This window comes from Panicum hallii, chromosome 5 (assembly GCF_002211085.1).
Source record: "Panicum hallii strain FIL2 chromosome 5, PHallii_v3.1, whole genome shotgun sequence".
Taxonomy (NCBI): Eukaryota; Viridiplantae; Streptophyta; class Magnoliopsida; order Poales; family Poaceae; genus Panicum; species Panicum hallii.
The window spans coordinates 14,761,987-14,830,418 of NC_038046.1; the positions used below are offsets into that span (position 1 = coordinate 14,761,987).

A 68,432-nucleotide genomic window follows, 5' to 3' on the forward strand; every position below is an offset into this window, starting at 1 on the left:
AGTTTCATCACATATTTATTTGGTGTCAATAATATTGGTAATCTTTTAGTTTGATTTAGAACAAAGCTAGTCACAATTAGTCATGTACTTGTTTTGAGACCGAGACTGTAGTAGACAAAGGCCGAGAAATAGGCACGTGTATCATGGTGGGGAATCTTAAAACAGCACTAACGATAACAAGGCCACCGCAGATTAGCATGTGCGCGCGCGCATATGCACATGCTCTCGTAATAATTTCCTGACAGGGACGGGACACCAGGGCCTGTTGTGGTTGTAGTCTATAGATGACACGTGGTTATAATATACGATCACAACTAAACACATGGTCTATAAATTATGGGAGGTGCCCTTCATGTGGGATTCGAGGGAAGTTCAACAATCCAATCTGCTTTTTTTTTTCTTCCATATTCAGCTCTTTTCCTCTCTAGATGTTCGCATTCTTACGCTGGCCCTCTTCCTCCTCCCGTGCTCAGCATGTGTTATTCTTCAAGTCATTGCATCCGCGCGTACTTGATCATCATGCACCTGCCCATATAGCCAACCAAATCCTTCTTTTCTAGGATCACTATACCTCTTTGTCTACTTCCCCTCGTTTGAACATACGGTGCCGGCGCTCTACAAAATTCCAATCGAGTAACTAAACACATGCTTGACGTAAAAGGATGAGGCAGGATTGAACACGGGCCACACTGCATCACGACCGACGAGGACAACGACGACACTGTTAGAGAATGGCGGGGAAGCTAAACGAGCCACTGGTACATAAGCAACAAAAACGCAGTACTACCCCTAATATTTATTTACCAAGCAAAGCAAGTAGCATCCCACCTACCTCAATCAGCTGCCACCGTGGCCGACTACTAATCTTGCATTTGTGTGCCTGCACATGTCACCTCTTAATTTGCTGTTAGAGCATAGTCTGCACAAAGAAACAACTTATGGATCAAATCTAAAATATAGAAAAGTTCAGTTTACACTCTTAAATTATCACAAAAATTTATTTTTCAGCCTTTAACTATAAAACCGGATAACGGAGACCATCCAACTGTTGAACTGGACAAATTTAGCCCCTTGAGTGGTTTCAAAGGCGGTAACAATATTCAAGTTTAAACAAAAAAATTCATAAGTAATTTATTTTAAATAAAAAAATACAAACCGAGTGCTAGTATTTATCTAAAAATATACTTTTCAGGTATACGGATCCAATTTTTTTATGTTCCTAGTATTTGTTTACTTATAGTTATGCTCATTATTTTTAAATAAATAAGATACAAATAGACCAACAACAGATAGCTTACATATTTAGAAAAAATGTGGTACTAGTTTCATATTTTTCTGATTTAAAATAAATTAGTTTTGAATTTTTATATCTAACTAGAATTTTTATTTTAAAAAAATATAAAACCACCTAAAGGACCAAACTTATCCGATTTCAATAGTGGGACATCCCTTATTATCTAGTTTTGTAGTTGGATGTTAAAAATAAAACTTTTGCGATAATTCGATGATGTAAATTGAATTTTTCCTAACAAAATAATATACATTTTTTTTTGTGTCACCAGCCATGCCTACCATGGGTGGACCCAGAACCCGATGATCTTGGGCGCTTGCCCAGGCTCCGATGCACTAGCTGCAAGGTCAAATCAGCCAGCATGTTCGTAACCATGTTTTGCCAAGATAGGAACATATAGCTGTCGCAGTTTGCCTAGGCTCAATTTATTAGTCTCCAGGTTCGCCGCTAATATGCAAGATACTATTTAGCTTGAAATTAGTGAGATTTTTTCTTATATAGCATCCCCTTTACCCCATTCTTGAACCCCACCCTATGGTCATCTTTGGCTTCCCTTAAGCCTCGCAAACTTGATGCCACCTCCTAATAGCTCTAATCTGGTAGTGAGCTGCGCAATTAATGCCCCGAGCGTGCCTAAGCTCCAAAAATATCTAGAGTCGATTCAAATTTTGAAGGTGTAACGACATAGTTTCTTTTTTCACATTTGAGGACCAATTCCATGAATCTTTAAAATGGAGTAAGGTACGAGATCTTCTACTTTTTTCGATAAGGGAATTTTATTAAATTTTAAAAGCATCGTATCAAGCGAATACTTGGCCTTGAAATACACCCTCTACCTATACATAGGGGATGCATATAATTTAAAATTGAAAAAAGAGAAAAGAATCCCAAACAGCCGTAATGAAATCAATCCGTGTAATAGACTGCCACCCCACTAGGGGTGGTAAAAAGATCTTAAATTTTAGGCTAGATAATCTAAACGTCAGACTCTAATCTTATATAATTTTAAGCTAAAAATATATAAGGATCAAATTGGATTGTGAAGAGAATACTAGAGCCATAATCCGTTACCACCCCTAACTGCCACCCATGAAACCTACTACTTGTATAAGTATACTCACAATCTCAAATAATTCAAAACTGATTTCTCTTAGGAACGAAGGCATATGTTCGAGAGAGAGAAAAAAGGTAAAGCATCTGAACAAAACTAAAGCACTGTACATGCTGCAGATCACATGCATATGGGTAGCTGCGATAACCCCATCAGTGTCAATCAGTAATTGAGATATCTCATCAGTGTAACTACAAAGGCAATTAACTGTCACAAGGGCGCCTTGCAAGTGTAGTTCCTTGCTTGATTTGCATCCGCTACATACTTATGCTGTACATGCAGATAATTAAGTGATCAATTAGCCTAACTCCACACAAGTGTAGGCAGCTCAGCTAGGGGAGCCTCCTGAGCATGATCTGCGCGCCGTGCTCCGGCTCCAGCAGGCCATGTGGGAACGGCGCGTGCGTGTAGGCCGGTGAGAGCTCGAACACGAAGCTCTGCAGGATCATGGCGAGCCCCATCTTGGCCTCGAGCAGCGCGAAGTTCTGGCCGATGCAGGTGCGCGGGCCCCAGCCGAAGGGGAAGAACGCCGGCGCGTCCGCGGACGCCCTGGAGATCCCCTCGGCGAACCTCTGCGGCCTGAACTCGCTCGCATCGGGGCCCCACACGTCCTTGTCGTGGTGGACGCACAGCAGCGGCAGCATCAGCATCACGCCCGCCGGGTACCTCACGCCGCCGAGCTCCATGGGCTTGTACGTCTGGCGTTGGAGCGCCGTCAGCGGCGTGTACAGCCGCAGCACCTCGTACAGCACCATGGTCACCTGCAACGCCGTCGCCATTATTAGAACACGGCGCACCTCTCTTCCGCCGACGAGTAAATTAAATGAACCTGCGCGCGCGGCTACTTACGATTCTCAGGCGGTTCATGCCGTCGTAGTCCGGCGTCCTCCGGCCGAAGACGTGGAGCACCTCCTCCCTGGCGCGGTCCTGCCACTCCGGGTGCATGGAGAGCACGATCATCGTCCACGTGAGCAGCACCGACGTGGTCTCCATGCCGGCGAAGTAGAAGAGCTTGCACTCCCCGATCACGTCGTCGGTGGTGATGCCGGCCCTCGCGTTGCCGTCGCCCCTGCAGTGCTCCATGTTTGACTCCAGCAGCAGGCCAAGGAGGTCGTCGCTGGTCGCGCTTCCGGTCCTCAACGCGTTCTCCCTCTTGGCGATGATGCCCTTCAGGAGCGCCTCGATCTCCGAAGCGATCTGCTTCATCCTTCGGTTGGTTCTCGTAGGCAGGTACCTGCACGAGACTGCATTAGCACTCCACCATGCGTACGTAGTTCGAGCAATGCGAATTTCCCATCTTAAACGGGTCATCGCAAAAACAGGAGTAGAAAAGATCAGAAGAACTCACAAGTATCCAGGGATGTGCAGCTTCTGCATGGTCTGAACGACGAGCTTAACCTGCTCCCCCTGAAGCTGGAAGATCCTCCTGCCTTCCAGGTAGCTGCTGCCAAACGCGGCGCGTGAGATGACATCCCCCGTCAGGTTCTGCATCTCAGGCCACACGTCCACCTCGTACGGCTGCCCGTCCGCAGCCAGGCCCTCCCACCTCTTCACCAGGTCCGTGCAGCACGCGGCGAAAGCCGGCAGCATCCGCTGGAAATGGAGGGCAGCAGCTGGTCATGTCAGATCCCTGTGCTCCACGCGGGGATTGATCGAGATGCCATTGCATCATCGCTGGCAAATGTTCAGTGGGTCAGCGGGTGGTGGTGGTCACCTTCAGTTTCTCGACATGGAAGGCGGGGTTGATGATCCTCCGGTGCTTGGCCCATTTCTCGCCCTCGTGTCTGCCCAGGCCGTTGTGCAGCAGCCTCTGGAGCCTGCCGAACTTGATCTTCTCGAAGTGGCCGAACTTGTTGGACAGGACCTCGCGCACCAGCTCGGGCTTGGTGATGGTCACCCTTGGCACCGGCCCGAACCAGGTGATGGACGTTTTACCTGTCATTGTCAAGAACCATTTTCAGTGATGCCTGCTAGTGGTAGTGGGTCGCTTCTCGCTTGTGCCACAATTTTATTTGGTTTTCTTTGGGGAACAGCTGTCGCAGATAAAGGGGTACGATCGGAAACCACCGACAGCGATCGCCGATCAATGGAATAGGCCGGAATGGCAGGGCTTGATGGAACGAACTCTGGTCATCCTCAGAACAAGACGGCCACATTATCATTGGAACTGTTTCTAGTTTGTTGAGTGGTCCATCATCATCTGCCCTGTCCTGGGTGTATGTGTGGTTAGTGTCAGTCACTACTGGATCCTAGTATCCTGAAATATACAATAGAAAGAGGCTCTGCTATGTGCTACTACATGGAAATTTCTTGCTAGCACTATTCATTGAGATATAATTTATATTTCTCTTGGAGAAGTAGGAAAATTGGGTCAATAACTCTGAGAAGATCTGAAAGCTAGAAAATAGCATCGAACTCAAGGTACTACAAATCGACAGCGAAAAGGAAAAGGTACTAGTCAACTTCAACCTCGATTTATTGCAGTATCTGTTCAATTGAAAGATGAAGGTGTTTTCAGAGAAAAATCAATTGAAGATCAAGGATTTCAGTCAAAGGCAAAAAAAAAGTTATTGGAATTGGTCAATATCTGTATCCCCATAGAGCTTCAAACAAGGCCAGTTCCTAAAGTATCAAAAAAAAAGGCCAGTTCCTACATACAGATCTCGTAATGATTGGGACGTGTCCCGGTGCGCAAAGGAAAGAGCAGCCTGGGAGAGCAACATGCCGTACCGTGCTCCTTCATGGTCTGGTGGAACAGCGGCATCGCCCGGGGCACGACGTCGTGGCATCCCAGCGGCATGGGCCGGGACCTGGCCTCCCGGTTGAGCTGCTCCGTCAGCGGCGCGTCCCCCGCGAGGGAGCGGTACGCCGTGCCACGGAGCCCCTGCGACCGCAGCGCCCGCGCCAGGCGCCGCGGCCGCCACCACGCCCACTCCAGCGCACGCACGGCGCACCACGCGGCCACCGCGCACAGCACCACCAGCGTCCACGGGAACGGCGCCTGCGCGTCGCCGCCGCCCCCGCTGCCGACAACGCCGGGAGCCCCCATGGTCGGCCGGCTCGCCGTGGTGGGGGCTGCCGGCTAGAGCTGGCGAGGAACCGGGTTCTTTTGGACGCAGGGGCGAGCCGTGTGCGCTCTGCAGCTGAGGGGGAGCAGAATGTTTCTTTTAGCAAGCTAGGAGCCTAGGCGAGGGCCGATCAAGTTGGAGCACGGGTGGTAGCTGCTCACCATTCCGGGCCTTTTATAAATAGAGTTGGGTTGCAGGTTTGCTTTGTGGTGCGCATCATTTTCGTGCTCGAGTTTTTGTTCTTGGGTTTTATCGACACTTCCGCGATGGTTCTACAGGCGCGGCCCGGGGTGGTCTTCTCCGGGCACGCGTAGCAGCGTGAAGAACTTTGGAAAAAAGGGAGGTCTGCGTTCGGCAAAGAAAAACAACGTTCAACACACAAAAAATGCGGGACGTCTCATGTTCCCATGTCACCTGATTGCGTCACTTGGAAGGGACGATCTTGAATTCGTAATCTTGTGAATATAAATTTTTTCCTCGAAACACAATACAAATACGTTCATATACATATACTCACCTTATGGAATCACGTATGCAGCCATACTCCTACAACCACCTTCGGAGGCTCTCCTACAAGCACCTTCGGAGGCTGAGCCAGCGGATCTTTAAATTGACAAAGTCACCACATACGCTTTGATGTCAACGAGCTTATCGCCTACTACTGAAAAAATATAGCAGGTTAAATTCTGAAGTAACTTTAGAAAAATATGAGCACATGTGTGGGTAGTCATAAGAGCAGCCACAATATTGTAAAAGATGGTCTTAAGCATTGTATGAGTAGTAAATATTGTGGATCTAATACATGATAACAAGCCTCCATCTTTCATGATTTATCATGTTTCGAGTGCGAGGATGTTTTCTCTCTCCCCTAGAATTGACATTCCCTTTGCTTATTTGAAGGGCTTCCTTGATAGGGGAGTCATATAGAATTCGGCTCTTACTAACAAACATTAGCACTAGTCTTCTTCTTCGTCTTATTTTGAAACGAATGGGTAGGAAGTTTTGCTTACTGCATTTAACAGAAGAGACGCTAGGTAGTCCGCAAGTAAACATATAACAAAGAGACAGCGGAGAACATAATGGTACGAATTGCACGCTGTACGGCATGGATTCTGGTTATACTTACTAAACAATAGCCAGGTCGAAAGCGTTTACCCGTACTAATCACTGCTCGGAAACAAATTAAAAGAGCGAACGGCGGAGATCAGACGCGTATGATTCGCTAAACCACTGCAAACGCAAAGCTTGGAAGCCTACACGTGCATGGCCAGGCCGAGTGCATCGGGTACACCTAATCCTATCGTGCACCCGTTGTCTCTTTCACCTGCAGCTTTTGGCCCCCGCATCGATCTGCTCGGGTGCCGATTGGGAGCTTGCTCTTGGACGGGACGGGATCGAGCACCGCGGCATCGATCGGGCCGGGGCCATGTGCCCCGGCCGCCAGTTTTTATTCGCTTGCCGCTTCGCTTTTTCATTCTGTGACCATCAGGTGCAGGTGCGGACGGGGCAAGGGCCGGCCTGCCTTGCCTAAACGCGAGACAGACTGCAAGCTGAATTCAAAACTTGGGCAAGGCACGCGTCGGTACGATTACACACGTGGGCTCTGTTCATCTGGGGGAACGTTGAATTCTTTTCTGAGGTGTTTGCGAGAATGGACTTTTGGATTTTCGAGAGCAACGAAACCGTTGATCAGCAGGTGTCAAACAAGAAACCTTTTTTTTTTAATTCTGTAACGAAGCCAAAGGATGAGAGACTGACCTGGTACATGTAGGTAAAATATACAATTCTTCGTGCTCACGGGCCCATCACATCTGACTGTGCTCTGATGTGCAATGAGCTGACCAAACATTTCATCTGATCGTGACATTCCGAAACGTGAGCGGTAAATAAGTCAAAGGCTTATCTAGTAGTGCTCTGACGTGTAATAAGCAAATATTTCAACCCAAAACGCATGTGCGCGTTTTCTGATTCGTCAATACTGAATTTACATGGTGTGCAGGTCAATGGGCGACTAGTATATATGTGGATTTCCTTGGACGTTTTGTTACCATCAAGGCACATCATCATCCCATGCCTCGCTGGTGTATTGCTGCGATGTTAAAGAAAGGGAGGGAGGCATTATTGTTGACCTTGCTGAAATTGCATACAAATAAAGGGGCAATGTTAACGTGCTGGCAGCTTTCTTACGGTGAGGAGCGCATCGCAGCATTGGCTTCCAAGTCGTTGCGTTTGCGATAATGGACATCTAGAATCACAATGACTCGGCGTTGCTGCCAGCCAATGGTGGTGGTATGTGTAGTCTCATTCCCTGTGCATTCTCCTGCTTTCAGCCATAGGCGCAGGCTCTGTATGCAGTGTCTCTGTCATCAAATTGTGCGCATGCATGTTTTCCTTATTCTTTCAGTGCTTTGCATATATGCCTATATGATACGTAGAGATAAGATTTGCGCATATGCTCACGCCATTGTCCCAAGGATCGCGCACATGGAGACAACACCCTACCTTAACAAAATTGCTGCGAGCACTAAAGAGCATACCAATGCTCGGCCTAATTAAGGCGACACTTTTCTGAACAAGTCCAGAACACGTCACTTCCTTTGTCTATGATAGGGCTTTGTTGAGCAATAGATGATATATATCAAGTATATATTTCAAAACTGTGAGGGGTTGGGCAATGAGAGGGCAAGAGCGTTTAGTCCAATATGAAAGTTAGTTACATTGCGTTTGGATGTAGATATTCAGACTCAGAATTCGGAGTTGGACTTAGTAGCTTCGAATATCGAATGTTTGGATGTTCTGAAATTCGGAATTGGAAATGAACCCTAATACCAAGCGGTATAGACCGTATTCTCACCCCCGCGCCCTTAATACCAAGCCGACCCCATCCGTTTTGCGATGAATTGGCCGTCCTCCTCCTCCTCCCTCCACCGTCTGCACTCACGCCAGCCAACCCCAACCCTCCTCCTCCTCACTGCTACAAAAAGTAATTTTTAAGGAGTGTCTTTTTCTTTAGGGGCGGCTCAAAAAGTAACCCGCTCTTATAAAAAGAGCGGAGTTACTGTAGCATTCGACCCACGCCTAAAAATACATTTTTAGGGGCGGGTGATGGCATGACCCGCCCCTGCAAATGGTCCATCACAAATAAATTCATAACTTTTTCATATGATTCCGGACGAAGTCAAACTTTATATTAAAATTATTATGGTTGACAAGACCTAAAATTTGCAGTTGATAACTTTTTAATTTTAGGTCATTTAGTAGTCCAAAAAATTATTATAAATTCTCTAGTTTTAAAATCTAAAAGTTTTGATTTACCTTTGATGTAGAGTAGCTCCATATCTAAATTGCAGTGGTAAGATTTAAAATTTATAGTTTATAAATTATTTATTTAAGATTGTTTAGAATACTCACGATTGAATTGTTGTACTCTATAATATGTGTGTTGTACTATAGTATCTCATACATACAACTTAAATCATACTTTAAGATTTCCATAATCTTAATCTTTATATACACTTAAATATGCTTGGCATATTTTTTGGTATCTATAGATCACAATAACCATAGTGTAGAAATTTCACTTTTCTTGATTTATTTTGCTATATTTTAAGATTTAAATGAATTTTTAGAATAAAATAAAAAATATTTTTAGAGATGGGTGGTGGCATCACTCGCCCTGAGAAATGGATTTCAAGAGGCGGGTGATGACATCACCAGCTCCTACAAATCGATTTCATAGTTAATATAAAAGAATAGCATACCTCATAGAGTCAAAAATGATTGTGTAGTTGGTGGTAAGGAGGGTACGCGCGAAGCTTGAGATAATCGGTTCGAACCCCGGTTAACGCAAGTGTGTATATTTCGTCAAAAAATTATGAATGTGTAGTAGAGGGGCTTGTGGTGGTGGTGGCTAGTTGGCTGAGATATTTTTTTCTTTTTTATTTTGCTGTTTTCATTTTTTCTGATCATTTTTTTATTTTCTGGAAAATAATTTGTAAGGGTGAGTGATCCCCTCACCCGCCCCTTCAAATACCATTTCTAGGGGCGGGTGCTTTACCCATCTCTGCAAACAGCTATTTTTAGCTGCGAGAAGTAGGGACGGGTACCACACCCGTTCCAAAAATATATTTTTGCCCATCCCTAAAATTCTTTTTTAAGTAGTGCCTCCTCCTCCCTCCACTGCCCGCCCTCACGCCGTCCACCCCACCCCACCCTAACCCCCGCCCTTGCCCTTCTCCTCCTCACTCCACCGCCCGCCCTCACGCCACCACCCGTGCCCTCCATGGCATTCCTCGTGAGGGCGCTCCGCCATGGCCGCCTGGCCGCCTGCACCGCCGTGGCCGAGTCCTGCCGCTGGATCTTCCTGACCGCCGCCCGGGATCACCCGAGGCTGGCGTGACGGTGGCACCATCTGACCCGGAGCTGCCGCTGCGGGAACCCGTGAGAGGCTCCCGAGTGGAGCTCCCGCCCAACCCAGAGGACGCGCTCGAGGTGTCAAGGTCAAGAAATCACCCAAGCCCGTCGCCTCCTCCTCCCTTTCTCTCCGGCCACCCTCCGCGCTACTCGATGATGAGCTCCGGCGGCCATGGTCTGCGTCGTCAGTGAAGGAAAGGGCTGAGGCATGGAGCTCGTATGTGGAGGAGAAGAGAGAAGATGGTCAATTCAGAATTCCACAATATGGACATCCATACAAGAATCAGTATTGGCCACCTAACTTGATTCCAACCAGCATTTTCATGTACATCCAAATAGCAGAATTGGTATTGTAACCCATTTTCCATACTAGTCCGATTTGGTATTAGTGCCCAATTCAATTCTAAGAGCTCAATATCTACATCCAAACGGAGCCTTAGGTTATTTGTGATGGAACCCGGATTCCAGTAGTGTTTTGGAGCCTTAGGTTATTGGTGATGGAACCCGAATTCCAGTAGTGTTCAACTTGATGCTGGTACTCTGATTTATAGCTAATTATTTTATTAATGGTAGGCAATATATCCGTCGATAGTAAGATGCATGTAATGATTTCGTTGGTCTTAAAATATGACAGTCCAATCTCTCAAGATGTGTGTGTGGCGGGAGGGGGGTGGTTGGGTTATGCACGCATACATTTATAAGAGTAAGAGTAAGTGTACGTGCATGTATATAAATGTGCATCCTATTTCACAAACAAGATAGTATGGAATCAATACACGTAGCAAACGAAAGCAAGAGATCTTTCCCGTGTCATGGGATTCATGCTCTCCGTCTCAGCAAGACTCCTGGTCTTCTCAAGGAGAGAGACGTTCAAGGGCTCATCTTGACGTGTTATCTATGTCTATATATATATATATGTAATTATAGATTATATATATATATGTAATTACAGATTGTATCGAGGGCCATGTACAATTGTGGATCATGCCTTCTGGTTGATGAACTAGAACAAGATTGATCCAAGATAATATGGTCCTTTAATAAGGATGGTATCCTTTTTATTATACAGTATGGATGTATGACACGCTCACATATAATTGACTGTAATTGACCGTATGTACGTATGCACATACAACCTACTTTATGGACGTCTATGAGAGTATGCCTGATCGTGGATCGTCCAACCCAACGAACCCGACCCGATCAATACATGGGCTGAGCTTGGGTTGAAATTTAGGACCCGCCACAAAAGTTGGACCGAGTACGAACCGATTTTTTAGTCAAAACCTAATCCAACCTGCAAATTACACACACAAAAAAAATCAGATTTTACCCCAACCAACCCGACCATGTGTCGGGTTGGCCAAAAAAATTAGCCCGATGATCAGATAGATGACCAAGTCTATATGAGAGATTCTACCAGTAGATTATGCATGAGACGAAAACCTTATTGTAAAAGCTCTACTAAATGTCATCTGCTTGCTATAACTTGTCATGTTGGCCTGACGTGGGCTCATGATGTGTGGGCCTTTGCTTGCATCCAAGTGCCTGTGGGCCTTTGCTTGCATCCAAGTACCTAAGGTGCATCCAGTTTTTTTTTTGAGTTTTCACCCATATTCTAAACCAATAGAAAGAGCCAGGCATGCAGTTCATCTTCAAAATTGGCAGCCCATATCTTGGTGAAAATATCCTCCTACGTGGGCTTAATCAGGATGACATTTACTCAAAGTATTTCCTTTTGTTCACAGATCTTATTTTCTCATGATGAGCCTAATTTGGCTTGAGCCTAAAAATATGTAACCAAATAGTTAGGACCTCCCCAGCTAATTGTTGACCCCATCCACGCACAAATCTACAAACAATCGCAACCGTCCGGAAAACGAATGAAAGCATAAAAATTAGGGTGATATTTTTTTGAGGAAATGTTGACTCTATTCGATCAAGCATTGTACCAGCATGATGTAATCCAAACCTGAAAAGAGGTAACATAATGCTAAATTTGAAGAAATAGTCACCATGCCGTCGTGGATCAGGGCTACCAATTTAGTGCTCTTGAACCATGACATATTCTAAACCATTTTTATTGAGTTGACAACTCGTGAGCATTGTGCATCGTGAGTTTTGCACAATAGATTACGATCGAAACGACACAACATAGATTAATTATTTATTTCTTTGAGCTAACCATACCTGAATCTAATGGTCTAATATATTACACGCATAAGTCACCAGGAACATAGTACGGTGCCACGTTTCTCGTTCCGAGAACGTGGATACATTTTCATCCCAATAGTGTTAAAATCACTTTTAAACAACGTACCACATTCCACGTTCTTCGATCCATCGATCCGGAAACTTCTATGACTGTGATTACACATACAGTGATCATCAAGTTACACATGAAACACGAGAAGCCACTGCAAAGATATTTATTTCCAATATCCATAGATAAAGTTTTATCACATCGACATGTTACATTACAAGTAACTGTAAAACAAGTTTTCCACTGGCGTATTAGATCGCCCTAAGCTTGATCTGTGCACCATGCATCGGGTGCAGCGTCATCACCGTGTGTGGCGCATGAGTATACGATGGCGCGAGCTCAAGCTCAAACCGCTGAAGGATCATGCACATCGCCATCCTGGCCTCAAGGAGTGCGAAGTTTTGGCCGATGCATATGCGAGGTCCCCAACCAAACGGGAGGAACGCGCCCGAGTCCTTGGACGCCTTGGAGATCCCCTCGGCGAACCTCTCCGGCTTGAAATCGTTGACGTCACTCCCCCAGGTGTCAGGATCATGGTGGATATACAGAATAGGGATCTCGATGAACGCACCGGCTGGATACGTGACATCTCCAATCTTCATCTCCTTGTAGGTTCTCCGGCTGAACACGATGGCCGGCGGGTATAGTCGGAGAACCTCGTAAAGGATCATATTCACCTACAAACATTCAAAGATACAGAGAGCAAAACAATTCATGTCTTTGCATTGTTTTCACTGAAGCATTGTGAATACAGTGAATTGAGTACTAACTTGTTTCTCCTCGCAAAAAAAAAAGGTAACTAGCTTGTTTCAAGAACTCACCGTTTTGAGGCGGCTTAATCCCTCGTATTCTGGTTTAGTTTTCCCAAATAAGCCAATCACCTCCTCCCTTGCACGGTCTTGCCACTCTCGGTGCATGCTTAGCAAGACCATTGCCCATGTCATTAGCACTGATGTCGTCTCCATCCCTGCAAAGTAGAACACCTTGCACTCCTCGATGACATCTTCGATTGTCATTCCCAGGCTGGACTGGCCATTCTCGTCCGTGTCTCTCATGTTTGACTCCAGCAATAAGCCCAGTAAGTCATCTTTGGTGGGTTCACCTTCTTTCATGGCTTGAATTCTTTTCCCAACCAATCCTCGTAAAATTGAGTTGACCTCCTTGTTGATTTGGCGCATTCTTCTGTTGTTTTTCGTTGGTAAGTGCCTGCAGCAAATACCCAAATGACCAGAACATTAACAGCCGTATGTGCAACTGAAGAAGAACAGAACTAGAGCACTCACAACAGAGTAACTCACATGTAACCTGGAATGACAATGTTCTGAATGGCGCCTACAAAGCGCTCGGCTTGCTCGGACTGGAGCTGGAAAAGCCTTCTCCCTTCAAGGTAGCTGCTGCCGAATGCGGTGCGGGAAATGACATCTCCGGTGAGGGCCTGGAGCTCTGGCCAGACGTCCAGCTCGCACGAACCGTCAGAGCCCAGGGACTGCGCCCATTTGCTGACAAGCTCTTCACAGCACGCAGAGAAAGCTGGCAGCATGAGCTGCAAGGTCATGCCCATCGATGATCAATCACAAACTCGATCTTTGAACAAGTAATTGCGAAATTGAAACTTGATATACCTTGAGCTTCTCGAGATGGAATGCAGGGTTGAGGATCCTCCTGTGCTTGACCCATTTCTCGCCCTCGTGGCTCGTGAGTCCGTCGGAGAGCAGCTTCGTCAAGGCCGGGAGCTGGGGCTTCTCGAAGTGGCCGAACTTGTTGGAGAGCAAGTCCTTGACCAGCGCGGGATCGGTGATGGTCACGTTGGGAATCGGCCCGAACCAGGAGAAGCACGTCTTGCCGTGCTCCCGGACGTGGTTGCAGAGGAACGGCGTGACGCGGGGGACGATGTCGTGGCACCCCAGCGGCAGCGGCCTGGCCCAGGCCTCCTTGTTGAGCCGGTTGAACTCCTTGAGGTCGCCGGTGAGGAAACGGTACGACGTGCCGTGGAGGCCCTGCGCGCGCAGAGCTCGCTCCAGCCGCCGCGGCTGCCACCACAGCTTGTTCAGCAGCCGGCCGCCCTGCCACAGCAGCACAAGGCCAGGGACACCATAGACCAGGAAGCTGCGAGGTACTGAGGCTACAGCTGCAAACAACGCTCCAAAAACCATTGCTGCTGCTGATGCAAATAAAGTGGACTTTGACTGGATAAGGATCTGCTGCATAATAAGGCACATGGAGTCAGGTTATATAGAGATGTCACTTGGTTTGATGATTGCTGTCGTTGTGCTCATTTGTTTAAGGTTTCTTGGAGTGCAAGACTTGCTCTGCATTTTGGTCAAACTAACGAGCGGCGGGCCACACAGTGGCTGTTACGAACTTGGTGGAGAAGAAATTCTGACAGGTAGTGACACGACACAATGTGACGCTTTTATCGTTGTTGCTTTAGATTTGTTTAATTAATTGGTTGATGCAATAATGAGCTCAGGTTTGAATTTAGTCACGTCATAAGTCATGTGAGAGTTCACAAATCGCAATTAGAGCTTAAGCATCACTATGAATTGATAAATAGAGCTTAAGCTTAAGCTCAAGGTGCCCTAAAAGCAGAGCATAAGCTTCACTATAAACCTATAAACAGAGCACGGATCCGGCCTTCGTGATGCTAACTAGGTGGATAAAGGTCGGCTGCACCAAGCTGGTAATGATCTGATAACCAGACCAAAACCACACCAAACTATATATTAAAGGAAATCAACTTCAAACCAATCCACCACACCCATCACTCTCCCAAAACCAAACCAATACAATCATATAATAGACCCCAAACAAAACCACACCACATGGCTTAAACCGGTTCCAAGCCATTTAAACTTATTTCTATATCATATATGGTTCGATTTTGATGTGTGACCCATATATAAATTTAGCTACATCAATCTGCACAAAGTAGCTAACTATTATTTAGAGACATCTCCAAAGAATTTCAATCAAATTCGCTAAAATTTTAAGGTGTAAACACGAGATTTTAGTTTTAGGGTACGACTCTTGATATGGAGCCACATATAAATGTAGCCACACAAGTCTATACAAAGTTGCTGGCTATCATTCTATAATGTTTTCATCAACTTTCAGTCAATCTGCTAAAATTTTACTGTGTGAACTCCGATGTGGGACCCACATGTACATCTAGCGAAACTAATATGCATGAAGTAGCTAACCGTCATTGTAAGATGTCTCCATCAAATTTCGGTTAGTTTAAGGTGTGAAAGCGAGGTTTTAGTTCTGGGATCCAACTCTCAACTTGAGACCTATCAAACTGAAACATCCCAAACCAAACCGAACCAACCCATTATAATACGCAATCCAAACTAAATTAGACCACTAACATTCTCAGCACATTTCCCACAAAACTCCTTCCATAAGAAAACCAAACCATATAATCCGGTTTAAACCAAACTGTTAGCACGCCTAGCTGCACAACAGCGTCTTGGATATCGGTGAGGGGCACGACATGTCCGGTGGGCACATCTAGCGGTGATAGATGTGGTGGTCTCCCCTCCGATGACCGCGTTCTTTCGAATATTCGTGTTGCGCTTCCCCTCTTCACTTGCGTACATGCTTCTGTTTTTGAATCGCATGACGGGATCCCTTCTGTCCCATTCGTGCTAGGTTTCTTGATTCGCATGCTCAGATCCACTCCTAGTAGTCCAGTTCGACATGTAATTTTTAATTTGCATAGCTATCTTTTTTGTTTGGCTTGCGGCATCAAATCATCTTGTCTGTTAGCTAGCTTTTTGCCGCCACACTCGTGCCTACGTCAGTTGAATTATCATTGTACTAGGACAGCGGGATATTCCCATGGATTTTTTTGATAATCCTTGTACAACTTTAAGAAAATAATTAACCAAAAGAGATTCGGTTCATAACTATGTAGTATAAAGTGCTGTGGTCACATGAACATTTGTGATATTCTTATCTTGCTAATAAAATTCTTAATTTGCTAAATAGATAGTCACATAAATGATCATGGAATAAAGTGTTGTGCTAATTTGTTTAAGCTTTTTGGAGTGTAAGACTTTCTCTGCATTTTGGTCAAACGAGCAGTGTGTCACATGACGCCTCTTACAAACTTGGTGGAGAAGAAATTTCGACAAGCACTAAAAGACACTTTATGATGGTTTGTTTCGTTGTTGCTTTAATTTTTTTAAATGGTTGATGTGATGATGAATGCAAACTAATAAATTCTAATGAATATTAAATTTCACTGTAAACTAATGAATTCTAGAATTTTCCATACAAAAGCTACTCCATACAGTTGAAATTTAATTCTATATTTACAAACAAGTTATCTATTAAAAACCCATTTCATGTTTGGCTCGTTCTTCTTAAGACTCTAGACTCTACAATATCCAAATGTCTACTATCGGTTTTGGTGTCTTATTATTCCACATTTTATAGAATATAGTTCTATTTTGGGTCCATCACGGCTGAACCAGCTACAGCTGATCCAGCGGATATGATTGCCACATCATCATTACTTTTACGGAACTTGGAAGCTACTCAAAATTATAGTAGCTAGGGGACAATAAAAAAATCTAGCTACAAATAATGATTGATCCACTGGCTACAAAGTATAAACTCCGATAACAAATGATTAATCTGTTGGCTGATCAGGGTGATGTGGCTCAGCAATAGTCGTTCAATCTTTAGGTCCTGAGTTTAAGAGACAACACTACCATGAGGTCCTGAGTTACACGATAAGATTTTGTTTCCAAAAGGACAACCTTGGAAAAATAGTGAACTCCGGCTCCGACTCCCGCTTTTCAATGTAACTCTGAAAGCCACAGGATCGTCGCATCGTGCGTGGCAGGTAGCTTAGGATACTCAATTCTGAATCATGTACAATACCCAACCACGTGTGTATGAATGGTAATATCAAAATGACCTGTTCATCTAGCAGTGGACCAAACATATTTTGCCGTACTAATGTAGTGATGTACAATCCAATAATGCTTTACAAAAAGAAATATAAATCCAAATGTTTAGCGAGTAAAAGAACATAATGAACTTATAGAGGACCAATGGTACATGAAAGAACAAAAGCCCATTGAGAATAATTTATTTCCAACATCACCACGTAAAGGCCCATTTGATTTCTATGTTACATCCACACAAACAGGGTCATTAATTAACGATGAACACCATGCTGTGATCAGATTGCTCTGAGCTTAATCTGGGCACCATGCATAGGATGTAGCGTGATCACAGTATGTGGCGCATGAGCATATGATGGGGCCAGCTCGAACTCAAATCGCTGAAGGATCATGCACAATGCCATCTTGGCCTCTAGCAAGGCGAAGTTCTGACCAATGCAAACGCGTGGCCCCCAACCGAACGGAAGGAATGCGCCCGGGTCCTTGGACGCCTTGGAGATACCCTCAGAAAATCGGTCTGGCCTGAACTCGTGGACATCACTTCCCCAAATATCCGGGTCATGGTGAATGAAGAGCACGGGCAGTTCCAAGATCACACCGGCAGGGTAGGTGATGCCTCCAATCTCCATCTCCTTGTATGTTTTCCGGACGAAAGAAATGGCTGGTGGGTACAGCCGGAGAACCTCATAAAGGATCATGGTCAACTGCACCATATATCAGTAAAAAGTCAGACATCTTCTAATTGCACAGTCGTTTCCAGAAGAAAAAAAGATCGTAAGTACTCACGGTTTTGAGGCGGCTTAAGCCTTCGTACTCAGGCTTGTTTTTGCCAAACAAACCTAGCACCTCCTCCCTCGCACGGTCCTGCCACTCTGGGTGCATGCTTAGTACAACCATTGTCCATGTGAGCAGCACCGATGTCGTCTCCATTCCTGCAAAATAGAACACCTTGCACTCCTCGATAACATCTTCAATTGTCATCCCCATGCCCGACTGGCCATTCTCTTCTGTTTGTCTCATGTTTGACTCCAACAATAGGCCCAACAAGTCATCTTTGGTGCTTTCGCCTTGTTCCATTGCTTGAATCCTCTTCCCGATTATCTCTCTTAGAATTGATTCGACCTCTTTGTTGTTCTTGTGAATCTTTCTATTGTTTCTGGTAGGCAAGGACCTGACAAAGGTAAACCCCCCAAAAAAATTTAGTATAGGAAAAAGAGTGCCGGCAAACACTAGCATAAAGGACTAGGAGTGTATGGATTTTGAAGTGGTAATAAGTACTAACTCACATGTAACCAGGAATCATAATCTTCCGAAGGTTGGTCATGACAAGCTCAGCTTGCTCGGCTTGCACCTCGAAAATCCTTCTTCCTTCGTGGTAGCTGCTGCTGAATGCGGTGCGAGAAATGACGTCTCCGGTGAGGTTCTGCAGCTCAGGCCAAACGTCCAGCTCCAACGAAGCCTCCGAGCCGAGGGACTCCGACCATCTGCTGACCAGCTCTTCGCAGCACGCAGAAAACGCTGGCAGCATGCGCTGCAGATCGGCAAGCACAATCATGGGCTCCAAGGATCAATTATGCATCCTCTCGACCACGCTTTTTTTTAAGGTTTATGAAACATGACACATGTACAGGAAAAGGAAAAGGAAATTGGTATTGTATCAGAGACTTTGATTACCTTGAGCTTCTCAAGATGGAATGCAGGATTGAGGATCCTCCTGTGCTTGACCCATTTCTCGCCCTCGTGGCTCGCCACGCCGTCGCCCAGCATCTTGGACAGCGCCGGGAACTTGAGCTTCTCGAAGTGACCGAACTTGTTGGAGAGCACGTCCTTGCTCAGCTCAGGATCGACGATGGTCACCTTGGGGTTGGGACCGAACCAGGACATGCTCATCTTGCCGTGCTCCCGGACAAGGTTGTCGACGAACGGCAAGACGCGGTGCGCGATGTCGTGGCACCGCAGCGGCAGAGGCTTCGCCCAGGCCTCCTTGGCCAGCCGGCCGTACTCCTTGAGGTCGCCGGTAAGGAAGCGGTACGACGTGCCGGGGATGCCCTGCGCACGCAGCGCCCGCTCGAGCCGCCGAGGCTGCCACCACATCTGGTCCAGCAGCCGGCCGGCCTTCCACAGGAGCACGAGGCCCAGGAGACCGCCGAGCAGGAAGCTCCATGGCACTGAGGCCGCAGCGGCAAGCGTCGCTCCAAGAACCATTGCTCTGACGACCAGTGGCCTGGGAGAAGAAAGAGTTTGTATCCTAAGGTGATGATGCGAGTGGACTTGACTTGATTGGTACGGGATTTGGGGTCAGGTTAAATAGAGGTGCTTTGGCTGGATTAACCCCATTTGTTTATTGAGGTGAGTGTAAGACTAATGGGGCAACCTGGTCAGCCATGCCTCGCTGCTGCTCCCAAGGAACTTGGTGGAGAGGCCATGGCGATAAGAATGTGGATCCTTGGATTGGTGAGGAAGTAATGACGCTCGGCCCGGGCACCGCCCATGTGTGAGTCGTTGCTTCCTCGCTGCTTCGTCTTGTTTGTTGCTATGAGCTCTCAGATTGACTTTCGCTTGTTCGAAGCAGGGCAGAGTCAAGAGCCCCATGAATACAATATGCACGTTAAATAAGTCCGATATCAAGGTGGCTTCGTATCGCGATGGCTTTATAAAAGAGTAAATTGTACATCGAGTAGTACACGTATGTATCCTCGGCCAGCTTCTTTTCCTTTTTTTTTTTACTTTTGGGGAGGGGATTGGGGTGGGTGGGGCCTTCTAATTTGCGGGCGACCTCCTATCCTACTGGTGAATTTCCAGCAGTATTTCCGAACGTTCCCTCCCTAACCACGTATCAACTGGTCAACCACGTGCACCCTGGCCTTTTGAACCTTTTCCAAATCAAGATAAATTATAGACAAAAACTAATACAGGCAAACTTTTGTATAACAATTTGTTTATGCAAATTTGTTCAAGCACAAAGTTTTGTAGGCTAAATTTGTAGGAAAACAAAATTATATGACAAACTTATATAAAAAAATAAGAAATAAAAATCCCCACAACTATTGGAAATCAAACATTCCGGAAAATTGGAACTAAATTTTGGCAAAAAAATCAGAAACAAAAAATGAGATACAAGTTGAAAACAAAAATTCAGGTATAACAATTAGGAACAAAATGTGAAATAACAGAGTTATAGAAAATTTTGGAAACAAAATTAGAGAACAAACTAAATAGTAGAAAAAAGTAAAAAAGAAAGAAAGAAAAACAAATGTCTCTTGAGGTGGGGCTTGAGTAGATCCAATTAAGCGGCATTCGTAACTGCAGCTCCCCACGGTCCAAGATGTGTGGCACTCATCACCCTCGCCACGGAAGTGACGGCTAGGATTAGAGGGAATGATAAGATAAATGATAGGAAAATAATAGTCTCTTGTGGCTTATCCTTTGTCCCGTCTTTGGACTTATCACCTTTGTAAACTCCCCTGTATATCTTTTATATATGATGAAAAATAGGTACGACACTCTCCTACGGATTCCCTTCAAACAAAAATAGGAAAAGAGAAAGAGTATGGAGGGAAAGGAAAAGAGAAAAGGCTTGTGGGTGAGGATAGGGACATATTAATTGATGTGGGGCCCTCAGACATGGAGTGAGGTCATGCTGTCGGATTCCACGAGATGCTCAGTACCGGTTGCATGTAGAAGTAGTTTTCTTATATGTGTGTATTGTGTGCACTCGCATGTTTATCTACCTATTATCTTGGTATTTGGCCAACAAAAGAAAATTTTCATGTTAACTAAGAAAATAAATTACACACCGCAACTGTTACCCAAAAAAATAACAACAAATACCCTCATACCTATTTATATTACACATCGTTGCTATTAAAAATAATTAACACAAAACAATAATTTGCCTATTTATAGTTTATCCACCCCTATCATTAAGAAAATTCATAATCCACATGCACCTGTTTATAAATTATATGCCACTCTTACTAGAAAAAAATTAATAAAAGTTAACCATATACCTATTTATAAATAAAAATACAAAAAACCCACTTGCAAATTAGGGAGGGGCTTTAAAGATACTCAACGGCAACTCAATTCCTTACAATCTAACACATGCAAGTTTTATGTGTTTTCAAATACCTTCGGGTGCTCATTGAAAGGCGTTGTAGCTATTGTATAGCCTTGTGGGTGATTTGATTTGATCCTATATAAGTTTGCCTAATTTTGCTTTTTTTGCTTTGAGAGTTTGGTGCACTCACCTTTGAGATTGCCTCCATTTTGCTCGAGTTGCATGCCTTCTTTACCGTACATGATTTTTCTACTCGGATGAATTTTAGCATCATTATTTATGAGCCAAGTATATCTAGCGCCTCCTCATGTCACGTCGGACGAGTCATGCGATGCTAATGTTCAAACAATAGTTACATCGGCTAGTCAAATGACACATGGAGAATATAAATACATAAAAACTCACGAATGTTGGATCGGACTAACTTGCAGATGAATACTTAAAAACCTTTTTTGTTTTTGTTTTTATTTTTTTTGGGGGGGGGAGTGGGTGTTTAAAAGATTCCTTTATAAATTTCCAAACACACGATGTCATTTTAGAAAAATAAAAATAAAAAATTGTCCCATATCATTTGTCCGCCAGGGTCAGGTTGTTGAAATAATGTAGCCCAAGCCCGACAATGAGTCAAAATTTGGTCTCACGCCTGTCCAGATGATTGGTCAGCTCAGGTTGAGTTGCGCTTATAGTTTTTTCGGGTTATTATGTTGGGTTTTTTTGTGTGTGTTTTGAACCGAAATATTGGATCTGAGTTCAGCCCCATGAATGAAGCACGTCAAAGTTCTCGGCTCGAGCCCACCCAGTGCCTCGGTCAGGTCGAGCCATTTTCGGGTCTATTCCTATATATATATATGTTTTTCTATTATCTATGCAGTTTATTTAAAAAAACAAGGCAAGTACTAGGAAAATAGACAGTATAGTTAATTCCATACATATTTAAGAAATCAAATGTTGTGCAATTTACAATCGTCTGATTCCTCAAAAAAATAATACAATCGTCGGTCATGCCGCCATCACGGCTGCGTGTCACTTCTTAGAGGAGATAGGCACTGGATCTGGACGCGCTGGCTATAGACTTGGGTGCCGTTAACCCCACCAAGCAAGAGTTTTGGTGAAGGAACCCCGCCAATAAGAGGGTAGGGAGAGGGATCAGTTCGAAAGTTACAGCTTTGGCTATGGGAAAAGCGTGAAAGAAATACTACAATATAGTTAAGATTATTTTACGGCTACAAATGTGACTATTTAAATCTCAGTCTTTCATGGCAACCAAAAAGCTGATTGCTGGAGGTTTAGTACATTCTTGAAGCCTATGAGATCCCTAGTAAAAAAAAGCATGACAGTTAAAGTAGTAGCAGCTCCTTCTAAATATATTTGAAGTAGTGGCGAATAGTGTCTTATGATCAAATTGCCCTCAGCTTAACCTGTGCACCATGCATAGGGTGCACTGTCACCACAGTGTGCGGCGCATGAGTATACGACGGCGCGAGCTCGAACTCAAATCGCTGAAGGATCATGCACAGCGCTATCTTGGCCTCAAGCAGCGCGAAGTTCTGGCCGATGCAGATGCGTGGCCCCCAGCCGAACGGGAGAAACGCGCCAGGATCCTTGGACGCCTTGGAGATCCCCTCCGAGAACCTGTCCGGCTTGAACTCGTGCACGTCGCTCCCCCAAATATCAGGGTCGTGATGGATCATGAGCACGGGCAGCTCAACAATCACACCGGCAGGGTACACGATGCCTCCAATCTCCATCTCCTTGTACGTTTTCCTGGAAAAGGCAGTGGCCGGTGGGTACAACGGGAGAACCTCATAAAGGATCATGGTCACCTGCACACCAAATCAGCAAGATTTTACACCTCAGGTTGCAAAGAATGGTCGTTGCTGCAAAGAGATCGAGTTCTGTGTGAAAGAGTACTCACAGTTTTGAGGCGGCTCAAGCCCTCAAGATCAGGCTTGTTTTTCCCAAACAAAGAAAGCACCTCCTCTCTTGCACGGTCCTGCCATTCTGGGTGCATGCCCAGCACGACCATTGTCCACGTGAGGAGTACTGACGTGGTCTCCATTCCGGCGAAGTAGAATAGCTTGCACTCCTCGATGACATCTTCGATCGTCATGGCCATGACGGATTGGCCACTCCTGCCTCTCTCTCTCATGCTTGACTCCAGCAACAGGCCCAGTAAGTCATCTTTTGTGCTCTCGCCTTCCTTCATAGCTTGAATTCTTTTCCAAATTAAATCTCGAAGAATTGTTTCGATCTCTTTGTTGTTTCTGTGCATCTTTCGGTTGTTTTCAGTTGGCAAGAGCCTGGAAATGGTAAACCCCGTGACAGTTTCAGTATAGCCGAACTGAGTGCTACTGAATTTTCAGTGCAGATGAAACTTCTTTTTTTTTTGAAACGAAAGTGCAGATGAAACTAGGTGTGCTACTAAATTTTCAGTAAGAATATAGGATCGATCAGTGTTTCAAATGGCCACCACTGTTAAATGAGTAAATCCTAGTGAGCATCAACTTTTTTTTGGTGTGGGGTACTGAAAATTCGACTAGTGCTTAACTTACATGTAACCGGGAACGACAATCTTCTGAAAGCTCTTCATAACACGCTCAGCTTGCTCAGCCTGTAACTGGAAAATTCTTCTTCCTTCAAGATAGCTGCTGCTGAATGCGGTCCGAGAGATGACATCTCCGGTCAGGTTCTGCAGCTCCGGCCAAACATCCAGCTCGCACGAACCGTCGGAGCCGAGAGAATCTGCCCATCTGCGGACCAGTTCCTCGCAGCACGCAGTGAAGGCCGGCAGCATGCGCTGTTCAAACAGAGCAGAGGGGTCACACGCATCCCAAATCAACCATGAACCATACATACACTCGACAGTAGTAAATATTTAAATTATAATTAAGCTTATACAAGAAAAAAAATGTGGAATTAGTACTGACGATTACAAAAAAGAAAGGCGTACCTTGAGCTTCTCCAGATGGAATCCGGGGTTGAGGATCCTCCTGTGCTTGGCCCATTTCTCCCCGTCCTGGTTCGCTAGGCCGTCGGACATCAGCTTGAACAGCGCCCTGAACTTGAGCTTCTCGAAGTGGCCGAACTTATTGGACAGCACGTCTTTGGCAAGGTCCGGGTCGACGATGGTGACCTTGGGGATCGGACCGAACCAGGACATGCACGTCTTGCCGTGCTCCCGGATGTTGCTGCAGAGGAACGGTGCCACGCGGGGCGCGATGTCGTGGCACCGCAGCGGCAAGGGCCTGGACCACGCCTCCTGGTTCATCCGGGCGAAGTCCTTGAGGTCGCCGGTGAGGAAGCGGTAGGACGTGCCGCGGAGGCCCTGCGCGCGCAGCGCCCGCTCGAGCCGCCGAGGCTGCCACCACAGCCGGTCCAGCAACCGGCCGGCCGCCCACAGGAGCAGGAGGCCAAGGAGAGCGCCGGCCAGGAGGCTCCATGGCACTGAGGCCGCAGCTGCAAACGTGGCCCCAAGAATCATTGCTCTCTGGTGAAATAGGAGACGAAAGAGCTAGTGATGCAAGTGAACTTCGACTGAGGAAGCTATGTGTAGTGTAGACGTGTAGCACGGCATCTGGCGTCAGGCTAAATAGAGCTGCCAGCTTTGGATAAGTACTCCCATCCTTCCAAGATTGTCTTTTTCTTTCCGTGCTAGGTGCCGATCCCGCACACCTCGCCATGGTCACCACCTCCTCCTCCGATATATAAGCTGGAGAACAAAGAGGTGCCTCCGAAGGGCCTTCCAAGTCTGTCTTCATTTTTTCTAGACATCGCGTGTATATAAATGCATAGCAAATGCTATCTTACTATTATTAATTGGAAGTTTCTTTTGAAGCCTCCAAATGAAACTACTTAGGATCCTAGATAATAGACACTTAAAAAAATACAGAGAAATTATAGAAATTTTTATAAAAATTAGAAACATCCGACCATCAATCCGACAACTCTAAATATAATAGACTAATAGTCATTGGATCTATTATCTTTTCTAATAAGTTACCCACCTCTTCTATTATGAAAATAGACTAAAGTAATCGCCTAAACATGTATCAAAATTATCCACCTCTGCCATTATTAAAAAAATATAAATTAACTCCCTAATCTTCACGTAAATTACCCACCTATGCCATTATAAAAATAATGCAAATAGCCCCTAAATTTGCATATAAATTATTCAATTATATCATTATTAAAAGTTAAAGTAACCCCTAAATCTGAATCTAAATTATATAATTATAATAAAATATTAAAGTGCACCAATTTAAAATTCTAAATTACTATTTTTATCATTACTAATATATTATTTATATAAAAATACTACCCACGATATGTATCACTATGTATTCATGTATGATGGAAGAGATAAAAATACCAGTTCACGAATGATTAATTGGTTCAATTAAATATATATCAAACGCACATGCAGGTGTAATGCAAAATTAAATATATTGCAACTAGATAATGATGAATATGTATTTTAGAGTATGCTTTAGAATATTTAATAGATGAAAGAGGCCGTGAGACTGATAATTATAATTATTAGCTATAAATTTTATTTTTATATTAATTCTAATTGGTCTCTGCGGGAGCACGAGTAGACTAGCGGATTAAAAAAGCTAAAACAACCTAATCAGCATTCTGAATAATCATGATTATGATTATGGAGTGGGCCAGGAACTTGGTGCCCAAGATATTCCTAGGAGAGTCTTACTGACCTTGCTAGGAGAGTCTTAGTGACCGATTTGGTGAGGACGAAACGACAACAGGCATGAGTATTGCGGCAACATAGCTTCCTTGCAGCTTCAATCGTTTTGTTTGTTTCTGCGGCTAGCTATGATCTTGATCTGATCACCTGGTCCTTTTGAGAAGAGAGCACAGTCAAAGTCCTATGAATATAATACGCAAACTATATGTACTTTTGTGTGCCAATTAGTATTTGTAGGAGCCAACCGGTCAAAAAGGTCATACACTCAATACCTGCGCACCGAGGTCACGTTTAAGCACCACTATAGGAAAACTGGTAAGTTACAACGGCTAAACCATCGGAAGTTACCGCTAAACCGTTGGAAGAAGGCTAAGCCGTCGGAAGTTTGATCGTCGGGCCTAAGTCGTCGGAAATTTTCAACTTCCGACGGCTTAACACAAAACCGTTGGAAGTTTATTAACTTCCGACGGCCCGTTAAAATCGTCGGAAGTTAGCCAGCAAACGGCGACTCACGTCCGTCTCTTAACTTCTGACGGTTTCCGTGGCCGTCGGAAGTTAATCCCAGCAAACTTCCGACGACTGCCCAAAAACCGTCGGAAGTTAAGCTTCCCCGTGCTAACAGCACGACTTGAAACCCCAAAACCAACCACAAACATTATATATAATCAAATTTCATCCACAATTATAATTCACAATAAGAAATTGCACGCAAATACACAATTCATATATCCACATACATAAACTTCACAGGTTCATAATCAAAGTTCACAAACTTCATACAAGTATCGTATCGAACAAATTCATACAACAATAATATTTCACTTAAGTTTGGCCACCTCCATCACCTGGTTGAATTGATCCGGCACTTCCAATGAATTGATCCGCCCAATTCGATGTTGGATCAACGTGTGAGTCTCCCGGTGCCGCTAAGTTAGGTGGTGGGGTGTGAAAAGGCTATAAAAGATAAATGGACAAGATTAGTTTGAACGATAACTAATTGGATAACATTTATTTAGAGTGACCATATTTTGCAATGACTATGAACTAACATTTGAATCCTTGACTATCATACCTGAGGTGAAGCTGATGGCCAACCGGCCTGTGCAAAAGGTGAAGGTACTAGTGGTGGCACTTATATATTCTGTTGGGTCGCTATTTGCTGAAAGATCAAATTTGTCAGTAAGAATGTAACTTAACCTAAGTTGTAACAATTAAGATTTACCTGCAATATTGCATTCTGTTGTGCAAGTTGAGCTTGGAACCACTACTGCTATAGCTCCTGTTGTCTTACTTTTTCACGCACCCTTACAACCTCCGCGCTGTCGTCGCCACTACTTGTCCGACAACTTACTGACCGTGACGATCCCGCTCTTTGACGCGACGGCACCTGACTCGAGTCAATGACTTTGTCGAATAATGGATACCTACAAATATAGACCAAATATAGCAAATTCAAAATATGTATTTTTGCTTAAATTATAAAATTAGATTGAAATTTAAAGAAATTTAACCGGCCATGAGGTTTTCCACCACCACTACCGTAAACGGCCTCAGGATCAATAGGCGCGTTTCTCCAGTCATAACCCTCTCCATGTCGAGCAATCATTTGGTCACCATATGCCGCCTTCAAAGAACAAAATAACACAATTACATAAGATTGTTTCATGACAACTCGATAGTGCTAATTTTGTAAATTTAGATATACCAGATGCTCTGTAGCCGCCTGAGAGCATAACTGATCTAGATTTGTAGGATCACGTCCTCTATGACCTTCGAGGTAGACCTGAATATCACTCGGCGCTACACCTGTGCGAACTTCCTATACATACAACAAAAAATTAAAGAAGCATGCATTGATAAAATGAAATTAATAGAATTCATTTCAAAGAGTTCACTTACAATGCGTTTGGCCAATCGGAAGTGCCCATCACCTCCGTAGGTGTGATAGGACTCACTTCCACGATTTCCTCTATTTCTCTGGGAAATGCTTTTGAACTCATCTGTGGTCCAATAGTGACATAAGGCATGATAAGCCTCCTCACGTGTGGCCATCCACGGAATCATTTCCTGCACAACAATATTTCATTTCAAGGTAACAAACAGAATCATACTAATTTCATCTAGGGACGGTCTATTACAAATCTATGCCAAGTCCTTTCTGGCCTTTACATTGTCTTTCGTTCTATCAGTGAATTCCATGCATGTACTTATAATGCTTTCACCAACATTACGTTCTTGGTGCATCAAATCGATATTGTGCATTAGAATCAGCGCTTTGACATAAGGAAGGTCCCATAATCCACATATATGAGTCCAGTTGTGCTCAGTTCCAAAACCTAACATATCCATTTCCATCTGTATTCATCTTTAAATCTTTCAGCATAGCTAGAATCTCTGTTCCACTCATACGCTTCGGTGGTCCCTTCGTGACAATAGTATCCTTCCTAAAAGCGTTCCTCTGAAATCTGAATGGATGATTCTCTGGCAAAAAGCGTCTGTGGCAATCAAAGTAACATATCTAACCACCGAACTCAAGCCGGAAACAGTCTGTATCTTTACCACAGATCGGACAGGTTAAAAGTCCATGACAGCTTCAGCCAGCAAATATACCATATATCGGGAAATCATGGATCGACCATAGAAATGCAGCTCGAAGGGTAAATCTTTGTTTCCTGTAACAGTCATATGCCTCAACACCTTGCCACAACTTATCTAGATCATCAATTAAAGGTTGCATCATCACATGAAGTCATGTTCCAGGATGTTCCGGACCAGGAATTACAAGACGCAAGAACATATAATCATATTTCATGCAAAGATGTGGTGGAAGGTTGTACGGAATAGCAAATACCAGCCAACAAGAATATGATGATGCTGTCATATTAAAAGGTGAGAAACCATCTGTCGCCAAACCAAGCCGAACATTTCTCGCATCACTAGCAAAATTTGGATCAAAATCATCTAAAGCTTTCCATGCATCGGTATCAGACGGGTGCACCATCAACTCTGGGTTTGCACGCACCCTCTCTTTGTGCCATCTCATGTGCTTAGCAGTATTCTTTGATAAAAATAACCGCTTCAACCGAGGCATAAGAGGCATGTAGCTAAGTTGCTTTTGTGCTATCTCTGTAGTCACCTTCTCACCATCTTTATTTACAACCTCCACGAACCTCGATTCTTGACACTTTCGACACTTCTTCAAATCTATATCATTTTTCCAAAAAAGCATACAGTTATTTGGACAAACATCAATCTTTTTGTAGTCCATACCAAGCCCAGACAACAATTTCCTTGACTGGTAGACATCTTTAGGCATCTTGTGATTTGCCGGAAGTATATCACCAATCAAATTCAAGATCATATTGTAACAATTGTGAGATAATGTGAATTTGGACTTAATAGCCATGAGTCGAGTCACAAAAGTAAGGACAATCACTTTTATGTGCTCGTGATACGGTTCTTCTGAAGCTTTAAGGAGCTCAAAAAAAATTTTAGCCTCCGACGTAGGTGGATCCTCAGTCTCGGATGGGAGCTCCATATCTTCCCCTAAATCACGAAGCATCTCATCCATTCTATCATACTCTCCATTATCATTACTTAGAACTATTGGTGATGTCGCCACTTCTAATGGTATTGGGACTTCTGGTGCATTCTGAGGAGGTAAAGCTTCACCGTGATACACCCACACCTCATAGTTAGGCATGAAACCATACTTTATCAGATGTGAGGACAAAACTTTCCTAGTCTGACAATGGCAAATACGACAACGGCTACATGGGCATCTCACATATTTCCATTCTTTGACATAGCAAAGGCACGCTTAACAAATTCTTCCGTATTAGCTATCCATTTATCTGACAAATTAGGCCAACCTTCGTACATCCATCGTCGATCCTCACCCATACTTTAAGTTAAATAATTGCAAAGTTAGAATATAGTTATCTTGAGCGATTAGTTTTAAATTAGATATGTCATAATTATAAAGCTTTAGTTACTAAACTTAAGCGATTAGTGTTTAATCACTATAATATGCATATCAATACAATATTTTATTTAACTTCCGACGGTGCTGCACTAACCTAGGCGGCGGGAGGCCGGGGCGGCGGCGGGGACGGGGGGGCGCGGCCGGGGGCAGAGGCGGCGCGGCCAGGGGCAGGGGCGGCGCGGCCCGGGGGCAGAGGCGCTAGCGCGGCCGGGGGGGCCGGGCGGCGGCGCGGCCCGGGGGCGGAGGCGGTGGCGCGGCCGGGGGCAGGGGCGGCGCAGCCCGGGGGCAGAGGCGCGCGTCCAGGCGGCGGCGGGGCCGGGCGGCGCGGGGCCGGGCGGCGGCGCGCGGCCGGGCGGCGGGGCGCCGGGCGGCGCGGGGACGGGCAGCGCGGCCGGGGGCGGCGGCGCGGCTGGCGGCGCAGCTAGCAGGGGAAAATTGGGGAAAAGAAAACGGAGTTGACAAAACGCGAGCCCGGCGGGGGTAACGGCGGCCCTCAACTTCCGACGGCCCGCCCTAGGCCGTCGGAAGTTACTTAACTTCCGACGGCTCTGTCTGCGGCCGTCGGAAGATAGGCCGTCGGAAGTTAAATATCTTCTGACAGGGCCGTCGAAAGATTGTTTTAGCCGTCGGAAGTTGGCTGTTTTCCGGTAGTGCACAGGGGCTTGCAGCTGTAGTGCAATACTTTATTTTTCCTAAATTACAATTCACTTTCACTTAACTTTTGTTGTAAGTTAAATTTTTCTAATTTTAACTAAATTATTGAAAAGTCATCAATATCCACATCATCGAATTAGTTTTGTTGAACCTACAGTAAATATGTGTTAGTGTATTTTATCGGTTTTTCCATGTGTGTGTTTTTAGGAACCGGGAGGGATCCCCATACCTAAACTATATATGTGTATATATATATATATAAAGATGGATATGTACATGTGAGTTTTTCACAAGGCACAACGTCTAAAAAGAAAAAAAGGAAAAGACTAAGAGAGACTACTCAGCCAAAGATTAAGTTTGTCCCCTAACAATGGTCCTGCCCGTAGGGCGACATCTTCAATTCATTTACGAAGTAGCTTCTCCATCTTGTAAAAGAGATGGAATCCTGATCAAAGACAACATCATTTCTATGCTTCCAGATACACTAACTGGAAATTATCACTACTTCTCTGAAAATGATTGAACCAAACCTTGCCTGAATGACCATGTCGAGCAATGGTAGATTTGTGTCCCAAATAATGTCAAGAAAGTCCAGCAAGCTTGGCTGAAAGGGCAGGCAAAAAAGAGGTGAAATATCATTTCTTCAGATGTATCAATGCGAATCGGGCAGGCATAAGAATCCAGAAACATGTGCTTTCGATGTAACAAGTTTCTGGTGTTCAAACGATCTCTCAAGAGAAGGCAGAAAAAAAATTATGTTTATTCTGTGCTGTGGATTTCCAAGTCCACTTGAACAGAGGCGAGGCAGGAAGAGAGCCTGAAAGAGCATTGTAAGCTTTCTTGCAGGTAAAGACTCCCGAGCCCCAAATATAGTTCCAGACATCAGGATCAAGCTCATCTCTAATGACAGCTGTGAGAGTCTTTTAGGGTAGCTAGTTGTTGTTGAGCTACCAAAGAGAGTGGCTACCTAAAGTTCAAATCATCTGAGATACTAAGAAACTGCCAGGAAGAAACTTTCTGCTTTCTTGCAAAAGGGAACAGCTGGGGGTATTGCCATTTCAAAATACCTAGATCCCATTGATCATGCCAAAAATAAATTGAGGACCATGCTGAATTTTACATTGGGCAATCATGAAGAAGTTGTCTGAAAGAGACATCACGTCCCTCCACCAAAATAAACCAACATTTTTCCGGAGGTGAGGAGGAGTTCCATTTCTGTAAAAACAATCCCAAGTTAAGTGCACCATGGTAGATCTTCATGATTGTACAATTTATGCAGAAACTTCAGGAGCAAAGAGGTGTTTTGAGTTCTGAGATTTATGATACCCAATCCCCCTTCAACTTTGGAATGACAAGCATTTTTCTAAGCAACAAGATATCCTCCCTTTTTAGTAATGTCTCCACTATGCCAAAGGCAGTGCTTTCTATACTTGTCAATTTTCTCAAGAATTTTAGAAGGTATCTTCAAGGCACAGAGGTAGAAGATAGGCATAGCTGAGTAAATAGAATTGACTAGTACTAGCCGACCAGCAAAAGGCAAATTCCTAGAGATACCCAGTAGGTCTCTCTCCATTCTCGTGAGAATCGGTATGTATTCATTACTGTAGGTCTAGTTAAGCCAAGAGGCAATCCCAGGTAAGTGAAAGTTATTGCTCCTATTCCACAGTCCAAACAGAGGTTCAAGTGATGTATTTAGGATTGTCCACATTGATACCAACAATTGAAGATTTACTGAATTTGACTTTAACACCAGTGGAAGTAGCAAAGATTTTGAAGTATGTGTTTTAATGCGGAGTGTCTATGGCTAGCATTATAAGGAGGGTTTCATCAGCATATTGAACAAGTGGATAGCCCCCTTCAAAATTCGGTCTAAGAGGATGTGTGAGCACATTCTTATTTGCAGCATCATTAGTCACTATTTGCAATAAATCAGCAGCCGGAATAAAAATTAAGGGGAAAGAGGATCACCCTGTCTAATATTTACTTTATAAATTTAACCAAAGTTTAATAAATTGGACTTAGTACAAAGCAAAATCTATATCTCTGTACTATAAATAAAAGTTTACTTCTATCGTGGGTCTGCCTCCCCATGGTTCTACCAACTTCCCATCTCAGCCATCTGATCGTCATCCTGTGCGATCTCGACCCTCCGAACCTCCCCCGACCTGCCTCGGCTCTCAGCTCCATCTCCCCACGGCCCACGACCTCGTCCCGACGGTTCCTCCACCCCCGCGCGCTCCTCCTCCTCCACCCCCCGCCGCCTACCCCGGCGCGCCCCTGCCTCCTCCTCCGCCCCGCGCGCTCCCCCTCCTTCTCCGCCCCCGCCGCCTGCCGGAGATAAGTGGAGTTCCGGCGGCCGCGGATCCGGCTATCGTGGCCTACGAGGAGTTCGTCGCGGAGGCAGTCGGGCGGCTCACGGTAGCCGCCGAGAAGATCGGCGGGAAGGTGCTCGACGCCACCAAGCTTCTTACCGAGGTCTTCGCCGTCGCCAATGCAAGGACCTGCTCGTCCAGGCCAAGCAGCTCCAGATACGGGACAGTCGCGCTTCCCTCCTCAGTTGCGTCGAATGCGCTCCGCGTGTAGATCTCCGCGTGTTCTGCCCATCAGATGCCTCCTTTCCTCCACGACTTCCTCCCTTGCTCCGGGACGCCGGTGCGCCCACTCTCTCGCTCGCCGTCGCACGTGCGCGCGCGCGATGGGGCGGCCTCTGATTTCTCTCTTTCTCAATTTGTGTAGGGGTTCCAGGGAGATCAGGCGGCTGAACTACGGCCTACGGGTAGGAACGAGGAGGTCTGGCCCACCGCACGGAGGCACTGGAGCCCTACGCGTCACTGCCATCATCGCCGGCAGCTGCAACATCCTCGCCATCTGTGATGACAGCCGCTTGCATCCGCTTCCCAACAGCCCTTCGTGTTTATTCATCGCGAGCTTGTGTTCTGACCTGGTTGGTTGTGTTTCCTTGCCGTGCGCAGCTCTTCACGTGGGTGGACCTGCGAGGATCTCAGCTTGATGTTCTTTGAGCTTTCAGATCTTTTGCTGGTAAGGAGGCAAAGTGAGCTCTGAATTTGTTTCAATACTGAATTTGATCAGTAAAGAATTTTTCATCTGAGAAAGATTTCTACTGACAAATTTTAGTGTCGCAAGGATGCTTACAAATACATTTGATCTGAATTGTAGAAGCATAAATAGAACTCCAGCCAATGAAATAAATTTGATATTTTTTGTTACTCAAGTGACAAATTCATTTGCTGCACTCCGATTGATGACTACTGGGAAGCCAGCGCTGCTGTTCAGCCATTATCAATGGGGAGTACGAAGCAGCACATCAAACAAGCTCGTCAGCATGTGAAGGTTCATCTTCTCAAGGCTGCAGGTGTGTATTGTGGATTCAACCTGTTTCTGCTCTAGCTGCTCCATCAGTTGGTTCGCCACTAAAGGCCAGAATGGATAGATTTTTTGAACTGGGTAGATGCAGGGAACATGCCAGAATGCCAGAATGAGGTTACAGTTTCAGAAAAATTGATGAACAATCTTTTTGCATGAGACAACTTGTAATAAGTTACTTTAGATCACATGAACATGTTGGATAAATCTGGGTTGCAATGGCATGCAAAGCAATAACATTGTTTCTATGTATTTTGTTGCCCACTGAGTTTATTTTCCTCTTCATATAGCAGTATGGCAGTAACAACATACTATATGTGTTCCAAGATGCTGCCTGAGTGCTTTAGTTCCAGCTAATCTGTGTACATTTCTTTTCTAGGAAGTTCTTATGAGTTATGCCCATTCTTACTCTATGGCAATCCTGGCAGCAGTCCCGTGGCTTAATTTGTCACCTCTTTATTGCACTACCATCAAACCATGAGAAGGTGCACTGCAGCATTACTTTTCATTTGTCTCCATATCCAATATGGTCATTGTGGCTGTCTAACCAAAGGCGAGTAAAGGTGCATGCTATGATTCTAACCTTTTTAGTTTGTGTATATATGTGTGCTTAGAAGAATGTGACCTATAGTTTTTTTAATCTAAGTTGGGGTAAGACTATGTATTACTCAAATATATATGTGATGTGAGTTAATGCTAATTGCTTAAAGGAATTTCTACTGTAAAATTAAGCTATTTGATTTCAAGCAAGTAGAATTTATGGATATATTATGCTATACAATATTTTAGTAATTGCATATGCAGATTAATTTTTGGAGCAAAAGATATAATACATTGGTTTCATGTCGTATTCATATAAAGTGTTTCTTGCCAAGATAAAATTGCTAGATGGAATCATTGAATGTTATTGACTAAGTGGCAATTTGTCTGTTCTATAGTTTTTCTTTTGCAATGTGATGTGTGCTAAATAATTTGCAACCCCCTTAAATGTATCGGGGCTTAATTTTGAAATCCTAGGTATGGCTGTGAAACAAGGAACTACCGCTGGACACTCTTTCCTAGCCAGAGATTATTGTGCAGTGGAATAGCTTACTGGTGGCCCATGTTCTACTGCCCAGGCATGGCTCTCTTGGAGTGTCGTCGATTGGTGATCATGGCTAAAGACTGGGGACATTGTCAAGGAAGACAACCGGGTCCATGCTCATCATGGCCTCTACTATAGGGAGATCCTCCTCGAACGCCCCTGTGCCCCTAGGTTATCAGGCGGAAGATTACCTTCGGTGCGCAGCTTCTAGAACCTGGACTTGTGTTTGCTAATTGCTCATATTCTAATTGAGTTAAATATGTTTCGTGCACATGCCTAATTAAACGATAGTTTAGAACCGATGGAGTAATATAAATCGGTGTGTTGGTATTTCTTAGCATCATCACCAGGATTGTTAGTCCCTAGCGATGCACCAAGAAACGTCGTTGTGGTATATCTTTATGATTACAGATTGGATCCGCAAGCACACGGATATACCGTTATAGCATTTCATCCGGAAAGTATTCGGGTATCGTTATTTATATTTTCCCGTAGGATAGCATAGTGTAAAAGAGTTTACTGGGTACATAAACAGGACAATCTGCATAAGCTATAGACTATATTTCATTCAGGGGCAAGTCATGATAAATGATTTGAATAAGGGTAATGTGATACACACACAAGCCAATCTCAAGATAAAAATAACGAATAAACCAAAGGTTAGTGAGAGCATAGGCATACAAAGAATGTCATAATAACATCTATTCATACGAGCAAGGGTTACACAAGATACATGGTTAGAGCTCAGAGCTAAGGCTCCAGATATCAAGGAGAATGTCCCACACCGGTGTACAACCAGTCTCGTTAACCTCTACACCATACCCGAACGCGGGGGGCTACACTAACCACGGCAATTCCGCCGCAGCAGACGGATAGGGCTGTCACCACCTGTCGTCTATCCCTACAACACCGTGGAGCATGGTCATATCCGAAGGATCCCGCATACTCGAGCACCACACCCGTGTATCAGGTCAATACCTAACGCCCCCGGGTCTCCCACCCTTTGGATGGACAAGTAAAGCATAACTTATGAAAGAACAAAAGGCATGGTATGATAAACTATCAAGATAGCATAGCAACCATGACTAAGCTTTGCATTATGAATATGATACTGACAAGTCGAATACAATGCCATACCGGAGGCCGAGGATTGCTCAGTGACCTCGAGGACGAGTGGATTCGCTAAAGAGAGTTGTAGCCTAGCTCCACTAGCCTAAGGAGTACAAGTCACAAAGTGAGAGAGGGAGAGAGGCTTCTAATGTGTGGTGTGTGTGAATAAGGGGGAAGGCCTCCTTTTATAGCCTCCAAGGACGGTTCCCTTCATCTCTTCGTATGGAAACCTTAGCTACCGTCCTTGGGGAGATAAGGATGATCTTCCCACCAAAGATCTGGCATCCAAGAAGCCGTCCAGGTTCGGCCGAACCTGGGGTTCAGCTGAACCCAGATGGTGCTCACCCGGGTCTGCCTTCCTCTGGACAGCTGACAGGTGGGCCTTGGTATTGATCCTCGGTGATTCGTGCCTTGGCGCGTCCATTTGGTCTGATTTGTGGGCCCTTCAATCCTGTGTAGCGCAGCAGACGATCTTCTATGCATTTATACTGTGTCTTCTGTGCATTTATACTACGTCTGAAATGGCTAGATAGACAATACAACTATGGAGCTAGATTAGTAGATTAGTGATACAAATAAGTGAGTAAGAGGTATGATTTTTCTTTATTTGTGAGTATAGTTGACGGGCGGATTTCAAATTTGAGGACCGTCAACAACACCCCCGAGCTAGCCCTTTGCTTGTCCCGAGCAAAGTCTGGGCTTAAGTTGTTGATCAGAAGTTGCTGCAATGTTGCATTTCCAACATATACCATAGGCACAACAAAATATTCTTACCATGATTTTGAATAAGTTAGCCTTGATCTTACCTTTTCACCTTACTCCTGTGGGGTTTATAACTTTATCTCATCTTTGGCGATTGAGAGTTGGAACAGTTTCGTAAAGGGCCAATATTAACCCTTTGTTCAACTATCAATCCGGAGGTTTTTATAAAATTTTTCAAAGGAAATTTCAAAGTTTCTCGAATGATCTCTCGGATCGCGCAAAGTGTTTGATTTCTCACCAAGGTCTTTTTATTTTACCTTTCTTTCTCATCCTACTCCTGATAGCTTTTTTTTTGAGCTGTATGTATGGAGGGAATGCATGCACACTTGTTTATCATATTTTGCTAAGTCAAAGACCAGATCCGAAGGAGAAACAAGTCATAAATCTTGATCAAGATGTGCATGTGTGTGGATATTTTTGGTGGATGGTGTGTGAACTCCTATTCATGGACCATTTCTCCTTTTCTTTTTTCTTAGGACATGAGCTATCTTTTTGTTTCTTTTTTTCATCATGCTTTTCTTGAGAATATTTTTTTCATAGCGCATATCCTTTTTCTTATAATCCTTTTTCTTATAATGATAACTTTTGGAGACAGAGGTCATGAAACAATATGAAGTTTTTATTTTTATGGGTGGATGGATGAAATGCTTGCTATCTTCCGGTGTAGAAGCTTAGCATGTGGTGCAGGCGTGTACGTGATCGGGAGTATGAAATGCATCTCACAAAGGGTCACAACAATTTGACTAAGTTCAATGAGATAACAAGCTGCATACGTGGAAAGTTTAAAAAATGTTCAACATCTGACTTTGGATGGGAATTTTCATATCATTGAGAAACTTTTATTTTATTTTTGTATTTTTGCAAATTAAATATTTCGGATATCAAGCATCACGAAGGAGAAAATTATAGCGACTCTATTTCAACCATATCATAGCTCACAACAACTTAGACGTGGATCAAGCTTTTTGCTACCCACAAATTTCGAGCTTTATGGTTTGATTATTTAGCCAACGAACTTAAAACTAGGTAGAGCACTAAGTTGTAACTAGGCATATAAAGAAAATTAACAGAGCAACTATTCACCATCTAAATTTTTTTTTATTTTTTTCTTAGCATCATCACCAGGATTGTTAGTCCCTAACGATGGCACCAAGAAACGCCGTGGTGGTATGTCTTTATATTACAGATTGGATCCGTAAACACACGGATATACCGTTGCAGCATTTCACCTGGAGAGTATTTGGGTATCGTTATTTATATTTTTCTGTAGGATGGCATGGTGTAAAAGAGTTTACTAGGCACATAAACAGGATAAAATGAATAAGCTATAAACTATATTTCATACAGGGGTAAGTCCGTGTCTTTTTTTGTGTTTTGTTCTCATTTTAGACTTGCGTTCCTGAAATGGCTAGATGGATAATACAACTATGGAGCTAGGTTAATGATACAAATATATGAGTCGGAGGTATAATTTTACTTTATTTGTAAGTATAGTTGATGGTCGGATTTCGCACGTAAGGACCGTCGATACAGTGCTGTTGGGAAGTACTCATTGGACAGTATTTTCTGCGGGTGGGGCATGTTAATACATATTTTGCTTGAGCATCCCTGTTCTTTTGTTGTCTCACTTTATATCCGAAGGAAACCGTGGCTCGCTTTATTCCCAAATAAATGACGATTTTTTACACACAGTCCGTGTTTTGAGTTGATGTCAGCTTATAGGACCTGTTTGACATGGGTTAATTTTTAGTCAGCTAGAATTTAGTTCTAGATGATCCGAACAGTAAGTTAAACATGGGCTTAAAATTAGTTAACCTCCCAAATAAAGTTCAATCCATTAACCCTCCAAGCCCAGCTAATGTGGGCTAATTTCAAGTAGCAGATAGTAAAATACCAAAATAGCCATCTCGAAACGTAATTCTTGCAGCCCTCCAAGCCCAGCTAATGTGGGCTAATTTCTTGGCACATGGGTATAAGTGACTTTTTTTATAATACGCCTAAAGTTTAGAACATGTATCCAATTTTGTCCGGCTAAAGTTTAGATATTTAAACTTTAACTATGACTAAACTTTAGTTTTCATCTATCTAAACAGGCTTTGTGTACCCTATGCTACAAAATATTTAGGACTAGCAGGATGGCCCGCGCTAATAGCGCGGGTAGCTAGTTTTTTATTTAATTTTTTTATCTTTTACCTTAATAGAAGAGATGCATTTAGTATTTTACTTACCTCGCGTCCGCTCTCGTTGAATACTGCCCGCAGCTTTCTAAGAAGAGGAGTTGGTAGCAGTCATCCATTTTTAAGTTGCTTTGTTCTATACCATGTGTTGCATATTTAATACTTTAACTTGCAAAACATAAATTTGGGAGTTAAATTTAATATTGGATCACCTTGAATATGGATGCATATTGTAGCATATAATATCTAAGTTTGATGATTAATTATAATATGGGGTTAACGTGAATACATGTTTGTCTTTTTACAAAGTTTTTTATATGTAGTTATTAAATATACTTATATGTATTTGGTAGTGATGTTGTCGCAAGCCAACAACTTGTAACTTAGATGTTGGACCTTGATTTATACCTTACAATATTTTGATTACTATTTAGCGAAAGGATCTCTAACTTAGTTGTTAGACTACCTGAGTAGCATCCACTAGAGTAAGGTCTAACTTATTGTGGGAGCTATTTAAAAATAATCATGAATTATATAAAATATTATATTTAAAAATAGGTTAGGGCTTCCTGCTAACCTCGGTCAAAACATATTTTATTTATTTATTTTCACTTATGCATACAAAACTTATATATATATGTTTTAATTTTTTATTCGGATGAACTTATTGGTTTTCACACTTTGGTTACTATATATTTTTTGTTTTTAGCACATCTGACTAAGTGCATAAATTGGTCCACTTTCAGAGTTTTGTCTCCTTGGCGATGTATAGTTCGAGGCAAGTCTTTGCTATTGTTCTGAACTCTTTTCTTTAACTTCCATTTTCTAGAGCTATTTCTGCCGATTTCTCTATCTTCTATTTTTTTTCCTCTACACATTTGAAATCGTTAGTATGTTTCGCGTCTAATGTGCCTAATGGAGAAATTCCCTATTTAGTTCGACTCAGATGCTGAGTTTAGATGGTGCATCAGAGCTTGTTATTTTTTTCTGAGCGAAGAGGAGCAATGACACCGACGGGTTGAATCATTTGTTGTAATAATATGATTTTATAATGATATAATTTCATATGAAATAACATAGTAATGAATATAATTATAGACTAAACCAATAATTTCTCTTTTCTTTTCTCTTTTTTGTTTTCCCCCTCATTTTTGTCAATTTTTCCTACCTTTATCTTATTTTCTCCTTTTTTCTACCTTCCTTATCCGTTCAATCTCGCTCCTTTTTTATGGTATCCTTTCCACACGCAAGTATAGGCTATGGAATATAAAATATTTTAATACATGTTGTAAGCCAAGACACAAATGGAAACTTGGGTTCTTATGTCAAGCGGACTCTTTTATTTGCTACATGCTGTGTTATAACTTTAGCTTTAATTGGATACAGACTCTTCTGCATAGTTTAGAATGTTGGCTCTTCATTGAATTCAACGTGGACTCTTCTGGCTAGTTTAGACTGCTAAAATCTTCATTAAATCCAATGGTGCAAATCCTTCTAATTTCTAGACCCTCTCGGGGAACGTGGTGGTTTCTTTTAACATTTTTTTATTAATATAATAGATAGATAGATGCGGTAATTCATTTTACAGCTTTACAGCATGTTTCTTATTTTGCAGTTGTACACCATGTGCACATATTGGTTGACATTGCTAGCAAAGAACGAGGTAATTCATTATTTGCTTGGACTATATATCGACCAGGAGGTTTACAGGAAGCATAACTCAAAGTTCAGATACACAAAACTCCCTACTACTCACACAAGTTTTTGCACTATGGCACGCATACTCAACGATCAGATCTTGTTGACTATAATTGGCGCGCCGTGCTGAGGATGCAGCGTGATGACGGTGTACGGCGCATGCGTGTAGGAAGGCGACAGTTGGAACTCAAACCGCTGAAGGATCATGCTCAGCGCCATCTTGGCCTCGAGCAGCGCGAAGTTCTGGCCGATGCAGATCCTCGGCCCCCACCCGAACGGGAAGAACGCCGGCTGCTCGTCCTTGGTCGCCTTCGAGATCCCCTCGGCGAACCTCTCCGGCCTGAACTCACGCGCGTCCTTCCCCCACACGTCGGGGTTGTGGTGAACCACGATGATGGGAAGCTCGAGGATCACCCCTGCGGGGTATGTGACGCCACCAATCGTCATGTCTTTGAATGTCCTCCGGTTCAGCGAGACCGCCGGCGGGTACAGCCTCAGCACCTCGTACAGTATCATCGTCACCTGGATAACAAAATTAAAGAGAATCACAAAAGAGAATCCTCGTTAGCAGTTGATCTGAATTTATATTTTCGCTGAGGATCGGAATTTGCAAAAAAAGAACTTGCCGTTTTGAGTCGACTGAGGCCGTCGAAATTGGGCCTGTCGTCCCTGCCGAACACGGTGAGGACCTCCTCCCTGGCGCGGTGCTGCCACTCGGGGTGCATGCTGAGGACGACGAGCGTCCAGGTGAGCAGCACCGACGTGGTCTCCATCCCCGCGAAGTAGAAGAGCTTGCACTCCTCGATCACGTCCTCGGTGCTCATCCTCAGGCTGCCTGTCCCGCTGTCCATGTTGGACTGCAGCAGCAGGCCGAGCAGGTCGTTGCCGCTGGCCTCGCCATTCTCGATCGCGCGCTCCCTCTTCTCGATCATTCCCCTCAGAATCCCTTCGATCTCCCCGTTGATCTCCTTCATCCTCAGGTTGTTCTGCGTCGGCAAGAACCTGCGTGCAGTGCAGAGGGTATGTATGTAACTAAGCAATGTTACCTTCGAAGGACCTGCCAGAGATGTATAGTACGAGCTCAGATCAGATCATCAGAAGGTGCGTGCTTACAGGAAGCCTGGGATGTAGATGTACTGGAAGGCCTTGATGAGTCGCTCCGCTTGCTCTCCCTGAAGCTGGAAGATCCTCCGCCCTTCCATGAAGCTGCTGCCGAACGCCGTGCGGGAGATCACGTCTCCGGTGAGGTTCTGAAACTCCGGCCAGATGTCCACTTCATATGATCCGTCGGAACCATCAGCGAGCTCTCTCTCCCAGCGACCTATCAGCTCGGTGCAGCACGTCGAGAACGCCGGCAGCATGCGCTGAAAAATACAGCTTCAGTAATTAGGCTCACATCTATATCCATGCTTGAGGCCGTGCAGACTGCAGAGCTGAAACTGATCGCATATGCATGCCTGTAGAGTTGCAGGACTACTTTTCATAATAACTTGAACTACCTTCAAAAAAATAAGGCAAAAAATAATAACTTGAACTGTTATTAGAGCACCTTGAGCTTTTCCACATGGAATGCTGGGTTGAGGATCCTTCTGTGTTTTGCCCATTTCTCGCCCTCATGACTCGCAAGCCCATGGGCGAGCAATTTCCCCATACGCTTGTTAGTGAACTTCTGGAAGTGACCAAACTTGTTTGATAGGATGTCTCTGACTAGCTCTGCCTCCGCGATTATCACCCTGGGGATTGGGCCAAACCAGGTGATGCAAATATTGCCTGCAGTTCAGCGTTTATATATGCCGTTAAAGCTACAAAAATTTTGATTCACGCGAAATGAATCTGTCCACCGGACTCGAATCCTTTATTTGCTCGTGTTTTTGTCTACATTTATTTTACAATTTTTTTAAAAAAATCAACTCAATCTTTAGTGTTTAGGGAACTTTCTATTGCGTGTAGGGAATTGAGAAATTTAGGGAAACGAGCATGACCGCTGCTCACTGAACTTGTGTTTAGTAACACAAGGAGGTAGGCAGCGACAAGTCGGTTTCAAGAAAAAAGCAAAGTTCCTACTTGCTATCCGGTGGCCAAGAATTCGCAACACCAGTCAAGCAACGTCAACCTAAAGAATCACATCGGAAGCCGGCTTATTCAACTTTTTCGATAGCTATACATGCAACGAGAGCCGTCTGAAAGATTCTCTGCTAGTACTGTAATGAAAGTGAGCAAGTGATGTACGACGACGTGGACAAAACAGAAGATTATCTTCGAACTGAATGATCTGCGATACTCTGTAATTTCGTTGCTTGAAGTTATGAAAATATGAAATTCCGGGGATACCCCATGGTGGAAAAAAGAGAGAAGATTATGAATTATGAGAGGTTTTCGACATACCATGCTCCTGGACAGTGTTGAGGAGGTGCGGCGCGATGCGGGGGATGACGTCATGGCACAGCGGCATGGGCCTGGAGCGCGCCTCCTCGTTCAGCCGGGCGTTCTCCTTGAGGTCGCCCGCCGGGAAGCGGTACCCGGTGCCGCCGAGCCCCTGCGCCCGGAGCGCCCGGTCGAGGCGCCGCGGCCGCAGCCAGCATCTCTCCGCGGCCCGGTAGGCCGCCCACACGGCGAGCAGCGCGAGGAGCCCCTGGAGCAGCAGGCTCCACGGCGATGTCGCCGCTGCCGCAGCTGCTGCTACGACGGCGTCGTCCATGGCTCCGATCCTTTCTAGCGGTACGCTGCGTGACCACAAGTCCGCAGCTGTGTAGTTTGGCGGCCAGCGGCCAGCGGTCAGGGTATAAGTAGTGGCAGGCCGTACCTTGAACCTCCTAGCGGCACGGGCCGGTGATTGGCGCGCTCCGTTGGCATCACATGTTTTTCCTAGTTTTTTTTTTGAAAGAAGAATCTGTAGCTGATGTGGTTGTCTAAGTTTTCTTGGCGGCCACGGCTGGTTTGTGGAACAGGGCGCGCCACTCAAAAACACCAGCGGAAGCAAGGCTGCTTGCTGCTTGCATCTATCTAGCTACCAGTGTGTTGCAAGCTCGACGAGAAGGCCACCAACAAGGCTAATCGCGTTAATTATTATAATTAACATGCCCGCCCCCTAAGACGACATGCGTTTGTTGCTACCGTTTGTCTCTCTAGGGAGAGTGAATTTGATATAAACAGGGTGCATTGGAAGAAACTACTGGCTGACGTTTGCAGGTGCGTCTATCTGTTTTATTATCCCTAGTCTGTTGTTTGGGGCTATGGGCTCAAGAAATATATATGCCTGGTGAAGTGGTCAAGCAACATTCTGAGCCTAGCTAACAGGGGAACATCCAAATTCATATCGGGCCTAAAACCTTTTTGCCCAAGGTTTTGGCCCTGGAACTTTTGGGTTGGGCTTGGGCTTGGGCTTGGGCTAGACCGACTAGAAGTTTTGGACCAACATCTATTGGGCACCTTTTCATCAGAAATCATATACAGCGTGTCCGTTTTGGACTTCCACAACTTGCAGAATTTGAGATCCACAAACACTACTGGAATGGCCATGCAACTTTCGGGTTGGGCTTGGGTTTTGTAACTAAGAACAGCCTCCGTGGTACTTAAAAAGTGACGGAGAATGGGCTCGTAGCCCAGTGGTGAGTGCTGCGGTTGTGTAGGCCATCTGCCCGAGTTCGATACCTAGCATCGACACCCAAGTATCTCACCGGGCTTGCCTCCAAATAATTTGCTGGAGCCTCACGCGCCTGGAGCTATAAAGGTAGAGTAACATGCCCGCTGTCTACGGAATCTAACCACGAATAGACCATGAATAGACTAGAAAAATAAATGGGGGCTGATATGTACCATCGGTTTGTGAGTAGAACAGAGAGTAGTAGCTACATATAACCTTTATTTTTGAAAGGAGCTACATATAGGTTGTTTCCCATCAATATCACCTTAGAAAAGTAACCAAAATATGAACAAACCTATTTATAAATTAACCATAATCACCATTATGAAATTTAAGCCAAAATTCACCTCTACAAATTTATGAATTAAGCACCACCACTAACATTTGAAAAATGAACTCAAAATACACCTCTACCATTACCAAAGAATCGAATTTATGAATTGCCTAAACCATCCTTACTAGTTCCGGACCCACGTGCATTTTTTTATGGAAGTGTTATACTGCTATCACGGTTTTAGAACTCCATAACTTAGAGTAACTCCAGCAGACCCTCTAAACAGCTCTCTATCTTAAATTTAGAGAGTTAAACTAAAAAGATGCTCTACTAGATCCTCTATTTTGGGGACGTGTTCAAATCCTCTCATCCACCCTCCGTTTTAGTAGATCTCTAGGGGGACATCTATTATAAATTAGAATTGAGAACTATTGCTGAAGTATTGCTGGAGTTGAAGCAAATTTAGAAACCTCCCCATTTAGTATTTGGAATGTGTGCTTTAGGGACTATTGCTGAAGTTGCTTTTACACCTTATTTGTTTACTGCACATATTATATGATCCAGCTTATGCATGCTATATAAAGCTTAGGAAATTATGATAATCTAGAGGTATAGATTAAATAATTTGAGGAATAATCAGTGGTGGTTGTTATACGTGTGAGTTAACAACCACCGCTCCTCCCATGGTAACACTGATACAACGGATGCAATGGTCTGACTTTGCCTGTTGGGTGAAAAAAATCCTAAGCTAGTACCCGATTTGACGGAAACTAGACGAAGCAACAAGGAACTATGGAAGCACAGCCATCACATGGTGGGGATCCGCCCTGCGCCGCACGTCAATCCAAACCCGATCTCCATTGGAATATCTTCACTCCCAAGTTCCTTCGGAGCGAGGTACGGCCTACCGCATGGCTGACCAGGCCCACGACGACCTTCATCATACACAATAACCATAAACAAATGGGCACAACGATACCGAGAAATTCTATATAAGCGGAGCAACCTGACGCCAAGCTCGAATCCAATCAGCCCACCATCATCAGGTCAAAGTCCCACCACTCAGTCATCACTCTGTCTTCTCCAGCTTCACTTGAGAGCTGAGGAAAATGGTTCTTGGGGCGTTGGCAAGTCAAGTCGCCTCGACGCCATGGAGCTTCCTCATCTGCAGCCTCCTGGGCGCCCTGCTCCTGCGGCAGACCGCCCGGCTGCTGGAGCGGCTGTGGTGGGGGCCGCGGCGCCTCGAGCGGGCGCTGCGCGCGCAGGGCCTCCGCGGCACGCCGTACCGCTTCCTCACCGGCGACCTCAAGGAGTACGGCCGGTCCAACAGGGAGGCCTGGTCCAGGCCCCTGCCGCTGCGGTGCCACGACATCGCCGCCCGTGTCGCGCCGTTCATCCACGGCGCCGTCAGGGAGCACGGCAGCATGTGCTTCACGTGGTTCGGCCCGATGCCCCGGGTGACCATCACCGACCCGGCCCTGGCGAGGGACGTCATGTCCAACAAGTTCGGCCACTTCGAGAAGCCCAAGTTCCCGGCGCTGTCCAAGCTGTTCGCCGACGGTGTGGCCAACTACGAGGGCGAGAAATGGGTGAAGCACAGGAGGATCCTCAACCCCGCGTTCCATCTCGAGAAGCTCAAGGTATATATATAAAAACTGTTCTCATCAGTTCTTGCCTGCGACCATTCTTGTACTCTTGTGATTGATCCTTGGAATGTGTAATCTTACAGCTTATGCTGCCGGCATTTTCTGCGTGCTGTGAAGAGCTTGTCAGCAGATGGGCGCAGTCCCTTGGCCCTGACGGCTGCTGCGAGCTGGATGTTGACCCGGAGCTTCAGACCCTCACCGGAGATGTCATCTCTCGCACCGCATTCGGCAGCAGCTACCTTGAAGGAAGGAAGATTTTCCAGCTGCAGAAAGAGCAAGCTGAACGCCTCATGTCCATCATTCAGAAGTTTGCCATTCCGGGATACATGTAAGTTTCGATACCTCAGTCTTCTGTCCTTGCTAACTTGACATTCTGAAACTTGTTTCCTTAGTAGTAGCATTCTGAAGTTCTGAACCTACCAAGGAACTGCATGATGTTGTACATTTTTCTTCTATGTATCCCGTTAGTACTGCTCATAAGTAGTGAGTGGGGCTGGTATGCCATTTTTCAGGTCCTTGCCTACCAAAAACAACCGAAGGATGCGCCAAATCAAGAACGAGGTCGAAACAATTCTCCGGGGCCTGATTTGTAAAAGAATGCAAGCCATGAAACAAGGTGAACCCACTAAAGATAACTTGCTGGGCATATTGCTGGAGTCAAACATTAGGGACACGGACGAGAACGGCCAGTCCAGCCTAGGGATGACGATCGAAGACGTCATGGAGGAGTGCAAGCTGTTCTACTTCGCGGGGATGGAGACGACGTCAGTGCTGCTGACATGGACAATGATCCTACTCAGCATGCACCCGGAGTGGCAGGACCGAGCAAGGGAGGAAGTCCTGGGCCTGTTCGGCAAGAACAAACCCGAATACGACGGCCTGAGCCGCCTCAAAATCGTGAGCCCTCGTCGAGATTTCTTGCCCCATTTTCTTCTCATTTTCTGCTGCAGCCTCTAATCCCTTCCTGGTTCGTTGCTTCGCAGGTGACCATGGTTCTTCACGAGGTCCTCCGGCTGTACCCGCCGGCCATCGCGTTCAGCAGGAAGACGTACAAGGAGATGGTGATCGGGGACGCCACGTTCCCTGCCGGCGTGATCCTAGAGCTGCCCGTGCTGTTCATCCACCACGACCCCGAGATCTGGGGAAGCGACGTGCACGAGTTCAGGCCGGAAAGGTTCGCGGAGGGGATCTCCAGGGCGTCCAAGGATAGGCTGGCGTTCTTCCCGTTCGGCTGGGGGCCGCGGATCTGCATCGGCCAGAACTTCGCGCTGCTCGAGGCTAAGATGGCGCTGAGCATGATCCTTCAGAGCTTCGAGTTCGAGCTCGCGCCGTCGTATACGCATGCGCCCCATACGGTGATAATGCTGCGGCCGATGCATGGTGCCCAGATCAAGCTCAGAGCAATATGATCCTCTCTGAGCTCTGTCTGAGGGGACTTCACTTGATTGCCTGTGTATGGCTGTTGGTCCAACGGGCTTTGGGCTTTCACGTGAGCCCAAGAGTTTGTGTAGCATTGGGCCTTTAGCCTTTTCACTTTTCACGTGTTTTTTTATTTGATTCAATAGTCGGTGTCGTGTCATTGTATCTTAATTCTTAGGCCACCTCACAAAAGGAAAAATGAAAAAAAACGACTGCATCAGTATGAGAATATTTATTTTAACGCTCATTGTTTCTCTCAAGACATGAGATAAATCCAAGAAATGGACACCGCAGAACTTACGACGCATCCCAATAACTATGTTCCTTTATTCTTCGGAGGCATAATATGTAGTACTCCTCCGTTCTAAATCATAGATCGTATTAGTTGTTCTAAATCATAGATCATATTAGTTTTTATAGATCCATCCAAACAGAAAATAGAAGTGATAATAGTGTGAACTAAACTTTAGCTAAAATTTAAAAACTTCAGCAAAAATATAGGTGCTAAGTTTAGCACTCGACTTTAGCCCATCTTCAACTTTAGCCCATCCAAATAGATCCTAAGGCGGATGGGTAAAAATTAATTACTAAACTTTAGCATCTATTAGCACTCTTACTCCTGCTAGAATTTTTACGAGTATGTTTGGTTGAATTGTGATGTTTGAAAAAATATCTGTGAGCTGTGAACTATGAAAAAACTGCTGTAGGTCATAGCTGAAACCCGTTTGGTGAAATAGTCGTAGCTTTTTAAAAACACTTACGAGCGGACCCCACGTATCATTCACAGCTAACCCCACTTAATTCTCTCCCTCTCTCGATGACGAGCGAACCCCACTCGTCACCATCTTCTTTCTTCTTCCACGGATGAGCTCATGAGCACGTGCTGGAGCTGGGTCTCGTCGGAGCAGGGCCACACGACTGCACCGGAGCTTCCGCGATGGCCGGCGAGCCGCGCGCACGGCGGAGCCCGCCAGCGGTTTAGCTCGTGCCGGCGGCAGCTCGCGTGTGGCGGGGTCGTGGGGTGGCGGAGGCTCGCGCGTAGTGGGGTTACGGGCCCGCAGCGGAGCGCCGGCTGGGTCGCGGGCCCAGGACGGTGGAGGCTCACGCACGGCGGTGGTCGCGGACGGAAAAAGGTGGAAAGAACAAAAAAATTTAGTATCAATATAACCAGTGGTAGGGGATAATTTTTTTTAAAAAAATTAGAATCCAAAAGAAGATGAAATCAAGGATGAGGGTGCTGTGAACTATGCACTAGCCAACAACTGCTTTCGACTATAGCTTTTGATATAAGCCAACCTCTTTAGTTGGGTTTTAGCTTTTTAAGATGCTTAAAATCCAACCAAACACATCCTTAATCTTGGCTAAAATTTAACTTATTACAGTAGCACCTATATTTAGATGGACCAGCGCTAAACTTTATCACTTAACATCACCATTTGTATCCAAGCACCTTCTCCTGATCGAATCTTTTTTTTTCCCGGTTAACTGCATCTTGGTGCGCGATGGGCACGGTGCAACGTGCGTGAAGGAAACGACTAGTAGCACGACGTTGTTCTTGTTCATCGAAGCAGCACCTGTTCACTGGAAAAGGAGGCATCAAGCAAACAGGAAAGCACCGCAATCTTTCAAAAAGATGGGAAAAAACAGGAAGCACAGCCATAAATGCAGTTGCGGACCAGAGCTGTTACGCAAGCGCTTCGGTCATAGGACTCGTCCGTCATCCCCGTGTCCGAGCACGACTCCGTGGTTTGCACGGACTCATTTGGCCCTGCCTGCCCGTGACGCAATGCGTGACGAATCCGCACCGGCTCAATTATTTTCCAGCACTGTACGGAGTAGCACAGTAATAAGCCCGTGCTTGGGCCGTAAGAAATCTGAGAGTGCTTGGCTTGGACTAGCTCAGCTGAACCAGACACAGAGGCGGAGCGGAGAGGCCCGGATCAGAAATTCAGAAGCGACGCCTGCCAGCGCCAGCTCCACGGCCTGGAAAGAGAAGACGACGATCTCGACATGCCAGTGCCCCAGCTTCACGACGACGAATCTATCGGCGACCCAGACTCCCTCTCCGGCTGTCGCATGTGCCGATCGATGCGATGTGCGCGACCTGGGGCCCCTCGCCCAGTCGCCCTCGTTACGGAGAAGATCTGCCTGGACCTGTCCATGCGATTCCCTTCTAGAAGACTAGAACGTGCCGCCGTATGTTCCACGGCTCTGCCTCGCTTATCTTTGCTTGCTTTTATCACTTTGTTTTTAAGGGACCGTTCCTGTCAGGAGACGATATGCCGTTCTCCAAATTGTTTTTTCACGAACGCCACACGAAGTGTATATTTCTATTGATATAGCAGGAAAGAAAAATAAAATTATGTTCCTGCAAGACCATAACTAGATAAAGAAGACAAACTAAAGAAAAAACAACTAAAGAAAATTCCGGCAGGTTGGATTGGATCCTCAACATACACTAAACTCAACACGTCTCAAACACTCAGGTTGATCAAGTGGGGCAGCGACACCATCGGACACTCCATAACCCTGCTGCTCGTGTACCAACAACAACATCGTCGCCTGGATACAAGGCCTTCAGAGGAAACCCATCGACTCCGACAGCGCCTTCGTTAACGACGATGTCCCACGCTGAGCTAGCCACTGACACATGTAGGGTTAGCTGACGTGGTCCGCTGCAAGCTGTGTAGCTATCATGCTATCGAGTCCGCTTGTGCCTCCTCACGAAGTTGACCTATACCAGACTAACACCCGCGAAGCAGGGCTAGCCATCATAGGTCGCTGCAAGCCGTCGTAGTTGTTTTTGTGTCGAACCGACACAAAAACAACTACCTCTGGGCATCAACTTCCAACCTCGTGCACCGCTCTCAGAATTATATACAACAGCACCAAGCAACCCAATCGTCTCGTCGAGGAAAGCAGAATGCCAAATGGGGCCTCTAGCAGCCATCGGAGGATCACCTCGCACCGAAGCGGCCACCACTCTGCGGGACCGCCCAATGCCTCGATACACATGTCTCTTCGGTGAAGCAAATCTGCCGGCCACCTCCTACCACGCCAGCCTCATGCCAACTTCGTGGTCACCACTAGCGCATGACCCCTCCTAACTATCGCCCTCAAACGCCAAGCAGAAGTCTTACCCTCTAGACACTGCACCAACATCCACTTCTTGGCCGCCAACACCCACCATGGTCATCCCCCCCTCCCCCCCCTCCCCCCGAGTCTTCAATCCACTCCACCGTAATGCCCAAATCCACCATGTCAAGAGCTTGGCACTGACATAGCCGCCGCTATGAATGACCGATCGCTGCCAAGAAAAACAGAGAAACATTCAGTGCGCCGCCCACTGTCATCAACACGGAGCAACAACAATGTCATCAAGAGGATGAGGACGCAGAAGGGGAACTTAAAAAATAACACCTTCAAGAAGGATACGACGCTACATGTGCCGTCGCCGTCCGCCCAAGAGATTTTTAGCATGGTTTTCACCTAGAGTTCCTGATGCTAAAGTGAGGGGAGCGCCAAGACAACGTCCCCAATTGGAATTGGGGTGCCCAAGACATCGCCGTTGTCAGCCGGATGCACCAAGCAGAGTTTTCGCCCAGAGCCCCTGCTTGCAGCCACCACAGGCTCCTCCGCCTGCTATGGCCACCACCAACAAGACTCGCCACCCTGCCAGCACCCCCTCCACCAACCTACCACTGCCCCCTTCCTCGCGCGCAGCACCATCACGCCTCTGCACAGTCTCCTCTCTGCACTGCCGCCACTGCAGTGCCTCTCCATACACCTCGCCGGGCCTCCCGCGCTACCTCCACCCGCACAGTTGCTCCCGCCACAGTCACATGTCCACCTCGTCAGGGGTGGCGTAGCTCCGCGCCCTATACACGGCCTCCTCATCGCCATACGTGGCCACAGCAGCTGCGCCCCGAGCGCCGCGCCCTCAGGGGCCTCGGCCGACAACCTCATCGCCGTCGGTAGGGGCCTCTGAGGACCTCGCCACCCCAGGCCACCTCCGTCGCGGCCGCCTTCATCGTGGTCGCCTTCACTTCCATGCACGCGCGCTTTGTGCTCACGGCGCCTCCAAGCCCACGCTCGGCTCCCGCTCGTCGACGCAATGGACTCCGCCCTGCGCCTGGGAGCCACCTCCCGTCTCGCCCCTCGGTGGATCCGATCGCGGGGACACCGGATCCGCCCTCGCCCGTGCTGGAACTGGCCACCCACGCCGGCGCCGCCATGAGCCGCTCGCCGGACGGCCGAAGCGGCCACGCCCTCCTAGACACAAGGGAGAAGATGGCCGCACCGCCGCCCAGCCGTCCTTGCGAGCCACACGGACTTCCGGCGGCCGGCTCTAACGGTGGCGCGGCGAAGGGAAGGGAGGAAGCAAAGGACGGTAGCGGAGGCGTTCCACCTGCCTGTGTTGCCCACGCACGAGCAACGCGGGGGAAAGAGAGAGGTAATTGCCTAATTCCCGTTTTCCAAATTGGAGAGGCTGGATTTTCGTAATCGAAAAGGATGCTATTCCTTCCTAAACTTATTGCATAGCATAACCATTTACATGACTAAATTTGGTTGGAATAAGAGATAGAGGACTTCCCACAGTAGTGCCATCTAATAAACTATAGCAGCTTATTGGAAAAGATTTATTAGAGGGCTAGTAGTTATGCTCTAATTAATTTTAAAATATATTTTGTCCCCTCGTTCTTTACAAAAAATTGAAATCGTTTCGCTGCCAAATATTTAAATTGGATTACTCTTCTTTTCCGAATCATAGCACAAGATCCTCGCAAGCACACACCCTGTCCCCAACAGTTTGAGGCGAAGATTTTGATAATAGTGAAGTCACTACAAATGTCTCATTATCGATGAGATATCATCTCCTATTGAAAAGAGCAATCAACCAGAAATATGAGCCAGTCGGATAACTAAACTTGGCCAAATAGATTCCACCACAAGAAACATAACAAAATAAGCAACTAGAATATCTCAGTTCACAATTTGGGTCAATTAAACCCTTGCTGAGATTTTCTCCCTGTGTTTCTCCCTTTATAACTTGTGTTTTAAATTTAAAATTAATATGATGACACATGATCATAACCTTCTTTTAAAGAATACATCGGTGTTTATTTTATTTCATTTTCAAGGATTAGAATAGTGTGAGATGATCTCAACATATAAAAATAATTACAAAACCTCAAAAATTAAATTTTGTAACTAGAGAAGACAAATCAAATTTTCCTCTGAAAGCAAACAATTTAGTTTTATAATATTGATATCAAATGGCGTGCCAATCAACAATTATACGTTTTGTGATGACCCCATAACCTTAAGATCCACTGGACTAATATCTTGAAAGAAGACGCTTGTAGAAGCAGGGTGCAGATGGATGGGTTCATATACATAGAAAAAAAATTGAGAGCAGTGCCACAAGCAGGAGCTGTGGCTGCGGCGGGAGCATGGCGACCATTGGCGAACTACCACGACCCAAGATCAAAAACAACGTAGACGACGCCATACGTAGAAGGAACAGGCCTTCTAGAAGACGACAGACGAAACCCTCATAATGTTGGATTTTGTTTAGAAAAAAGAAAAAAAAACACGGAGACTTCCAAGTACCACAAGGAGGAGAAGGGGCATGACGCACACGTGTCGGCCCAATCCTCCATTATTTAAGCAGACGACACGAGCCTCGCCCCCCAATCACACACACATCCCTCTGATCCGCTCTGCGTTTCTGCTTCTCTCTGACCGCGCCAAGCCACACCACACCAATGGCGGCGCGCGCTCTGTTGATGCTGCGGGAGGCCTCCCCGTGGGCGCTGGCCGGCGCGGCCGCGGCCGCGGCGCTGCTGTGGCTGGTGGCATGGACGGCGGAGTGGGCCTGGTGGACGCCGCGGCGGCTCGACCGGGCCCTGCGGGCCCAGGGCCTCAAGGGCACCCGGTACAGCCTCTTCACCGGCGACCTGAGGGAGAACGCCCGGATCAACCGAGAGGCTCGCACCAAGCCGCTGCCGCTCGGCTACCACGACATCGCCCCCCGCGTGCAGCCCATGCTCCACAGAGCCACCAAGGAATACGGTAATGCCCATTGCACTCCAATCAACCGGTTCTCTGCCAATTTTACCCCTTTCGTTTCATTTTCTTCATTTCTTGAGGTGTTTTAGTACCGGGACAACATGCTTTATTGCGATTCTTGTGATGTACTATACTTCGGATCGCAATAGAGCAAGAATTTTAGGCCCTCTTTGGTGGAGCTTCATCTGGCTGCAGCTCCACCACTGTAGCGTAGAGAAGCCGGAGCCGATCCTTGTGGTCTTGTGAGGAGAGGGAGAGGAGAAAGAAAATCAGCTTCAAGATGTTACAGTGGTGAAGCAGGTTTGCATACACTTCGTTTGGTGTTGTTGGAGCACTACCAAAAAGCCCCTTAATTTGAGTAACAAGTACAAAAAGAGAAACAGTTACCTGCTCTGCTAGTCTTCGTACTATTTCAGGCTGTATTTATGGTGATTCTCGAAACTCCAATGCAGGGAAAATGTCGTTCACTTGGTTCGGCCCAATACCGAGGGTGATGATACCAGACCCGGAGTTAGTCAAAGAGGTTTTGTCTAACAAGTTTGGCCACTTTGGCAAACCAAGGAGTAGCCGTATCGGAAAGCTGCTAGCCAATGGGGTTGTCAATCATGATGGCGAGAAGTGGGCAAAGCACAGGAGAATTCTCAACCCTGCCTTCCACCATGAGAAAATAAAGGTAATTTCCTATAGATGGCTTGCCTTTTTCTCATTTCAAATTGCAGCATCATATATATATTGGGTAACGCCTTCGCTAAGTAAGACTAGTGTCGTTGATGTCTTCTTTACAGCGGATGCTGCCAGTATTTTCTGCTTGTTGCGCTGAAACCATTACTAGATGGGAGAATTCAATGCCTTCTGAGGGGCGCTATGAGATAGATGTCTGGCCGGAGTTCCAGAATCTCACTGGAGATGTTATCTCAAGAACTGCATTTGGTAGCAGCTATCAGGAGGGGATGAAAATTTTCCAACTGCAAGGAGAGCTAGCTGAACGCCTTGTACAGTCTTTCCAAACAATATTTATCCCAGGATATTGGTTTGTTCTTCTTTTCCTCTAAAGTAAAACAAAGTTTTATTCATTTCAAGTTGCACATTACAGCATTTGAAAGATGCCTACATGTTTCTACATATGAAGATTTTAATAATTACTCATATCTGTGTAATAGAATGCTCCTTCATTTCCATTTCAAACTTCGCAGTAGCATAACACTTTTGAACATATGCAGGTTTTTGCCCACCAAAAATAACAGAAGGATGCGAGAAATTGATCGGGAGATCCAAAAAATTCTGCGTGAAATAATTGGGAAAAGGGAGAAGGCCATGAAAAGTGGCGAAACAAATAATGATGACTTGCTGGGCTTATTGCTGGAGTCAAACATGAATGAATCGAAAGGGAATGCAAAGCTGGGATTGTCAACAGAAGATGTGATTGAGGAATGCAAGCTATTTTACTTTGCCGGTATGGAGACAACATCAGTCCTGCTTACTTGGACTCTCATTGTGCTAAGCATGCACCCAGAATGGCAAGAGAGGGCAAGAGAAGAAGTGTTGAATCACTTTGGAAGAGTCAAACCAGATTTTGATAGCTTGAGCCGCCTGAAGACTGTAAGTACAAAACCAACGTTCTATTTTCTTGTAAACTTCCAAAATTTTGGGCTACTAAAGAGATTAGTGATATGTGTTTGATTCTTTATCAAAAGAGATTAATGGATTTATTACATGTGTTTTGGGATGCTTATTTTCATTCGATTTGATGCTAACTAATAAACTTCAGAAATGCTGCTCGAGAACTACAGGTTTAATATGGTAGGAATTAAATCTTAAATCTGAATGATGCATTATTTCGTTTCAAAAAAAAATGAATGATGCATTATTATCGTGAATCCATAACAGAGTCTCTGAAATTCTATAACAGCATGCTGTGGTGAGAAATACTGCAGTGTTAAACTGGAACCTTTTAGGAGGAAAAGTGGATTAGTTTGTTTTCCATATCATATAACTGAAGCAACAATCCTGACCTTGTGCCATGTCTGCGCAGGTAACCATGATTTTGTACGAGGTCCTTAGGTTGTACCCGCCGGCAACCTTTCTAGTCAGAAGAACATACAAGGAAATGGAGCTCGGCAGCATCAGATATCCTGCCGGAGTGAACCTCCTGCTGCCCATTCTCTTCATTCACCATGATCCGGAGATTTGGGGAAAAGACGCGAGCGAGTTCAATCCTGCAAGGTTCGCTGACGGCGTCTCCAACGCTACCAAGCACCAGGGCTCCTTCTTTCCGTTCGGAGGGGGTCCCCGGATCTGCATCGGCCAGAACTTCGCGTTGCTGGAAGCGAAGATGGCGCTGTGCACCATCCTCCAGCGCTTCTCCTTCGAGCTCTCGCCATCCTACAGCCATGCGCCGTACACCGTGATCACCCTGCACCCTCAGCACGGCGCTCAGATCAGGCTGAAGAAGCTCTGACGACCATGACGCTCATGCCGGGCTGATGGCATCTGTATACTGCCACCATATACGGTCATTTTGCATGATGTATGTAGATTAGATTTTGACCTTTGAAATGAATAAAGCAGGGGGAGAATGTGCATGGATAGAGAAATTTTGGTACTCGTTCAGTCAAAACTGTTCAAACAGTTATAGCTCTCTTTCATATATCGTTGCTAATGGGTGAACTTGTATGCCTCTGTCAACGCTTTGCGGTGTGGCCCCATCTTCTTCTTCTTCTCTTTTTTTTTTGCGAAGAAATTTTGCATCTGAAACGACGTAGAAATTTTGCACAAGTTTCTTAAGAATTTTACAGGAAATGCTACACACAAATGCTGCAGATTGTGACCTAAATTTTGCACAAGTTGCATCTGAGCGTGAGCCAAGACATCATGGTGACTAAGAAAGTCAAAGAAAAGACAACGCGTGTTGCACTCGTGACGCAACGTGATACATTTATTTGGTACCTAATGTATAGACTAGCTAGATTTATTATTTAAAAAAATATTGTGGCGCTCTCAGTCTTTACTCTTTAGCGGTTGTATTTCTTCAACATATAGTATGCCATTCGGATCTGATAAACTTTTTTCAAAAAAAGAAGGCACATGCATGTTGACATTATATACTGCTGATCGTTTAAACATCGAAATGTTCAATGGTGTTTGATGCTAATGGTTTCTAGAATTGGTGTCCAACGAGTTGAATAGAACAAAACTCAAGGCACACATGTGTTGGCTCGTGCTCCCGACCTTTCTAGTATGATACCTCTCAAAAAAAAACCTCTCTAGTATAATTGTATAGCTAATTGGACGCTCGCCGTCGGCCATAAGCCATATCATCCCCTGACCCCACCCGCTTGCTTTGCGCTGCTCGCTCACCGTTCACGCCAAGAACGAAGCCGATGGCAACTCGAGCTCTGCTGCTGCTACGGGAGTCCCCGCCGTGGGCCGTGGCTGGCGCGGCGGCGGCGCTGCTGTGGCTAGTGGCCTGGACGCTGGAGTGGGCGTGGTGGACGCCGCGGCGGCTCGACGGGGCCCTGCGTGTCCAGGGGCTCAAGGGCACCAGGTACCGCCTCTTCACCGGCGACCTGAGGGAGAACGCCCGGCTCAACCGCGAGGCTCGCACGAAGCCGCTGCCGCTTGGGTGTCACGACATCATCCCCCGCGTGCTGCCCATGCTCCACAACGTCGTAAAGGAGAACGGTAACTACTTCTATGTGCTCCGCTCAGATCATTCCGCCCCCATCTAAAATTGGATCCTTTTGTTTTAGTTCAACCTCTTCGATGTTAAAACCAAAATACTGAGGCAAATAAAATCATTTGTTGCGATTCCTTTTTTTCTTTGGAGCCCATTCGTTGTGATTTTCATGATGTTTTACTCCCAACAAGAACATGGGGTACTCCCAAAAGTAGTTGAGCATGTCTGGTTGGAGATAGCTTCTTTACGGGTCTGACACTACAGTATCCGATCACCATGCGTCAAATAGCTTTATTGTACGGCCAAAGGATAGCATAATTGTTGCCCTGGTAGAACGCAATATGTTCTGCTAGAAGACAGTGGAATGCGTACTAGTGGAATGTTTAACAGACAGGACCAACCAAATATCAAATCAGATCATGTGTTTGATTGCAAGCGTCAAAAGTATTCATTCAGACGTCCTGTGACCGTCGGTTTCTTTCCCCTGTTTTGAATCATGCTTTGCGACAGCCAAACACTCACAAAATGATTTGGTCGTAGTGTGCAAATCCCAGCCCTACAGACTACAGTCCTACTTATGCTGTTCAAAACTCAAATGCAGGGACGGTGTCATTCACTTGGTTTGGCCCAAACCCCAGGGTGATGATTCCAGAGCCAGAATCAGTGAGAGAGGTTTTGTCCAACAAGTTTGGCCACTTTGGCAAGCAACAGTTTACCCGTGCTGGCAGGTTGCTAGGCAATGGGGTCGCGAACCATGAAGGCGAGAAATGGGCAAAGCACAGGAGAATCCTCAATCCAGCATTCCACCATGAGAAAATAAAGGTAGCTGCTCGCTGAATTTGCTTCTCATGTCTGTGTTTTTTTTACGGGTTGATGGATAGTGCAATCCCTAAGTGTACTAATGATGCTGTTCCATTCACAGCGGATGCTGCCTGTATTTGCTACCTGTTGCATCGATGTGATTAACAGATGGGAAAATTCAATGTCTTCCGAGGGGTCTTCTGAGATAGACATCTGGCCTGAGTTCCAGAATCTTACTGGAGATGTTATCTCAAGAACCGCGTTTGGTAGCAGCTATCAAGAGGGGATGAAAATTTTCCAGCTGCAAGGAGAGCTAGCTGAACGCCTTGTACAGTCTTTCCAAACAATATTTATCCCAGGATATTGGTTTGTTCTTCTTTGCCTCAAAGTTTTATTCATTAGATTCACGACAACAAGTTTCTGCATAAGAAGATTTTATTAGTTCTTATCCATCTTTTAAGCAAATGACCTGATACTGTTTCTAGTAAAGGAAGAGATACAGAAACGACCTTTCCCAGTTCAAGAATGTTTTGAGCATCTACATTTTTTTCTTTCTAAATCCATGTTCAAACAGAGATAAAAAGATGAGGAAAATTTATGTGGTAGAAATCAATAATTTGTTCTTATAAAACTGTCGAACATATGCAGGTTCTTGCCCACCAAAAATAACAGAAGGATGAGAGAAATCAATCGAGAGATCCACAAAATTCTGCGTGAAATAATTGGGAAAAGAGAAAAGGCTATGAAAAATGGTGAAACAAATAATGATGATTTGCTGGGCTTATTACTGGAGTCAAACATGAATGAATCGAAAGGGAATGCAAAGCTGGGATTGTCAACAGAAGATGTGATTGAGGAATGCAAGCTATTTTACTTTGCTGGTATGGAGACAACATCAGTCCTGCTTACTTGGACTCTCGTTGTGCTAAGCATGCACCCGGAATGGCAAGAGAAGGCAAGAGAAGAAGTATTGAACCATTTTGGAAGAGCTAGACCAGATTTTGAAAACTTGAACCGCCTGAAGACTGTAAGTACGAAATCAGTGTTCTCTTGCACTCCCTCCATTTTTAGATATATGACGTAGTTAATTAGTTCATTGAAAAATGCGGAAATTTCATAAATACAGTGATATTAAAGGCATTATTAATTTGGGGGAATTGTAAATTTGCTACTACTTCAGACATTAGTAGAAGCTTGCCACTAGAAAATTGCAAAAAAACGCCACCAAAACTATCATTCTAGTGGCATTCTTGCAATAACAGTAATAATTATGATAAACAGTGGAAAATTTGCCATGCCCCTTTTTAATTTTTCCTTACTTTGTCAGAATTAAACTAAAAATATTAAATAGCTCATTTAAAATATTTTATGTTTTGTCATGCTTTATTTACCATTTTCTTCTAAAACGGCGGGGCCTTACATCTGAAGGACCTTAAGATCAATATCTTGAAACCGCAATTGAATCAGTGAATATACTGTGGAAGCAGCCGGACATGAGTTAAACTTGATGTTGAAGGAATCTTACTATTTACATCTTGCATTCGTTTTGGAAATTGTAGTTTTAAAGCGCTTCAGGAAGTGTGACTGTTCATACGTGTGAGAAATTCCCCAATCACTGTTGAACTGGAACTTTTCTGAAGAAAAACAGGATATCGAACTTTTTTTTTGTATCGTATATATGGATTAATGATCTTGTCCTCTGTTTGGTTTCTGCAGGTAACTATGGTTCTGTACGAGGTCCTCAGATTGTACCCACCTATAGTCTTATTAAGCAGAAGCACTTACAAGGAAATGGAGCTCGGTGGCATCAAATATCCAGCCGGCGTGAACCTCCTCCTGCCCATTATCTTCATTCACCACGATCCCAACATCTGGGGAAAAGACGCAGGCAAGTTCAACCCAGAGAGGTTCGCCGATGGAATTTCCAACGCGACCAAGCATCAGGCCGCCTTCTTCCCATTCGGAGGCGGTCCCAGGATCTGCATCGGCCAGAACTTCGCGTTGCTGGAAGCGAAGATGGCGCTGTGCACCATTCTCCAACGCTTCTCCTTCGAGCTCTCGCCGTCCTACATTCACGCGCCGTACACCGTGATAACTCTGCATCCTCAGCATGGTGCTCAGATCAGGCTGAAGAAGCTTTAATTTAACTATGATGATCATGCTGGATGGCAAAACCTCTATACTACTACCATATAGTGACTGTATGAATGGAGAAATTGGTTGATGGACATGATGCAGTTCAGTTCTTTTTTTTTTGAACCTCAGTTCAGTTTAATGGATGGAACAGTAGTTATACCTCTCAGCCCATATCCTTGCTAAAATGGGTCCGAACTTGTCAGGCTCGTTCCTACAGGACGGGTCTCCGAGTTGAAACTGTGTTTTGTGATGACATACCTTTCCTTTATAAAATATTTACCGGATTCGCTAGTAAACAAGAGAGGGTCCAGTGAGGATCGACCCCGGATAAGTGAGTCAGTGTAGGGACAGAGGCTGATGATTCTAAAGGTGAAACAAGATGACTTTCTTTTGAAAACGGAATCCAAATATCAACAAAAAGATGAATGGAAAGTCTTGTCGATATGAATTGATCTTCAACCCAATGACAATGCTTTGATTTCGATCTTTACTTCTTTCTTGGATGCCTAAAGTTTGTGTTCGCATTTCATCAAAGGAAAAGTGGGCTGTACCTACACGAAGAAAAGAGTTGCTCGTGTAAAAGCAATATCTTCTATTTGACTTATCTAGCCATGTCTTGTCATGCACATACTCGGCTCGGTGAATGGTTCATCTTTGATTGGCATGGTCCTTTGGATGTAAGAGATCTCGTTTGCTGGCCGGGCCCTTGCATGAGTTTAGATCTCTATGTATGAATCTCTTATGAAATCCCATACTTTTTCTCATTTCAGAACGATCAGCATACTGTGTGACTTCTGCGTGACAGTTCTTGCATTTCGTTTGTAGCTTTGCATGAACATTTAGATATTGGAAAGCAAACTCCCTTAATTAGGAATTTCATAGATAGAGAAGGACCGAAAAAAGAGAGAGACTGACTAACTACACGGATCAATGCTGATTGACGACTGAATAAATAGCCGGAAGCAACAACAACACGAGAGAGAAAGAGCGGATCCAACTAAGGAAATGCAGTACCTGTTCTGTCGGAGCTAATCATGCAAAGCTAGCGTAGCGCCAGCCGTCGAAGTGAATGAATTCGAAAGAACGAAGAAGTAAGGAAATGGGACGACTCTTTCTTGAACAATTTCATAAGAAAATCTTCCCCTCCACACCAATCACGAGTTTTTTTATTCCTCTCGTATATCGTCGTCACGCCCTTAATGATAGGTTTTGAAAAAGATTTTTCATGTCATTCCCATTTAGGTTCGATTCGGATCTCTCTGTTGTTTCCCTTTCCTCCCGAACCTTTTCTTCGAAATGATAAAGAATCTGGTACACTCGAATTGCATTATTTAAGTGCTTATTGCTTGCCAAAAATCCTACTTCTACAATTGGTAGGTCACCGGGTTATTCAAATAAGTCGTGTTTTCTGTGCTTTTCCCATGTTACAACTTCCGTACCAATTCGATTGATCCGGAATGGATCAGTTAAACATTCTATTAGGGAGCCCGGCCTTGACTCTTCTGTTTGGTATTCATTCTCGTTCAGCTCTTGGAGGCATCCAGCAGTGGTTGGAACAGCTCGCAAAGTCCAACCACGTCACCTACTTTATTGCCCCCAACTATTTCCTGTACCTTAATAGAAACAGAAGGGTTTCATGTTCTTTCATCGATTAGGTATTCCTCTCCTTTTGTATCTCTTTATCCAATTTCGGTCTCGATTAGTTCACAAGATTGAATGGCCAAGTCATGGAAAAGCCGTTATTCGATTGTTTTAAAAGAATGTTGAGCCAGGCCCGGGTACGTAAGTTCAGCGATGTACAAACAAGGATTGATTTTACTTCTGCACCTAGGTTGGGGGGTAGGTGAGGGTGGGGGTTCTATTATGGAAGAATAAGGAAGAGGAATAGAATCTCATTCATGTGTTCATGCTAACAGAAGAGCGGATCCAATACACATAAGGCATCGGTTGTTCTTAACAACGATGGCTATTCATTTAAGTCTTCGAGTAGCACCACCAGATCTTCAACAAGGTGGAAATTTTCGTATTTCGTATGTACATGTTCCTGCGGCTCGGATGAGTATAGTATTTATATCGCGACAGCCTTGTTCTCATTAACAAAACATCCCCTTTTTCTTCTTGTTCTTTGTCATAACGCCTATTCTAGGACGAGTACTACTTTATTTTATAAAAATAATTTATAAGCAGATGACTTTCCGACCCTGACTACCAATTCCCTGACTACCTCTCTGGCTTATCAATCTAGCAAGCATAGGAAATTCAATTTCAGTAATCTTACCAAACAAGCAACGGATTGAGCAACTAGCGTGAAAGCCGTTGCGCTAACGCGCATCCTCTTGCTTGGATTCAAAAAGAAAAAGAAGGTTGATTGGAATTGAAAAGAACAAACAGGCAAGCATGCTTTCAATCTTTTAGAATTTGAGAAATGCACTTGTCAAGAGTACTCTAACAATCGATGTCTCCCATCTTCTCAGGATTAAGCACTTTAGCTATCTATTATGGAAATTGTCTGCTATCCGCACCTTACTCTTACTTTACTATTACGGATTTGGAAGTGGGAAAGCCAACCTGGGCTTTTGAAGATCACTCTTGCCCGTTCCGTTCTATAATTGCTTAGCTTAAAAGGAGAAGTCCAAATAGTGCCTGCGGAAAAGTCAATTCTATCAAATTTTTTAAAGTTCGAGAAAGGTCATGCACGAAAAGAAAGAATCAAGGAAAGAACTGACTTTGATACGAAAGAAAGACTAAATCTGACTATCCCAATTCAGAAAGAAAGAAATTGTCGGTTGGGTTAGTCCAACCAAGAAAGAAATGGGATTCTTTGGGCATAACTTCAGCCGACTTCATCACTATGGCTATCTATAAAGATCTATCACTGCACACTTGAGAGATCTCTGTCTCCAGCCAATCAAAGCGTCTATAGCAGCTCTGCCACTTTTTTTTTCTTGGAAAATATGTAGATTTCAAAACTTATCGATAGGATTTGGTTTGGAGTTATAAGAAAATTTTGTACGAAGCTATGCACACAAAAGCAGATATCGATAATATTATAACGTTAATAATGGAAACTCTTGTTTATCTCCCATGCATGCTTCGATCATTCAATCCATTTACGCTGGCAAATCAATCATGAGGAGGACTGACGAAGTAAGTAAGCCCTTCCTCTGAAAAGGATGGAGTCAATAGCGATCCTGAAGCTGAAACAAGAAAGTATTTTTATCCAAAAAGAAAAAGAAAATGCTTTCCTGGAGAGCTCATGATTGGTCCTGTCCTGATCTCCTCAGAGTATCCCTTTTTTGATTTTTTACATCTTTTGACTCTGCCTTCTATGGCTTTCTTGCCAGGAGGGAGGTAAGGGAAGAAGTAACCATGTATGCATGTGCTACCCACGCTTGGCAGTTAACCAGGTTTGATTTGAATAAAGAAGTTAGGCTGCAAACTACCTACGATGCTTTTCAAACTAACTGATAGATCAAATCTTGTGACAAGGCCAGAGCCCCTCTCCTCTTGTGATTCCGATTGCGACTCGGACTGTGACGGGCCCATTCCGTCATTGATGCGTGCCAACCTGAAGATTTTAAGAGCTATAATCTAGAACTTACCCGCGATTTAGATTTATCCAGACCTTCAGCCAAGTAGACTATGGAAACAATCTGAAAGGTGTTTGACTTCGTGAACGAAAGCTCCTTCCCGAATAAAACGACACTGGCGGTGGCTGAGAAAGAAACCAAAGCAGGAGAAAGAAGAGCGGAGCCAAGGTTGGATCGATCAAGCCTTTCAAAGCTCAGTAAAATAAAAAAATCTTGAGAGAAGCGTCTGTTCCGCTTTATCCTTTCACTTTTTTTTCATCACACACATATTATCGTAAAGAGTGAAATCTCATATGTGCATTTACATCCTCGATTGTTCTTTCGAGTTCTATTTTTCGAAGATTCCGATCACTCGTTTTATTTCTTTTTCTGGAAAAGGAGTAGTGCTCTTGGGAAGTTCCGATTAAGTAAGTGTTCTTTGCTTTATATCATAAGTTTAGCTCTTGTACAAATGGATCCGCCTTTTCTTCTTGCTATTACTAGTTGTTGAACTTTCTTTATTTCAATGTATTTTACTTCCATTGTGTCACCTGGTCCTGATGTGATTCCTCTAGCTGCTTAGGATACCCTATTTTCTAATGTTGCTTCTGTAGCTCCGGTTCCTGGCTCCTACGTTTTAGAGTGATGGCTCATACAACATGGCATTGGTAGAGGGAATCCTTTGATTGTTCGATTAGGAAACCCCGCCTATTGAAATCCCACTCAACAAAGTCTCAAAACATTGATCTTTCCCATCAAAACCATCTGCCCTCATATTTGAATTAAGCTCATCTCTACGAGGACCTAAAAGTAGGAAAGAAGCAACGTATTTCTTTCTGACGAACCACACCAACCACTGTGCTTTGATCATCTCTGAGTTCACTGATTCATCCATCCGGGAGGGCAAAGCATGTCTCTTTGTCCAGGTATCTCTTTCTTTTGTTATAAACATTTATCTATGCTCTTTCTCTTTCTATTAAGTGAATATGCCCAGCTCCGAACCAATCGTTTCTTTATAAAGAAATCGTACTAAATGTGATATTCACAAAAAGTACTTTTCCATCAATAACGAAAACTACACTTTCTATGAGTTGTTGAAAAGCGGAGACACCCATATTCGCTTTTTTGCTGTTCCTTCCAACGAATAAATGTATAAAGTATAGGTTCATCTCCTGATGATCCCAGGTATCTCCGTTTTGACGTAGCCTATGCCAAGTGCATGGAAGGAAGCTAAACAGCTCCAGCAGCTAAAAGGAGTGAAAATGGATAGAAGAGAGTACGAAGGATAAGTTCATACCAAAAGGATTTGCATTTTGTGAAAGAAGAGCTAACCGAGAATTGCTCTCGTTGAAGTTGCCCGGCTTTATTTATAGATATTTGTGATCTTTCCATGGGAGAAGCGCTCATTGAGATCCTTCCAAACAGCCTCGGCCCTTTCGTTGTGGATGATACTCTCACACAGGTACCGGGGGTTACAGTATGGTGCGAATCATTACAAGCCTTGGGTACGGGAATTCTACGAGGGATAAAACTCGCAATTGCATTGTCATGATTGAATTCAGCAGTTTAGTTCTTTTTCAAAAGATACCGCTCTAGGAGTAAGCAATGGAGCATGGCCGTGTGAAGCAGACAGCTCTCTCAAGAGTCGCCTATGATTGCTTACACACTCTACATTACACCATAATGGTACTCTCTCCAAAGAAGCAACGGATTGAGCAACTAGCACGAAAGCCATTGCGCTAACGCACATTCTCCACCACATCTTGCAGGTTTGAGACAAAGATTTGACATAGATAATGCTTTCTCGCTTCCCGCCCGCAATGGTTCACTGATCAATACTTCACAAAGTCATCAACATGTGATATGACATAACTAGAAAGAAAATCGTTTGTGGCTGATCTCTCCATCTACTTACTTCTATTGGACCCATAGGACCAGCGCTCACAACAAATCCAATAAGATAAGATCTAATAATGAAACCCGGGAACACTAATTCAAAAACAAAGGGATAGCAATGTTTATAGAAAAAGCAAAACAACACTCAAGAGAAACTCCACCTAGAACATACCAGTCAGCACTTCGTTATTGTCGACCGCGCGGATCATCATAAGCAACAAAGTAGCAAATACGCATCGGTATCATATAAAGAGGATTTTCAACAGGCTCCATAAGAACATTGTTCCTAGGTGCATGACTGTTGTGTTCGGGGAGCTCCTTCTTGCTAAGAGTGCCAGTGGATTCTCCTCCTATTCCTCGACTCTTTATTAAGGAGACTGACCGGTAATCTCGCTTCTTTTATCACCAGCCTGACCATGATCCGAGTTGTTACCAAATGTGATAGAATTGTCATGATTGAAGAATAATTTTGGCGCTTGATATAAGTGGTTATCCTTCCACAGAAGGAATGGCTTATCTAGGAGCACACCAACGTTCCCGTATAGACGCGCACATGTCTGCTGGGTTTATTTTGGTAACCTTTTGAGAACTGAAATATCGAAACTGCTTTGATTTTAGGAACTGCTGCTGGTGGTTGAAATGAACTCTGCAATCCAAGACAGATGGTATCATGAATTGGTCAAGATCACTAGGAAAGCAACCATGTTGAATCTTCGACTATAAGCCAAAGAGGCTTCCAAGACAAAACGCAGAGTGGCCAAGACGCACGTTCAAGCTGAGCTCAATCATTAATATTTAAATAGCACAACACACTGCTCCCAGTCGCACATCCCCTGATCCCACCCGACCTGGCGACCTCTGCTTTCTGCTTGCTTACACCACTGCGGCAAGAAGCTAATGGCGACTCGAGCTCTGCTGGCGCTGCGGGAGGCCTCCCCGTGGTGGGCCCTGGCCGGCGCGGCGGCGGCCGCAGCGCTGCTATGGCTGGTGGTCTGGACGCTGGAGTGGGCCTGGTGGACGCCGCGGCGACTCGACCGGGCCCTCCGGGCGCAGGGCCTCAGGGGCACCAGGTACCGCCTCTTCACCGGCGACGTGAGGGAGAACGCCCGGCGCAACCGAGAGGCGCGGACGAAGCCGCTGCCGCTCGGCTGCCACGACATCATCCCCCGCGTGCTGCCCATGGTCCACGACCTCGTAAAGGAGAACGGTAATTTCTATGTGCTCTCATCATTTTCCTCAGTAAAAAAAAAACATTTCAGTTTCAATTTCGTTATGTGGAACATTTATTTCTTTAATCGGGATAACATGATTTGCCTTAAGATATTTTTATGATACAGCAGTTACATCAGAAGTTGAGAACGTTTGGTCGGCGAATTTGCCAACAATCATTTAGGTAGCATGCGCAAAATAGCTTTATACGCCCGATGACAAGATTTACACTGCAATCACTTCCCTTCTGAAAGAAGACAGGTGTATATGTAACAATGGGATACTTGTGTTGTGTGCGTGTATTTGACAGGAACAACTATCAAACTAGAGAACGCCTTTGAATAAGATTTCCCGATTGACAGTCAGTTTCTTTCCCCTTTTCTCTAGAAACCAGAAGGGCTGTGGGCTGTGGCAGCCATAGTCTCAGAAAATGATTTCGATGCAGTTTGTTGGTCTTCTTACTTATGAGGTTAATTCAAACCTCAAATGCAGGGAAATTGTCATTCTCTTGGTTTGGCCCAACGCCAAGGATGATGATTCCTTACCCGGAGTTAGTGAGAGAGATTTTGTCTAACAAGTTTGGACACTTTGGCAAACCGAAGACAACTCGTGTCGGGAAGTTGATATCCAACGGGCTTTTTAATCATGAAGGAGAGAAATGGGCAAAGCACAGGAGGATCCTCAATCCTGCTTTTCACCAAGAGAAAATAAAGGTTCTTTGAATTTTACTCTCGTGGCTCTATTTTCTCAGTTTTGCAAGTCACATATTGGATGATATCTGTACTAACAATGATGTGTCATTCACAGCGGATGTTACCAGTATTTTCTACCTGTTGTGTCGAAATGATTACAAGATGGGAAAATTCAATGTTGCATGAGGGGTCTTCTGAGATTGATGTCTGGCCTGAGTTCCAGAATCTTACTGGAGATGTCATCTCAAGAACCGCGTTTGGTAGCAGCTATCAGGAGGGTAGGAGAATTTTCCAGCTGCAAGAAGAGCTAGCTGAACGCCTTATACAATCTTTTCAGACAATATTTATCCCAGGCTATTGGTTTGTCCTTTCCCCTCCAACAGTAGCAAAACTTTTGTTCATGAGAAGTAAATTGCATAGCTGGGCATTAGTCAGACATCTACATGTTCCTGCAAAAAGTTCTATTTGTTACTCCTATCCATATTTCAATGACCCCATACGGGTTCCAGTATAGGAAGAGATACAGAAAATAGCTTTCTCCATTCAAGAATATTTTTTTTTGAAGGAAACAGGAGGGGCACACCCCTACTGGATAAATATATTAAAAAGATGGAAAAGACTTTTACAAAGAGAGCAAGAAAACAAAATAGAGAACTAGCAAAGCCCAACAAAGAAACTAAAAAGAGAAGGAGGAAGGGGAATCCTAGCTAGCAAAAGG

At 44.9% G+C, this 68,432-nt stretch overlaps 8 protein-coding genes and 1 long non-coding RNA gene across 15 annotated transcripts in view; 5 read left to right on the top strand and 4 right to left on the bottom strand.

Moving 5' to 3' along the window:
* Positions 1–2,466: 2,466 nt before the first annotated feature.
* Positions 2,467–5,628, bottom strand: LOC112894313 (cytochrome P450 72A15-like). Its single transcript, XM_025961977.1, has 5 exons — positions 5,133–5,628; positions 4,117–4,337; positions 3,751–3,995; positions 3,252–3,636; positions 2,467–3,163 (listed from the first exon to the last, which is right to left on the bottom strand). The coding sequence occupies exons 1-5, from the start codon at positions 5,449–5,451 to the stop codon at positions 2,735–2,737; spliced, it is 1,599 nt and encodes a 532-aa protein (XP_025817762.1). The 5' UTR covers positions 5,452–5,628; the 3' UTR covers positions 2,467–2,734.
* Positions 5,629–12,283: 6,655 nt separating this feature from the next.
* Positions 12,284–14,299, bottom strand: LOC112895537 (cytochrome P450 72A15-like). The gene is made up of 4 exons (XM_025963502.1): positions 13,769–14,299; positions 13,445–13,689; positions 12,968–13,352; positions 12,284–12,823 (listed from the first exon to the last, which is right to left on the bottom strand). Exons 1-4 carry the CDS (start codon positions 14,297–14,299, stop codon positions 12,398–12,400), a joined length of 1,587 nt encoding a protein of 528 aa, XP_025819287.1. The 3' UTR covers positions 12,284–12,397.
* A 2,914-nt stretch (positions 14,300–17,213) lies between these two features.
* Positions 17,214–24,656, bottom strand: LOC112892460. Its single transcript, XM_025959619.1, has 8 exons — positions 24,073–24,656; positions 23,675–23,919; positions 23,038–23,422; positions 22,524–22,945; positions 18,737–19,337; positions 18,349–18,593; positions 17,849–18,233; positions 17,214–17,766 (listed from the first exon to the last, which is right to left on the bottom strand). Exons 1-8 carry the CDS (start codon positions 24,601–24,603, stop codon positions 17,341–17,343), a joined length of 3,240 nt encoding a protein of 1,079 aa, XP_025815404.1. The 5' UTR covers positions 24,604–24,656; the 3' UTR covers positions 17,214–17,340.
* A 7,944-nt stretch (positions 24,657–32,600) lies between these two features.
* Positions 32,601–35,264, top strand: LOC112891688. Of its 6 annotated transcripts, none has more exons than XR_003228598.1 (6): positions 32,601–33,118; positions 33,203–33,336; positions 33,439–33,505; positions 33,644–33,839; positions 34,230–34,413; positions 34,868–35,264. It is a non-coding gene; the product is annotated as an uncharacterized LOC112891688 (long non-coding RNA). The 6 variants fall into 6 exon arrangements; XR_003228600.1 differs by having other exon boundaries at positions 33,700–33,839; XR_003228595.1 differs by having other exon boundaries at positions 32,608–33,118; positions 33,203–33,505.
* Positions 35,265–40,628: 5,364 nt separating this feature from the next.
* On the bottom strand, positions 40,629–43,440 carry LOC112893605 (cytochrome P450 72A13-like). The gene is made up of 5 exons (XM_025961026.1): positions 43,067–43,440; positions 42,231–42,451; positions 41,795–42,045; positions 41,308–41,683; positions 40,629–41,203 (listed from the first exon to the last, which is right to left on the bottom strand). Exons 1-5 carry the CDS (start codon positions 43,377–43,379, stop codon positions 40,775–40,777), a joined length of 1,590 nt encoding a protein of 529 aa, XP_025816811.1. The 5' UTR covers positions 43,380–43,440; the 3' UTR covers positions 40,629–40,774.
* Positions 43,441–45,707: 2,267 nt separating this feature from the next.
* LOC112893606 (cytochrome P450 72A15-like) lies at positions 45,708–47,653 on the top strand. Its single transcript, XM_025961027.1, has 4 exons — positions 45,708–46,238; positions 46,328–46,572; positions 46,757–47,141; positions 47,228–47,653. Exons 1-4 carry the CDS (start codon positions 45,708–45,710, stop codon positions 47,651–47,653), a joined length of 1,587 nt encoding a protein of 528 aa, XP_025816812.1.
* A 5,778-nt stretch (positions 47,654–53,431) lies between these two features.
* Positions 53,432–56,193, top strand: LOC112893645 (cytochrome P450 72A15-like). Of its 2 annotated transcripts, XM_025961090.1 has the most exons (6): positions 53,705–53,738; positions 53,931–54,035; positions 54,188–54,408; positions 54,521–54,765; positions 54,956–55,334; positions 55,768–56,193. In XM_025961090.1, the coding sequence occupies exons 3-6, from the start codon at positions 54,193–54,195 to the stop codon at positions 56,191–56,193; spliced, it is 1,266 nt and encodes a 421-aa protein (XP_025816875.1). In that variant the 5' UTR covers positions 53,705–53,738; positions 53,931–54,035; positions 54,188–54,192. The 2 variants fall into 2 exon arrangements, with proteins under 2 accessions (XP_025816874.1, XP_025816875.1); XM_025961089.1 differs by lacking the exon at positions 53,931–54,035 and having other exon boundaries at positions 53,432–53,738.
* An 846-nt stretch (positions 56,194–57,039) lies between these two features.
* Positions 57,040–60,603, top strand: LOC112893526 (cytochrome P450 72A15-like). Its single transcript, XM_025960905.1, has 5 exons — positions 57,040–57,416; positions 58,013–58,233; positions 58,334–58,578; positions 58,861–59,239; positions 59,929–60,603. The coding sequence occupies exons 1-5, from the start codon at positions 57,116–57,118 to the stop codon at positions 60,352–60,354; spliced, it is 1,572 nt and encodes a 523-aa protein (XP_025816690.1). The 5' UTR covers positions 57,040–57,115; the 3' UTR covers positions 60,355–60,603.
* A 6,014-nt stretch (positions 60,604–66,617) lies between these two features.
* LOC112891634 (cytochrome P450 72A15-like) overlaps positions 66,618–68,432 on the top strand; it is a 3,544-nt gene continuing 1,729 nt past the window's right edge. Inside the window, exons 1-3 of the mRNA XM_025958541.1 lie at positions 66,618–67,020; positions 67,515–67,735; positions 67,830–68,074. Of these exons, the coding sequence (XP_025814326.1) occupies positions 66,711–67,020; positions 67,515–67,735; positions 67,830–68,074 (776 nt within the window). The 5' untranslated portion in view covers positions 66,618–66,710. The remainder of the gene's footprint in view (positions 67,021–67,514; positions 67,736–67,829; positions 68,075–68,432) is intronic.

Coding starts and splice junctions, on each gene's coding strand:
- LOC112894313 (XM_025961977.1), bottom strand. CDS start 5,451: ATGGGGGCTCCCGGCGTTGTCGGCAGCGGGGGCGGCGGCGACGCGCAG. Junction 3,996..4,116: donor TCCATGTCGAGAAACTGAAG/GTGACCACCACC, acceptor CTCCATTTCCAG/CGGATGCTGCCGGCTTTCGC. Junction 3,164..3,251: donor GCATGAACCGCCTGAGAATC/GTAAGTAGCCGC, acceptor ACGGCGTTGCAG/GTGACCATGGTGCTGTACGA.
- LOC112892460 (XM_025959619.1), bottom strand. CDS start 24,603: ATGATTCTTGGGGCCACGTTTGCAGCTGCGGCCTCAGTGCCATGGAGC. Junction 18,594..18,736: donor TCCATCTTGAGAAGCTCAAG/GTAATCAAAGTC, acceptor GCCGATCTGCAG/CGCATGCTGCCAGCGTTTTC. Junction 18,234..18,348: donor ATTATGATTCCTGGTTACAT/GTGAGTTAGTAC, acceptor TACCTTTGTCAG/GTCCTTGCCTACCAGAAACA.
- LOC112893605 (XM_025961026.1), bottom strand. CDS start 43,379: ATGGACGACGCCGTCGTAGCAGCAGCTGCGGCAGCGGCGACATCGCCG. Junction 42,046..42,230: donor TCCATGTGGAAAAGCTCAAG/GTGCTCTAATAA, acceptor TGTATTTTTCAG/CGCATGCTGCCGGCGTTCTC. Junction 41,204..41,307: donor GCCTCAGTCGACTCAAAACG/GCAAGTTCTTTT, acceptor TTTGTTATCCAG/GTGACGATGATACTGTACGA.
- LOC112893526 (XM_025960905.1), top strand. CDS start 57,116: ATGGCAACTCGAGCTCTGCTGCTGCTACGGGAGTCCCCGCCGTGGGCC. Junction 57,417..58,012: donor CAACGTCGTAAAGGAGAACG/GTAACTACTTCT, acceptor ACTCAAATGCAG/GGACGGTGTCATTCACTTGG. Junction 58,234..58,333: donor TCCACCATGAGAAAATAAAG/GTAGCTGCTCGC, acceptor TTCCATTCACAG/CGGATGCTGCCTGTATTTGC.
- LOC112895537 (XM_025963502.1), bottom strand. CDS start 14,299: ATGGTTTTTGGAGCGTTGTTTGCAGCTGTAGCCTCAGTACCTCGCAGC. Junction 13,690..13,768: donor TCCATCTCGAGAAGCTCAAG/GTATATCAAGTT, acceptor ATGACCTTGCAG/CTCATGCTGCCAGCTTTCTC. Junction 13,353..13,444: donor ATTGTCATTCCAGGTTACAT/GTGAGTTACTCT, acceptor TATTTGCTGCAG/GCACTTACCAACGAAAAACA.
- LOC112893606 (XM_025961027.1), top strand. CDS start 45,708: ATGGTTCTTGGGGCGTTGGCAAGTCAAGTCGCCTCGACGCCATGGAGC. Junction 46,239..46,327: donor TCCATCTCGAGAAGCTCAAG/GTATATATATAA, acceptor GTAATCTTACAG/CTTATGCTGCCGGCATTTTC. Junction 47,142..47,227: donor GCCTGAGCCGCCTCAAAATC/GTGAGCCCTCGT, acceptor GTTGCTTCGCAG/GTGACCATGGTTCTTCACGA.
- LOC112893645 (XM_025961089.1), top strand. CDS start 53,432: ATGGCGGCGCGCGCTCTGTTGATGCTGCGGGAGGCCTCCCCGTGGGCG. Junction 54,409..54,520: donor TCCACCATGAGAAAATAAAG/GTAATTTCCTAT, acceptor TCTTCTTTACAG/CGGATGCTGCCAGTATTTTC. Junction 54,766..54,955: donor ATATTTATCCCAGGATATTG/GTTTGTTCTTCT, acceptor GAACATATGCAG/GTTTTTGCCCACCAAAAATA.